Source organism: Callorhinchus milii, unplaced genomic scaffold, assembly GCF_018977255.1.
Source record: "Callorhinchus milii isolate IMCB2004 unplaced genomic scaffold, IMCB_Cmil_1.0 Scaffold30, whole genome shotgun sequence".
NCBI lineage: Eukaryota > Metazoa > Chordata > Chondrichthyes > Chimaeriformes > Callorhinchidae > Callorhinchus > Callorhinchus milii.
The window spans coordinates 2,013,608-2,085,427 of NW_024704771.1; the positions used below are offsets into that span (position 1 = coordinate 2,013,608).

Genomic DNA, 71,820 nt, shown 5'->3' on the forward strand with positions numbered 1-71,820 from the left:
CCAGCGATAATTATTTCACCAACGGCTCCAACCTTTACCCAACTTCAAGAGAATTTCATCACCAACCTTTTGGTGAACAATCCCATTGACTCGAATTATTTATTACTACAGTCGGTGTCAGCTGCTGTCTCCCCGCTTGTGCCTTGTAGGATTCTAATATTGATCCTGTCTTCTTTTCCCAGGCAATATTTAGACACTATTTGCCTTGCTCAGAGGAAGCCTGAGGCATCCACACAGTTCAGTCGGCGGCATAAGAACATTAGAATTTGCAGCCAAAAGAGGACCAAGGTCCATCTGGTTCCTTCCACCATCCTTCCAGTCAATCCACTTTACTGTGTATCCTGTGAAGTGCTTTGAGACGTGTCGAACATGTGATTATTATTATTATTAGTATTATCCTGGCAATCACTTGAAATGTTGTGACCCAAACTCTATAGTGTATCCTAAGATAATATTTCCTAGCAGAAATCTATCTAATTTGTTCTTGAAACCAATGACATGTTCCCTAGGGATCCTGTTCCTTAAGTTTACTACTCGCTCACTGAAGTAGTTAACGCAGATTCGTTCTGAATTTACTGCCTTCAATCGCAGGCCATATCCTCACCTACAAGGCCATTCACGGCCTCGCTCCTTACTATCTCTTCGACCTACTATCCCCCTACCTACCTGCCCATACCCTCCGTTCCTCTGGCTCTGGTCTGCTCCACATCCCCCGCCCCAACCGCCCTACCATCGGTGGCCGGGCCTTCAGCCTCTCAGCCCCCAGGCTCTGGAACTCTATCCCCCAGTGCCTTCGCCGCTTCCTCCCTTTGCTCCTTCAAGGCCGGTCTCAAGACCTTTCTCTTCGACCGTGCCTTCAGCTCCCCTCTCGACTCTCTACCCCCTCCTCGCCCCCTCCCTTCCCTCCCCTTACCCTGACCATTTCCCCCACTGCTCGAGTCCCGACCAAACTGTCCAGCGCCTTGGGACGTCCTCCCGACGTGAAATGCGCTCTATAAATGCAATCTTGTTGTTGTTGCTGTTCCATTCCCGGCAGGACAAAGTGCTTCCTCACTCCACACGCCTCGGTTTACCCGGCAGTCAGTAGGAACCCAATTGTTAGTCGATTGGCGGATCGCGTTTCCGGAGGTAACAATGATCCCTTCAGAAAATAATAATAATAAATCAGTCGCTTCAATCCACGACTGTTGTGTTGGGCGCTGCTGTGCACAATTGGGCAGCCGTGTTTCGCCCGCAAAATATATAACAGTCGCTTCGCTGTACAGTGTATTCTGGGAAGCGCTTTGAGATGCCTGAAGAGGCTCTGTATCGAATGCGAGGATGGTTTTGTCCGGCACTCACTTCGGGTTCTCCACTTGGCGATCCTTCACGCCACACAGAGTGGGGGGGGCGCGGTGGGGTGGGGTGGGGGGAACACAGCCATTAAAAAATCGCCATTTTGCAGAAGTATTTGAAGGGACGGGGAGCTGAGCTGTTTTAGAGGAGAAGCAGAACGACTCCGGGAGTAACAAACAGACATCCACCATCAAACCTACCAAATAAACCACAGATTAAACCATAAATCAAGAGGAATGCCGGGGGTCTGCGGACCAGGGGACAGTCGGCCAACATCCCGCCAACATTTTAAGTGGAGAAACTTATCGCTAAAGTCACTAAAATATTAAGCGAGAAATGAGAGCCGAGAGAACAGCGACAGCCCACCCCCCCCGATTGGTGTGGGTGTGGAGTGGGCGGGGCACTGGTGGGAGAGCAACAACAACAACAAGAACAGATGACATTTGTTATTGCCTTTCACACCAGGACGTCCCAAGGCGCTGAATAACAACAACAGCAGCAACACAGCACCCCTCGTGCAGGATAGCGCTTGACAGTGACAGAGCCCAAGACTGAGCTGGGGGGAGGGGGAGGGGGGGAGGGGTGGTGACCGTAGGCACAGTCCAAGAGGAAGGTCTTTAGGCGTAACCTGAAGATGGGGAAGGAAGGGGCATGGTGGAGGGATACGGGTAGGGCGCTCTCTTAGCACAGTCTTCTGCCCACCTTGCCAGTTTATGCCCACAGTTATTTTAAGCTCTGGGACAACAACAACAACAACAAATGTGTCTGTTTACCGAGGAGTAAGCAGGATGGTTGTTAGGCGATTGGCGGATCGCTTTCCAGAAGTAATAATCCCATTAAAAAAAACAATTTGGTCACTCAATCCACGACTGTTTGTGAGACACTGCTGTGTGTAATTGGTTGTTGCAGTGTGCTGTTCGAAACTGATTCCAGCTCTGGCTGATTTGGTGGCAATCGTGCACTTGGTCACAAAACCACAGGATTTTACTGTAAAGTGGAGTGACTCATTTGGTAGACAAACTCAGCAGCTAATTTATGCACAGCCGTGTCCTACAAACCGCCCTGAATTTGCATTGTGGAGCCCTGTAGCTCAGTGGTTGGAGCACTCGCCTCACAGGCGAGAGAAACCTGGGTTCGGTTCCCGGCGGGTCAGGTTAGGCAAGTTTCCTAACTAATTGCCACAAATGTACAGATCAATTCACTTTACAGTATATTATGTGAAGCGCTTTGAGGCGTCATATCAAATACAAGGATATTATTATTATTATAATGTGTCCACTCTCCTGTCACTGGACTCATGTCCACTCAAACAACAGATCCTGGGAAAACATCGTTGATTGACAGGCCTTGTGACACGCCCATTCATTGATAAACACAGGAAGGCTCTGACACCGCCCTCTCCCGCCCACAGCCTCACGATAGCCAATCAAATCAGACTGATCACGCCCGTAATTATTGACGTTCCGCTCTACCATTGACAAACGGGCGAACTACCACGATCAGCCAATAAGAATACAGATCCCGCCTCCACGTGGCGCTGATCGACGTCCATTGCAGCCAATCGCCAGGCGCGGTTGTGTGACGTGCCCACAGCCGCTTCAACCACCTTTCCCCACCCTCGCCGCACGCGATGATTGACGCAATCAAAGACCAATCAAGGTGGCGTTCTCAGGCTCAGGCCCGCCCTCGCCCCGCCCCGCTGGGTAATTGATGGAGCCGCTGACCAATCCAGGCGGCGCTGCTCGCAGTGGCACTCCCGCCCCCTGCCCGCGGGGCCCGGATGTTCCCGGTTGGCCGGGGTGACGGACGGGCGGGCGGGCGGGAGGGGGCGGGGCCGGGCTTGTTATTGTTCAGTCATGGCGGCCGCTGCCGATGGCGAGGAGCGGGAGCAGGAGCGGCGGCAGGGACAGGACCGCGGGGCGTTCGAGTGTAACATCTGCCTGGACACCGCCAAGGACGCCGTCATCAGCCTCTGCGGCCACTTGTTCTGGTCAGTGGCGTCGGAGACAAGTGGACTCCCCACCCACCCCTCAACCCCCCCACCTCCTCCCCCCACCCCTCAACCCCCCCCCCACCTCCTCCCCCCACCCCTCAACCCCCCCCCCACCTCCTCCCCCCACCCCTCAACCCCCCCACCTCCTCCCCCACCCCTCAACCCCCCCCCACCTCCTCCCCCCACCCCTCAAACCCACCCCTCAACCCCCCCCCCACCTCCCCCCCCTTCCCCCCCCCCCTCCCCCCACCCCTCAAACCCACCCCTCAACCCCCCCCCCACCTCCCCCCCTTCCCCCCCCCCACCCCCCCACCCCCTCCCCCCCTGTCCTGCTCCCCGCGCCCTCTTCCCCGCCCTCCTGTTACCCCCCACCTCATCCCCTCCCCCAGTCAGTGGGCACTGACCCCCCCCCCCCCCCCCCCGACTAGACAGTGAGCACTTTCACGCCCCCGCAGACAGTGGGCACTCACTCCCTCCCCAGTCACTGGGCACAGTCGAGTCCCCCCCACACCCCCAGTGGGCTCTTATTCCCCCCCCCCCCGATACTAGGCACTCCCACTCCCAGACAGTGGACACTTCCCCCCTCCCCCCCGACAGTGGCACTTACCCGCCCCCCCGACAGTGGGCACTTACCCGCCCCCACAGTCAGTGGCACTCCCCCCCCCCCCCCCCCCCGACAGTGGGCACTTACCCGCTCCCCCCGACAGTGGGCACTTACCCCCCCCCCCCGACAGTGGGCACTTACCTGCCCCCACAGTCAGTGGGCACTTACCCGCCCCCCCCGACAGTGGGCACTTACCGCCCCCCGACAGTGGGCACTTACCCCCCCCCCCCGACAGTGGGCACTTACCTGCCCCACAGTCAGTGGGCACTTACCCGCCCCCCACAGTGGGCACTTACCCGCCCCCCCGACAGTGGGCACTTACCTGCCCCCACAGTCAGTGGGCACTTACCTGCCCCCACAGTCAGTGGGCACTTACCTGCCCCCACAGTCAGTGGGCACTTACCTGCCCACGCCCCATAAAGTGGCCACTTACCCGACCCCCCCCCCACCAGACAGTGGGCATTCCCCCCCAGGCCCCGCATTGCCCGCCCCACCATTCAGCCTCTCTGCCCCTACCTCTGGAACTCAATGCCACAGTCCCGCTGCCTCGCTGCCTTCTTCAAGACCCATCTCAAGGCCCTCCTCTTCAAACGGCCACCCCCTACCCCTACCCTCCCCACCCCCCAACCTCCTGATCCCAACCACCAGGTTGGGTGCAGATTCCTGACTGTCCAGCGCTTTGGGACGTCCTGACATGAAAGGCGCCATGTAAATGTAATGTGTTGTTGGTGCCCCATTACTCAGGCTGGGTTCTCAATGTCAGCTTAATAATAATAATAATAATCCTCGCATTTGATATAGCACTTTTCTAGATGTCTCAAAGCGCTTCACAGAAAATACTGTAAACTGAATTGAATGTATATTTGTGGGCGAAACGTGGCAATCAATTGCATACAGCAGCGTCCCACAAACAGTCGTGCATTGAGTGACCAAATTATTATTGTTTTGTTTGAAAGATTATTATTCCCGGTAAAGCGATCTGCCAATCGACCAATAACCGGGTTCCTACTATCTGCTGGGTCAACAGGTGTGTGGAGTAAGGAAACTTGCCCAACATTTCTCCCTGCCGGGAATCAAACCCAGGTCTCTCGCTTGCTAAGCCAGTGCTCTAACCACTGAGCCACAGGACCCCAAATTAAGTTCCTCTTAAATTTCTTAAAGAAACATTGATTAATCTCCGAGTGCTTTGCCTTTATTGTCTTTGTTGAAATGACTCGAGACGTCCTCCCTGCAGGAAAGCTGTTAATTATCAACGTAAAATCGTGTTTATTGACTTTTGAACTTGGGTTGGTAAATACTAAAGCCATTTGTACACAATGAGAGCTTGCCAGAAAAACAAGGGTGGGATGACTGTTTTAATAGGGAGGATTGTCAACTGGGGGAGGGGCACAGAGTTGCACCTGAGCCACTGTGTGTTTAGACAGGAGTTTGGCAGTGACTCTGTATGGGTGTGTGTGTCTCTCTGCATACACAAACATGAGGGGTCCAGTCAGCCCATCAATCCGTTCCACCAGTTCATTTGAATTCTATTTTCATACCTTTGTCCAAAACTAGGCATCGAGCACTCCGGGACGTTACCCTGTGTGAATGGCGCTGTATAAATGCAAATTATTGTTATAATAATAATAATAATCCTTGCATTTGATATAGCGCTTTTCACGTCGGAAGGACGTCCCAAAGCGCTTCAAGAACACACTGTAAAGTGAATTGACTGTATATTTGTGGGCGAACGCGGCAGCCAATTGCGCACAGTAATGTCCCACAAACAGTCGTAGATTGAAAATGACTAATTTTATTATTGTTTTTGGTTTTGGAGGGATTATTATTAGGCTCTGTGTGGAGTAAGGAAACTTGCCCAAGGTTTCGCCCTCTGCCTGGAATTGAACTCAGGTCTCTGACTTGCAAAGCGAGTGCTCTAACCACTGAGCTACAGGACTCCACAATCTTGTTTTTTTAAACTATCCTTTCTACCTCACATCCGTGCCGTGACCCGCTCTGCCTTTCCCCAAGTCCACAACATTGCCCGGCTCTGCCACTGCCTCAGACCGCCGAGACCCTCATACACGCATTCATAACATCTAGGCTCGACTACAACTACAACAAGATTCCATTTATTGAGTGCCTTTCACGTCGGGAGGACGTCCCAAGGCGCTGGAAGTTCTTGCATGTTGGCCTCCCCAACTCCTCCCTCCATAAGCTGCAGATCATCCAGAACTCTGTAGCCCGTGTCCTTTCCCTCACCAGCGTCCTTGATCCTATCACCTGCAACCTCGCCCGACTCCACTGGCTTCCCATCACACAGAGGATACACTTTAAGATCCTGGTCCTCACTTTTAAAGCTCTCCATGGCTTTGCTCTCCCCTACCTCTCCAACCTCCTAACCCCTTACTGACCTGGCCCCACCCTCCGCTCAGCGGGCTTCAGCCTGCTTCACATCGCCCGCCTCGCTTGCCCCACCTCTGGAACTACATCCCGCAGTCCCTCCGCCTCGCCCCCTCCCTTGCTTCCTTCAAAACCCGTCTGAAGACCCTTCTCTTCGACCGTGCCTACCGTCACCCTCCTTCCCCCTACCCTTGTCCTCCACCCTCCCCGATCCCAACTCCCAACTCGGGTCTGAAATATTGATTGTCCAGCGCCTTGGGACATATTCCCGACGTGAAAGGTGCTACGCAAATGTAATTTTGTTGTTGCTATAAGTCAGTCACAAGAACAGCGAAAGGAGAACTTAGAAGGAATATTTTCACCGAGAGAGTAATGAGCTGTAGAACCTTGCTGAGTTGGGTGGTGGATGTGGAGTCTATTGTAGTTTTCAAGAGGGAAATAGAGAGGCCTATGAAAGCAAGGCCATACTCACCTACACTGAACTCTGTCCCTCCCATCTCACCAGTTCTAGCCAAGCTCCACTGGCTCCCCATCACCAAAGCGGTCAATTTCAAGATCCTCACACTCAATTTGAAACCCTTTCATGCCCTGGCACTTCCCTACCTCTCCTGCCTGCTTACCCCACAACCCGCTGCCTCCGCTCGACTGGCTCTGACATTTTGTATGTCCCTCGTGCCCTCCGTTCCACCATTAGTGGTCGCGCTTTCAGTCACTACGCCTTGAAACTCTGGGACACTCTTCCTCTGCCCCTTCGCACCTGAAGACCTTCCTATTCAACCGTGTCTATGGTCACCTCCCCCTTCCCAGTGCAGTCATCCTCACTTTCAAGGCCATCCATGGCCTTGCCCCCTCCTACCTCTCTGACCTGCTGACTCCCTACCAACCTGTCCGCTCCCTCCATTAAGCGGGCTCCGGCCTGCTCCATGTCTCCCGCCCGACCCGCCCTACCAGCGGTGTCCAGGCTTTCAGCCTCTCTGCCCCCACACTCTGGAACTCCTTCCACGGTCCCTTCGCCTCGCTTCCTCCCTCGCCTCCTTCAAGGCCGGTCTCAAGACCCTTCTCTTCGATCGTGCCTTTGGTCGCCCTCCCACCTCTTTGCCTTCCCTCACCCCTACTCCACCCCTCCCCCATGCTCGGGCCCCGACACCTGACTGTTCAGTGCTTTGGGTGTCTTCCCAACGTGAAAGGCGCTCTATAAATGTAATTTTGTTGTTGTTGTTGCTCTGCCACGGTCAAGCGCTCTGGGACACTACCCTTTGTGAGGGGCGCTATATAAATGCAAGTTGTTGGATGGGGGATTAGGTGGGGTGGTGGGATTGAAGCAGTCTCCTTGCTCTGTGAGCCGGTCCGGACTTGGTGGGCCGAATGGCCTCCTTCAACACTGTTACTATCTCTGGATCTTTTGCCTTTAATTCCTAAATTATATAATAATATTAAATAATTTCATCTTATTAATAACAATTCCAGCACCTTGGGACGTCTTTACGACATAAAGGTGCTCTACAAATCTAATTTGTTGTTGTAGTTAATGTAATGCCTTTGATGTCAGGAGGATATCTCAAAGCGCTTTACGGGATTTACTGTAAAGTGTAGCAACTGTCTATGTTGTAGCTGATAATATTAATATTAGCCTTGCATTTGACCTGTAGAGAAAGCTTATCATGTCAAATATCTCAAAGCACTTGTGCACAGCAGAGTTTCTCAAACAACCATGAGGTGAATGAATGATTTATTTGGGGGGATTGATGGCCAGGACACTGGGAGAGAGAGACTGCCCTTCTCTTTTCGAATGATACCATGGGATCTTTGACATCTACGTGGACGGGCATAGACGGAACCTCACTTTAATGTCTCATCTAAAGAATATACCGTGAAGTGAATTGACTGTATATTTTGTGGGCGAACACGTCGGCAAATTGTGCACAGAAGTGCCCCAAAACCGTTGTGGATTGAGTGACCAAACTTGTAAAAAAAAATTTAGAGGGATTGTTACTCCCAGAAAACAATTGACTAATAACCGGGTTTCCACTTACTGCCAGGTAAACAGAGGCGTGTTGAGTCAGTGAACTTGCCCGAGAATCGAACCCGGGTCCTCTCGCTTGCGTGGCGAGCACGCTGACCACTACACTAAGGGACTCCGCATAGACATTGTATTAAAATTGCTGTGAATCAATTTTAGATGTTTTGACAATGGTCACTACACTTCAAAGTGACTCACCATGTTTGAGGTATTTTGTCTGGAGCGCTGGGTCAAATGGAAAGGGTTGCTTATTGCTGGCAATAATAATAATAGTCCTTGCATTTGATATCGCGCTTTGTCACACCTTCTAGACGTCTCAAAGCGCTTCACAGAATATACTGTAAAGTGAATTGACTGCATATTTTGTGGGCGAAATGTGGCAGCCAATTACGCACAGATACCTGGAAGCCAGATTTTGTTTGAGAGCAGTCAGCCACTGAGAGCGTTAGCTAATGCCAGCTCAGTGTGGGTCGTTGTTCTGCTCTTGGAAAGGGTCCAGGCTGCATGGAGAGAAGCACGGAGACAAGCAGTGGTATTGTACGCTCAGCGTTTTTGCCTGTGCTTCTTGTCCTGTGACAGTCACTGATGCACAGCAGCGTCCTGCAAACTGAGGCCTGGATTTCAGCTGGTAATGTTTGGTTAGTGAGAGCTTTGGCCAGTGGGAGGGGAGGGAGGGCTGGTCTCCAGTCACAGGCCTAGTCTGCTCCGGGGCCCTGGACTCCTCTCGCAAGCCTCCCGGGATCTCTAGGTGACTTGTATCCCTGGGCAGTGACCAACCAGATATGTGCTCCACTAACCACAAAGTCCAGTGGAAACACACCGGCTCTGGACTCTGTCCCCCCATCACACCAGTTCTAGCCAGGCTCCGCCGGCTCCCCATCACATACACTAAACTCTGTTCCCCCATTTACATCAGTCCTCGCCAGGCTCCACTAGACTGTGTTCAAAGTCTGGACGTGGGGCTTGAACCCACAAACTTCTATCTCAGAGGCGGGAATGCGACCAAGTGACACCTACACTGAGCCTTGGGTTGGTTGGCCTGCTGTAGCAGTAGATTTCTGTGGTAGAGAAGAGGTTTTGATGGCCCTGGGTGCTGGTTGAAGTTTGGAAGGTTAATTCAGAACTCCGCTGCCCGACTACTAACCCGCACAAAACTCTGTACCGCCATCACACCAGTCCTTGCCAGGCTCCACTGGCTCCCAATTACCGAACGGATCGACTTTCAAGATCCTCTCACTCGTTTTCAAATCCGTTCATGCCCTCACACTTCCCTATCTCTCCGAGTTGCTTACCCCCCTCCCACTCCACCACCCGCTGCCTCCGCTCGGCCCAGCTCCGGCCTCCTGTTTATCCCTTGCCCTTCCGCTCCACCTTGCCCGAAGCTATGGAACTCTCTCCCTCAATCCTTCCGCCTTGCCAACTCCCTCCCACTTTCAAATCCTTTTTTGATGGCGGTTACAGTCACCTCTCCCCCCCGGCTCGGGGTCAAACTTCACCACTGCCAAACACTCCGGGACGCTATCCCGCGTGAAGGGCGCTATATAAATGCAAGTTGTTGTGTTGTTGGGTTGGAGAACAACAACAACAACAAGATTCCATTTATTGAGCGCCTTTCACGTCGGGAGGACGTCCCAAGGCGCTGGAAGTACTGATATGATGACCTGTAGTTCAGAATTACACAGCACAATAACATTGTGTGACTAACAGCAGAGCAGATGGTAATGAGATTTCTTTTCACCCCACGGTGAACGTTTTACAGGCTGCTGGTATAATTAGTAACAGGCAGCCTGGCTCAGTCAGGCTGGCTCTCGCCTCTGGCTCAGAGGGACGTGGGTTCAGGTTCCAGGTCCGGACTTTGAGCTCACAGCCGAAGCTGACGCTCCAGTGCAGAGCTGAGGGAGGGGAGCACGGCATTGTTGAAGTGAAGAAGGTTCAAGTTAAAGGTCCCTCGTGCTATTTGGAGTGTAAACTGGGAGCTCCTGCCAGGGCAGCGGCTGATATTAATAATAATCCTTGTATTTAATATAACGTCTCAAAGCGCATCACAGAATATATTGTAAAGTGGATTGACTGTGTATTTTGTGGATGAAAGGCGGCAGCCAATTGCACACAGCAATATCCCACAAACCGCCATGGGTTGAAGTGGCCAATTTTTTTTTAATTGTCCCTCATTTAAATTCGCCGATCACAGCGGAGTTCAATCACTTCATTGTTGTTTACTGTGTGAAACACTCAACAAATTACATTTGAAGAGTGCCTTTCAGGTCAAGGGGACGTCCCAAGGCGCTGACTCAGAAATAATCTGAGTTTTTTTAAAAAATTGCGTTATTAGAATGCATATCGCCTGAGACCATGTGTTTGCTGTACCTAATAATAATAATAATAATAATAATAATCCTTGCATTTGATATAGCGCTTTTCACGTCAGGAGGACGTCCCAAAGCGCTTCACAGAACACACTGTAAAGTGAATTGACTGTATATTTGTGGGCGAACGCGGCAGCCAATTGCGCACAGCAATGTCCCACAAACAGTCGTAGATTGAAAATGACCAAATTATTATTGTTTTTGGATTTGGAGGGATTATTATTATCGATGTTTGTGAGCAATACTGCCTGAGATATATTGGGGTGATATAGAGATAGGGACAGACTGAGATATATTGGGTAGGTGGGTGCTTGAGGCCTGGTGGCTGAGTAAAGGGAACATCTGACACGTGTCTGAACTTTGTCTCTTGTATCAGTAGTTTGGGATTATCTCAATTCACGTGTTCTCTCTGCTCCTCCTGTATCTTGTTTGCTGTGTACTGTAAAGCTGCGCAAGTCTCCAGTGGATGTCTCCTCTGGTTATCAGCGTACAGAGCGTTTACGAGGTATTGAACATTCTGCCAATACACTGACAGCTTGGTTCAGTTGGCAACACTCTCATATCTTGGGCGAGAGGTTTGAGTCCTATATTGTGACTGAACATCACAATCCCAAGATTGTTTGGGATGAAGAAAGCCCTTCTTTGGAGGTGCCAGCACCCTGGGCTGTCTTTCTGACGTGAAGGACGCTATACAAGTGTGATTTGTTGTTGTGCTACAGCTGAGAAGTTAAAGCAAGCTCCTGTTCTGCTGGTTCAGGTGAGAGTAAAGATCCCATGGGTGTGTTTGGAAGAAAAGCAGGGAATTCACCAAGGTGGGAGGAACATTCCTCCTTCATCAAATTTCCCCCAAAGCAGTTCAGTTGGCCGTTCATTCACTGCCACGTGTGGGACATCGCAGGTGCCATCCAGGTGTCATGTTGGCCTCCAGGAAAGTTACTCCACTTTATATTTGCAGGAAGCGCTGTGAGACTGTTCAAAAAGAAAGGTTGTAGAAGTTACTCACACCAACATCTCACACAAGGCTTTGTGAGAGGCAACGAGTACTCAAGTGTGACATGGAGATTACCCAGACCTTCTATGGGCTGCGTCCATCTGCGCTGTAATACTAGGACGCTCTCTGTGTGTGTATGGGTATCTGCACTACCGTACCAGGAACCTGTGTCTATCGCCAGTATAAACAAAGAAGCTGTTTCTATCTGCAGTGTAGAGCCAACTTGCTGTGTCTGTCTGTTCTTTAACAGCAGGACGCTATGTATCTGCACTACATCACATGGAATTCTGTAGCTCGATGGTTAGAGCACTCGCCTTGCAAGAGAGAGGACCTTGGTTTGATTTCTGGGCAGGATGAAACGCTGGGCAAGTTTCCTTACTCCATACCTCTGTTTACCAAGCAGTAAGCACAAACTCGGTTGTTCGTCGATTGTGGATCGCTTTTCCAAGCATAAAAATTCCTTCAAAAAATAACGATGAATTGTTCACTTCAATCCACGACTGTTTATGGGACGCTGCTGTGCGCAATTGGCTGCCATATTTCACCTGCAAAATATGTAGTCAATTCATTTTACAGTATATTCTGTGAAGCGCTTTGAGACGTCTCGAATACATGATAAGGTGCTCTTATCAAATGCAAGGATTATTACTATTGTCATTAACAGGAAGCTGTGTATCTACACTGCAAAACTAGGAAGCTGAGTATTTATACCATCAGGAACCTGTCTTTCTATACACTGTAGTACAGTAAGGAAGCTGTGTCATACATGTATGCAGATGACACCAAACTACCTCTCAGTCTCCACCTTTGACTCAAGACAACTGCTGTGCTGACAAAATGTCTGTCAGACATCAAGTCCTGGATGAGAGCGAACTTTCTTCAGTTGAATGTCAACAAGACCGAGGCCCTCCTGATTGGCTCCCGTCAGCGCCTCCTCCCCTCAGGCGCTGACAGTATCACCATCCATGGTTGCACACTCCACCTCGCTAAGCCAATCCTGAACCTTGGGGTCTTGTTCGACCCTCAACTATTCTTTCCATCCCACATTCACGCCATGACCCGACCCGCTCTGCCATCCACCACCTCCGCCACATCACCGGCTCCGACACTGTCTCACACCGCAGCTCGCTGAATCTCTCATACATGCCTTCATTACTTTGAGGCTCGACTATGCAAACTCAAACTGTCGGCCTCCCCAACTCCTCCCTCCACATCCAGATCATCCAGAATTCTGCAGCCCATGTCCTCTCCCGCACCAGGCTCCATGACCCTATCACCCCCATCCTTGCCCAACTCCACTGGTTTCCCATCACACAGAGGATACAGTTCAAGATCCTGGTCCTCACCTTCAAAGCCCTCCATGATCTTGCTCCTCCTACCTCTCCGACCTCCTAACCCCCTACCATCCTGTTCGCTCCTTCGACTTTCGGGTCCGAAACTCGGGACGTCCTCCTGACGTGAAAGGCGCAATACAAATGTAATTTTGTTGTTGTAGTACAGGCTGGCACAGTGTAATGACCAGTTAGAGCCAACAAGAAAGGTTTATCTGGGTGTGAGTATCTAGTACTGTGCTTTACAGTGGAACAGGGACCAAACCTGAGCATGTGTTTAGGTCAAAGTGACCCTGTATTGTGTCAGGCTTTGGTGTGACGAGTCATAGGGAGCGGATATGATGAATAATAATCCTCACACGGAATATACTGTAAAATAAACTGACTATATTTTATGGGCGAAACAAGGCAGCCAATTACGCACAACGGCGTCCCACAAACAGTCGTGGTTTGAGAGACCAAATTATTATTTTTTGAAAGAATTATTACCAGTACATATATTGTGCAAATATATATCAAAATACTTCAAATTAAAAGCATTCTCCTCACAGTTACCCTTGTTTTAATTCATGCTGGCTGTAAATTTTGATCGAATGTTTTGCAGGTCGGTGTTTTATGATATTTGCTTCCATCACCCAGTGTCCAGCTTAGTCTGAGTGTTTCTGCCTCCTCCCGCTGCCTCTCAAAACCTCCCCTCCCCCTTTCCCAGCCATTTTGATGCTGCGAGTGAATCAACCATCCGCTAATGGAGATTTGTTTCCAGTCGAGATATTTCTGTATCTTAGTAGAGTCCTGTAGCTCAATGGTTAGAGCACTCACCTCGCAAGCGAGAGACCTGAGTTCGATTTCCGGACAGGACAAAAAGTTTCCTAACTCCACACATTTCTGTTTACGTAGCAGTCACCAGGAACCCGGTTGTTAGTCGATTGGTGGATCGCCTTTCCGGGCATGATACTTCCTTTAAACGATAATAATACTAATAAATTGGTCACTCAATCCACAAATGTTTGTGGGACACTGCTGGCTGCCGCTTTTTGCCCACAAAATATACAGTTTACAGTATATTCTGTGAAGCGCTTTGAGACATCTCGAAGACGTGATAAGGTGCTATATCAATTGCAAGGATTATTATTATTACACTTCCCCTCCCCGCCCCCAGCCATTCTGATGCTGCGAGTCATTCAACCGTGGGCTGATGGGGATTTATGGGGATGGAGATTTCACGCTCTGAATAACTGCGGCCTACAGGGTTTGCTTGTGTCTGTCTGATCCTGACACACAGGGTAGCTGACACTGCGACGCCACTCACAGCTGGGACTGTAGCATCTTTGTGCTCTGGAACGCTACCCTGCTTGAGGGGAGCTAAATAAATGCAAGTTGTTGTTGTTGTGTCTGGTTGTTGTGGTTATCCAGAGTCTGATTTCCCGTTACCTCCACAAACAACAACAACTAACAACAATAACAACAACAGATTTACACAGATAGCGTCCCAGAGCGCTTGACAGTGGTGGAATCTGACCCTGAGCCAGGGGAGAGGGGAGAGGGGGTGGAGGAGGAGGTGACTGTAAGCACCGTCTTTAGGCGGGATTTGAAAGTGGAGAGGGAGGGAGTGCGGGAGAGAATTCCAGAGCTTCAGAGCGTAGTGGCTGAAAGCACGACCACTGGTGGTGGAGCTGAGGGAGTTCACGTCTCGAAGACGTGATAAGGCGCTGTATCAAATGCAAGGATTATTATTATTATTAATTAAGAAATTCCTCAAGAAATACTGAAAAATTGACCCTGTTATTTCAGGGAAAGAAAACAGACTGACTTAGGGGCCTGGGTCTGTGGCAGGTTATAGCATTAGTGTGAATAATTCTGAGGCTTTGAGTCAGTAAGTCAATATCCTGATACCAGAGATGAGGGACTTCAGTTTTGTGGAGACACGAGAGAGGTTGGGATTGTTCTCCTTAGAGCAGAGAAGGTTAAGGGGAGATTTAATAGAGGTGTTCACAATGATGAGGGGTTTTGATGGAGTAGACAGGGAGAAACTGTTTCCACTGGCCGGTGGGTTGGTAATCAGGGAATATAGATTTGAGATAATTGGCAAAAGAACCAGAGGGGAGACGAGGAAAAACATTTTTATGTGTAAAATTGTTTCGGTCTGCAATGCACAGCTTGAAAGGGTGGTGGAAGCAGATTCAGTAATAACTTTCAAAAGGGGGTTGGATATTTACTTGAAAAAAACACTTGCAGGGCCAAGGGGGGAGAGTGGTGAGTGGGATTAATTTGAACAGCTCTTTGAAAGAGCTGACAGAGGCACGATGGGCCGAACAACCTCCTTCTGTGCTGTATAATTCTATGATTCCCAGAATCCTGTTTTAACAGAGTTCAGAGACTAAAAGACAAAACATCTTGGACTCCAGAGCATTCCCTGGGAGGAGAGAGAGAGAGAGAGAGAGAGAGAATTAGGGAGCCTGTGCTGGATTGTGGTGGTTATTTGTTCAGGAATGTTGTTCCCGCTATCATGTCACTTGTCTAACCTATTTTTCTCCCTCTCTCCCGGTACCTCCTATTATCTGCAGTTGGCCATGTCTTCATCAGGTAAGAGCACCATCATTTTCCTCACCCTCCCACCTTTACCCTCCAAGCTCCTTACTGCTGTGGCCATGTGGCAGATAATAATAATAGTCCTTGCATTTGATATAGTGCCTTATCACGTCTTCGAGATGTCTCAAAGAGTTTCACAGAATATACTGTGAATTTAATTTAATTGTGTATTTTGTGGGCGAAAAGTGGCAACCAATTGCCCAGCAGCATCCCACAAACAGTCATGGATTGAAGTGACCCAATTTTTTTTTTTAAGGAATTATTAACCCCCAGAAAAGCGATTCGCCATTCGACCAACAACTGGGTTCCTACTTACTGCTGCGTCAACCGAGGCGTGTGGAGTAAGGAAACTTGCCCAACATTTCGCCCTGCCGGGAATCGAAGCCAGGTCCTCTCGCTTGCAAGGCGAGTGCTTTAACCACTGAGCTACAGGACTCCACAGGTATAGGACTCTACAGCTACAGGTATAGGCCACGGGGCAGGGAAGCCAGATGTATTATCCTCTCCGTTCATTACAGATGAATATGTGGCATTTCTAACTGGATTCCTTAATAACCCCAACCCAGTCTCCTCCATAACCATCCTCTCTGGAAGTGGAGTTGGCCTGCCATACTCCTCATCCAGCCCTTGCTGAGGAACTCCGGGAAAAATTAACATTTGTTTCAGATTCCCCGTCTCCGACCCCCTACCCTCCCCCCTTTATAAATCTAAGTGTCCTGTAACATAATAGTTAATGTGCTCGCCTTGCAAGCAAACGAGAGGACCCAGGTTCGATTGGATTCCCGGGCCAGGTGAAACCTCAGGCAAGTTTCCTTACTCGGCGCACACGCCTCTGTTCACCTAGCAGCACTTGTTAGTCGATTGGTGGATTGCTTTCCAGTGGCAATATTCCCTTCAAAGAAATAATAATAACTTGGTCGTTCATTCCAAGATTGTTTGTGGGACACTGCTGTGCGCAATTGGCTGCCGTGCTTCACCCACTTCCACTTTACAGTGTATTCTGTGAAGTGCTTTTAAGATGTCTCGAAGATGAGATAAGGCACTATATCAACTGCAAGAATTATTATTATCGGCTCACAGTCCAGGCTGACACTCTACTACAGTGTTGGGTGGGAGCTCTACACTCCTGAGGTCTGAGGTACGTTTGGATTGGACATTAAACTGCCGGCTGCCTGTTCAGGTGGATATTAAAGATCTCGTGGTAATATTAGAAAAGAGAAGGGAATTTCTCTCCCTGTTTCCTGGCCAACAATCCCCCAGATAAATCAGGCGATCAGCTCACGGCTGTTTGTGGGACATTGCTCTGTGCAAGTTGGTTGCCACATTTTGCCACGTATTGGATAGTGCACTCGCCTCGCAAGAGAGGACACCCAGGTTTGATTCCCAGCAGGATGAAACGTTAGGCAATTTTCCTTGCTCCAACTGCCTCTGTTTACCTAGTAGCAAGTAGGAGCCTGGTTGTTCGATGATTGGCGGATTGCTTTTGGGGCTATTAATCCATTCATAATAAAATAAAATTTTGGTCACTCAATCCACAATTGTTTGTGGGATACTGCTGTTCACATTTCTCCCACAAAATAGTCAATTCACTTTATAATACATTCTATGAAGAGCTTTGAGAAGGCTCAATGACTTGATAAGGCGCTGTATTAAATGCAAGGACTATTAATATTAACATTGCCCTTGTCCGCCAATACCTCTGGGCTACCTCATTCATGTCTTCATCGAGTCAAAGCTTCGTTATTCCAACACTCAAAAAAAGCGCTGTATAAATCTAAACTGGAATGTAACAACTAGACATTTCCCAGTTATCCAGATTTGCCCCTAAATAGAAGCAGCTTGTCTCATTGCCTGCAAATTCACAGTTACTACAATTTACAACAGGTCACTGTGAAGCAATTGAAGGCGTTTGGATTCGATAAGGTGCTATAATCAAGCACAAGGACTATTATTGTTGGTGGGATGTTGTGTTTATCTGCATAACCTGTGGAGTCATGTAACTCAGTGGTTAGAGCACTCGCCTCGCAAGCGAGAGGACCTGGGTTTAATTCCTGGCCTGGCGAAATGTTGGGCAAGTTTCCATTTACCCAGCAATAAGTAGGAACCCAGTTGTTAGTCGATTGGCGGATCACTATTCCGCGGGTAATAATTACTTCAAAAAAAAAATAATTTGGTCATTCAATGCAGGACTGTTTGTGGGACGCCTCTGTGCGCAATTGGCTGCCTGATTTGCCCACAAAATATACAGTCAGTTCACTTTACCGTATATTCTGTGAAGCACTTTTGAGACGTCTTGAAGATGTGATAAGCCGTTATGTCAAATAAATTATTATTATTATAACCCACCTTCATTTCATTATGAATTTCGTCACTGAGAAACCCTTTGAGACTTTGTTTGAAGGTGAAGGGTGTAAGTGTAAGCTGTTGCCCAGTGTCTCTGTGCTGGAGTGCATGTGCTGCTCTGAAACACGCTGTCTCTGCCTCCCTCCCTGTCCAGTGGTTAGAGACCAGACCCGACCGACAAGAATGTCCTGTCTGCAAAGCTGGGATCAGTCGTGAGAAAGTCATCCCTCTGTATGGCAGGGGCAGCACAAGCCAGGAGGACCCCAGGTACGTGTGAGGTCAGGGCCTGTCAGCGACTGGCCATCGCTCCCAGAGTGAGGCTTTCATAGGGGATTTGGGGAGTGAGACATTTGCTTTGCTTGGGTGTGCGGGGCTTTCATTCCCCACACTAAGGGGCGGGGCAATGGTTCTACCCGGCTTGTGGGTGGGGCTATTATTGTTCAATTGGGGGCGAGGGCTGTTCTGACAGGTTTGGGGGTGGGGCCTTGTTTTGCCTGGATTGTGGGCGGAGCTGTTCAATTGGGGTTGTGGGTGGAGCTATTCTGATAGGGTTGGGGGCGGGGCTGTACAATTGGGGTTGTGGGGGCTATTGTTCGGATAGGGTTGGGGGCGGGGCTGTTCTGTAAGATGGGGCGGGGCCTTGTTCTGCCAGGGTTGGGGCGGGGCTCTGGCTCCACCGTGGGAGGGGCTGTTGAGGTCAGCAGTGCCTTTCCTTCTCCCTGATACCCAGGCGGATCAGGGTGGGTTGAGCAGAACAGAATGGCGGTGATTTTATATTTGCTTTAAGCCCACTCCCCATTTCAGATGTTCTGCCCTTTACAGGTTTGTATCAAAGGTTAAAAGATTTACTTCTCATTGACAGATTGAAGACTCCACCCAGACCCCAGGGCCAGCGTTCAGAGCCTGAGAGCAGAGGGGTAACTTCATTGCTCACTTTATTACAGTTTTGAGTCTGAAAATATTTAGCTGATTAGACTCCAGCAGTTACCCCAACGCACACTCTGGGCTCCCCCCCCCCAAGCCTTGGCTCTCGCCAACCTGCGCCTAATACTCTCCGGAATTAGGTAAGCAGGATGCGTCCCTCCAGGGAGAGAGTGCGCATGCCATTCCAACAATCTCTCTGGGATTTTCATGTGTAGGTGGGATGTGGGATGGAATTCTCAGCTTGGTTTGGAGACTCTTTAAGCACCGTGATGGGTTTCCGCATGTGTCAGATACAAGGCTGAGCAGCCCACCCCCCCAACCCCGAAATAAATATCCCTTTAGCTCGGTCAGGGCATGGGAGGAGATTGTCGGATTGAGTCCCAGTGACTCCAAATATCAGCCTGGCTCAGTTCCTCAGTTGAAGTTTGTGGATTGAAGCTGGGATTTTGAGCTCACAAACCAGCCTGACGCTCCCAGCACAGTAACCGTGATAATACTTACATCTGATATTGAGTCTTTCACGTTGCTAAATGTTCATAAGATATATCGTGAAGGATATCCTGGAGATAATTGTTTCAAAGCCCTCCATGGCCTTGCTCCCCTCTACCTCTGCGACCATCTAACCTCCTACTAACCCGCTCGCTCCCTCCGCTCAGCGGGCTCCAGCCTGCTTCACATCCCCCGCCTCACTCGCCACTCCATTGATGGACTGGCATTATGCCACTTTGCCTCCACCTTCTGGAACTTCATCCCGCAGTCCCTCCGCCTCGCCACCTCCCTCGCCACCTTCAAGACACCTCAAGACACCCCAGCACACCTCAAGACCCTCCTCTTCGACCGTACCTTCGCTCACCCTCCTCCCCCCCCCCCCCCCAGCCTCCACCCTCCCCGATCCAGACCCCCAGCTTGGATCTGAAACACTGACTGGCGCCTTGGGACGTCCTCCCGATGGTGAAAGGTGCTGGACACAGGTAATGTTGTTGTTAGCGAGGACATTGGGAGACATTCCCGTCCACAGTTTAACGTCTCGTCTTAAGGCCGGCACCTCCAACAGTGAAGCATCCCCCCAGCGCACCTCAGCTTAGACTGTTGAGTTCCAAGCCCTGGTTTAGTCCAGTAAACCGAGAAAATCTTGTGGACCTGCATGCAGAGCGGGCTTCACTAACCCGCCCTGAGAAGGCATTTTGTCTTGAGAATATCTATGCGCGTAGGTGAGTCTCTCCTCTGTCTGTCTGTGTTTGTTTTGGTATGTGTGTTCCTTTCTGTCTTTCTCTGTCTGTCTGTGAGTGATTCCCTCTCTCTCTTTTTCTGGTGTGCAAGTCTCCTCTGTCTGCATTCGATTCCCGGGAAGGTGAATCGTTGGGCACGTTTGCTTACTCGCCTTTGTTTACCCCGCAGAAAATAGGACGATTGTTAGTTGATTGGCGGATCGCTTTTCCGGGGATCCTTCAAAATAAATAATAAAAATAATTTGGTCTGTCAATCCATGACTGTTTGTGGGACGCTGCTGTGCGCAATTGGCTGCGGCGTTTCACCCACAAGATATACAGCGAATTCAATTTGCAGTATATTCTGTGAAGCGTTAGCCTGCTCATGTATTTGAATATATTGAATATACTGTAAAGTGACTTCACTGTATATTTTGTGGGCGAAACGCGGCAGCCAATTGCCAGGATTATTATTCTGTTTGATTCTGTGAGTGTGTGTCCCTCTCCCTCTCTGTGTGTGTCTGTGAGTGTATCTCTCCCTGAGTGGGGAGGGAGGGCTGCCTCTCTTTGGGCCTCTGTGTGCAGTGCTGAGAGGCAGAGGATGGTGACCTCCTGGAGCTCCGCAGTCAGGACCCCTGCAGTGTTCATCGAATCTCCAGGCCTTTGAATGTAGTGCAGGATTCACATGGACCACTCTGTCTAGTTCTGCTCTCCTCACTGCCCCCCAACACCATTTCCCCCCCCCCACCCCACCCGCCCCCCCAATACCCCACGGATGAGAGTGAGGAGCTGGATGATCCCACTTAGAAAACGTCACTGTCTTGTCTTGGTGAATGGTACCCATTGTCTCAACCGATCACGTGCTTTCAAAAAATATAGGTTGGCAGTAAAATGTGCCTCTCAGTAGCACCAATTGACGCTCCCCCAACCCCCGCAATTTCCCTTAGAATTTGTCAAATTTCCCTGAAATGTTTGGCAAATATTTCCGCATTTTTCTATTGGCCCCACTGATTAAGAGACATAGCGAGAAATGTTTTGACACATGTGAGAGAGTGTGTGGGGGGGGGCGCGGGCAGGGTTGGGGGCAAGAAGATAGTGGGGCTTTGTGGAAATTTTGAGTGAAGACTTTCAGTGCTTATTTTTGTAAGTTTGTGTTTTTTGCGAATAACTGCAGTTTGTATTTTACGCCAAGAGATGGCAAGAGTGCGTCAAAACTTGCCCCCTCCCACACACACCCACACGCGTGCGCACACACGTACACACACGTGCGCGCACACGCGTACACACACATGCGCACACAAATACACTCATACGCTTGTATTTATCAAAGGAGAAAGCACGTGAAAACTGCCGCTTTGTTTGCCTACGTAAAGGTCACCATTATTGCACACCGTTCAACGGCAAGGTTAGAGAATCTTTCAGCTGAGATGTGAAGCCAATGTCCCGTCCGTGCCAGTTCAATTGGATGTTGGAATTTAGCTACAAAATGCACAGACACCATACTCCAGGGCTGTTAGTTTACACAATGAACTGCAAACTAACCACAAACTGCATTCAACACACCGGCTTTCACGTCGGGAGGACGTCCCAATGCGCTGGACGTTTAGGGATTTGGACCCGAGCTGGGGATTGGGATCAGGAAGGGTGGAGGGCAGGGGTTGAAGGCGCGGTCACGGAGGGGGATCTGGAAGGAGGCGAGCGAGGGAGCGAGGCGAAGGGACTGTGGGATGGTGTTCCAAAGGGTGGGGGCAGAGAAGCTGAAGGCCTGACAGCCGATAGTGACGTGGAGCAGACCAGAGCCCGCTGAGCTTCTCTCATACATAATAGTCATACAATCTGCAGTTTACAGTCAATAAATCTGCCTCACATGTTACACAGTGAACGTGGATGGCAGGGATGTGCTGGTAGATGGAGGTGATGGATGGGAGTTTTATAATGCGATAGTAATAATAATAGTATTTTCATTTATCACGACTTTGAGACATCTCAAAGCGCTTCACAAAATATACTGTAAAGTGTAGTGCTGCATATTTTGTGGGCGAAAAGCAGCAGCCAATTGCGCACAGCATCGTCCCACAAACAAGTCGTGGATTGAGTGACCAACTTACNTTTTTTATGAAGGCATTATTACCCCCGGAACAGCGATCCGCGACTTAACAACCAGGTTCCTACTGACTGCTGAGTAAACAGGTGTGTGTGGAGGAAGGAAACTTGCCCAGCGTTTCGCCCCAAGGAAAGTAAGGGGTTTGATGATATGGGGGAAAAGGGATGTTTATCCAGAACGAGTGAGATCGGAGGAATGTTTTTCTTCCTGTTGTAGGGTTTTCAGGGATTTGGCGACACCGGCTTCCACATGTCCTTCGGGATCGGAGCTTTTCCCTTTGGATTCTTCACCACAGTATTTAACTCCAATGACAACCGCCAGCGAATGGGTGAGTGCTGTCAGCCAGTCTGTGGGGAGGTGGGTTGGTGTGTCGGGCCAGGGGGGGAGGTGGGTCGGGGAGCGGGAGAGGTGTGTCAGGGAGCTGGGGAGGTATGTCGGGAAGCGGGGGAGGCGTGTCGGGGAGCGGGGACGACGTGTCAGGTAGCGGGGGAAGCGTGTCGGGGAGCGGGGAGGAGTGTCGGGGGACGAGTGTCAGGGAGGGGGGAGGCATGTCGGGGAGCGGGGAGGCGTGTCGGGGAGCGGGGAGGCGTGTCGGGGAGCGGGGGAGGCGTGTCGGGGAGCGGGGAGGCGTGTCGGGGAGCGGGGGAGGCGTGTCGGGGAGCGGGGGAGGCGTGTCGGGGAGCGGGGAGGCGTGTCGGGGAGCGGGGGAGGCGTGTCGGGGAGCGGGGGAGGCGTGTCGGGGAGCGGGGGAGGCGTGTCGGGGAGCGGGGGAGGCGTGTCGGGGAGCGGGGGAGGCGTGTCGGGGAGCGGGGGAGGCGTGTCGGGGAGCGGGGGAGGCGTGTCGGGGCGGCGTGTTGGGGGAGGGGGGAGGCGCGTGGGGGGAGAGGGGATGTGCGTGGAGGCGAGGGGTTGGGGGGAGGTTTGCTGTGATGGCGAGTGACCAACAGTTGAGCCGCTGCTCTTCCTCATAGACAACGATCGGGGAAACCACGGCAACATGGACTGGAATTCCTTCTTCGGGGGGAACCGTGGGGCCGCTGCCGGCAACAACAACTGGGATTCGCTCTTCCTCTTCATCGCCATCTTCTTCTTCTTCTGGCTCCTGAGCGTGTGAGCTGCGGGCGGGCGGGGGGGGGGGGGGGGTGGGGGGGGAGGGAGGGGAGGGGGGGCGTGGGTGGCGGCAGTCAGCGGCCGGCCGCGGGACGGGAACGGACACGGGGGTGGGGGAGGGGGAACGCTGCGGATCAGGGATCTTTTTGAAACGGCAACACTTTTTACAAGAAAAAAATTAACCAGAAGCGGGAAGAAGAGGCTGGTGGCCATGTTGGTCCCCTGGCGATCGGTCAGCACCGCAAACCGAATGGGCAGCAAACACGGCAGGACTCGGCCACGGCTCCGGTTCCCTGTTGCGCTGCGGTTTGAGCAAAGAGGTGATTCTCTCTCATAAACTCTTAATAAAGGTTTCTGTGCAATTAGGTTCGCTTACAAAGAGGTCCTCGGCTCCATTCCCCCTTCCAGCTCCTATGCTCCCCTTTCTCTCCCCCCCCCCCCCCCCCCTCCCCCTCTTCCCCTCTCCTTTCTCCCTCTCTCACCCCCCTCTTTCTCTCTCCCCCTCAAGACTTTCTCTCGGGGAGAAGGCTGTGAAGCCTGGAGTGATCTGTCGCTGGGTCAGTGGAATCTGCGCGCCCCCCGACATTCAGTCTGTTGCCTCATCTTCTTTGGTCTTTCTATATCTCTCTCCCTCTCTCTTCACACTCTTCTCTCTCCTTCCTCTCTTTCCCCTTCTCTCTTTCCTCCCTCCTTCGCGTCTCTCTGACTCTCTCTCACTACCTTTTCACTTTTCTCCCTCCCTATTCTCTTTCCTTCCCCCCCCCCCTGTCTCTCTTTCTCTGTTTCTCATTCCTCTTCTGTCTTTCCTCTCATTCCCGTTGCTCCCTCTCCTCCTCCTCTTTTCCTCTCCTTACTCCTCTCTCTTCCCCTTTCTCTCGATTCTCATCGCTTTGCTCCCTCTCCCTCCCCCCTCTCTTGCTTGGCTCCACTTCTGTACCCCTCCCAACAACCAACCCGGACTATATTCTCCCCCCACTCCCCCACTGCCTGAGGACCACATGCAGATGCTATGTGATGATTCTGAAACAATAGTTTTTAAGTCTCTGCTTTTTACTCCCCATTAGAATTAGGGCTCATGATGTACAGAACTTCTGATTTTCAAACTGGACTTGCTTGGCTCCACACCCACCCACACACACACGAACCCCACTCTCCTCCTCCCCTCACCCCCCCCCCCCCACCTTCCTCCTCCCCACACCCCTCCCTTTGTAGTCTTGCAATTCCTTTTTTTTGTGACTCGCACAACACGACTTGTGTGTCCTCATGTCTCTCTGTGGACTGTGCAATTTCTGAGAGTGATAAAGTAACTTTCCTGTACATTTCTACTGCTCAGTATTAATAAACGTCAGAATTGGACATGGATCTGGGAGCAGAATGTTTCTGCGGGTCGGAGGGAGGCAATAAGCGCTTTCCACAGGCGAATAAAAATAACGGACCGGGTTTACCAGCAAATGTGTCCGTGACCCCCTAATCCCCACCCTCGCCCGGCTCCACTGGCTCCCCATCCCCCAGAGGATAGAGTTCAAACTTCTCGTCCTTGTCTTCAAAGCCCTCCACGGTCTCGCTCCCCCTACCTACCTCTGTGACCTGCTGACCCCACATCAACCTTTCCGCCCCCTCTGCTCAGCAGGCTCCAACCTGCACCCCGCCCCCCCACCCCACCATCGTGGTCGAACGTTCGGCCTCTCTATCCCCTCCCTTTGGAACTCCACCCAACAGGCCCACCGCCTCGGCTCCTTCCTTGTTTTCTTCAAGGCCCGTCACAACACCCTCCTCTTCGACCGCACCTTTGGTCACTCTCCTATCCCACCCCCCCACCTTCTGTCACTCTTCTACCTTCCACCCTTCCTGATTCCAACCTCCCAGCTCGGGTCCAAACCCCTGACTGTCCAGCTCCTTGGGATGTCCTCATAAGGTGAACAAGGCTGTGTAAATGTAACTTATGGTTGCGATGTGATCGAGGTGCTCAAGCTAATGAAAGGGTTTGAGAGAATTAGTTCTGAGCAACTCGACAGCTGAAGGATCGAGGTGCAAATACTGCACTTGACGGCGCCCAAGAGGTTTGGCTACAACTTAACATTGTAATTGCTCTGTACTTTCCACTGAGAGAGGCCCACAAATTGCCAATGAAGTCCCACATCCACTGGCTGCCAGGCACAGGCGGGGAGGCATGAGGTTGAGGGGGCGAGAACACAGAGGAAGCCAAACCACATGTTCTTGTGTACAGAAAAAAGGCCTGATCTCCAATCACAGTGGTTTCACACAGAAACTGGGCTCATCCCAGAGAGAATTTAATAATAATAAGCCTTGCATTTCATATTGCACCTTATCACGTCTTCGAGGAGCCTCAAAGCGCTTCACAGCATATGCAGTAAAGTGTAGCGACTGTGTACTTTGTGGGCGAAACATAGCAGCCAATTGTGCGCAGCAGCGTCCCACAAACAGTTGTGGATTGAGTGACCAAAACATTATTTTTATTTATAATTTTCTCACTTTTAACCTTTAAAAGGTTCTTTGGAAGTCAGGTTAACGTGATAGACGTCCTCCTGACGTGAAAGGCGCTTTATAAATGGAATCTTGTTGTTGTTGTTGTTGATAGGGTAGGATATATTCACAACCGGCTTGTGAGGCATTCCATTTAATTTTCCAATTCCTGGAGTGGACAGAAGTGGTTTAATTAAAGTGGTTTAATCTCTTCCCAAATCGTGCCCTTGGAAAAGCGTTGAGGACCAGTCTGTGTCTGTCTGACCTCCAGTACGGTGCTGTGGGGTGAAGTGCCATCGTTCGAATGAGATGTTAACACCAAAGTGTTTCTGTGGACATTAATGATCCTATGGCGCTATTCAAGAAGATAAGTAAGTTTCTCTCTCCCCTTACCTTGGCTGACAATCCTCCCCCCCCACCCCCACCACCAAAGAAAAATTGGCCACTCACTTCACGATTGTTTGTGGGATGTTGCTGGTCGCCCGACTTTACACTACAGCCTGTGAAGCGCTTTGAGACAACAACAACAAATTCCACCTGTGTAGCGCCCTTCATGTTGGAAAGAACATCCCAGGGCGCGGGACAGTCAGGGCTTTCGGTCCTGAGCGAGGACTTAGGCTCAGGAGGGTTGGCGGGTGTGCAGGGGGATGGGAGTTTGGGCGAAGGCACAGTCGAAGACGAAGGCCTTCAGATGGGATTTGAAGGAGGTAAGAGGCGGGGGGATAGATCTGTCGCTATCGTGTGTTAGGCTGACACATAATGTGTTTCTAGTTTAGTGATACTTTGCTGCCGCATGTTGGTCACAGGATAACAGTGACAGAACACAATACGAGCCCCGACAGTCACCAGTGTTTGAAAGCTATTTCCTACCTGAAGCTTCTGGCGTTAAACGAAGTGTCAAATATTTATCCACTGAGCCTGAGCCTGGAGTCCAGCCAGAGCAGGAAGCCACACTGACACTGCTTGTAAATTTCAGTCAAATCTCAACCAACACCTCCTGACAGGATGTCAACAGGCTCCCCCCCCCCTCCACAGAAACCTGACTGACTGTCACAGAACACCCCCCTCTCCCCCCCCCCCCACCACTCACCCCAAAATGGAATTGCTCCCAGTATTTCACCGCAAACCTGCCACACCAAGGGATCTGCAACAACAGATGATCTGTACATGGCGCCTTTCACATCAGGAGGTTGTCCCAAGGAGCTGGACTGTCAGGGATCTGTACCCGAGCTCATGGTTGGGATCAGGAGGTGTGGAGGGCAGTGGGTGGGAGTGGGAGGATAACCAAAGGCACGGTCGAAGAGGAGGTTCTTGAGACGGGTCTTGAAAGAGGTAAGATAGGGGGTGAGGTGGAGGGATTGCGGGATAGAGTTCCAGAGTTTGGGGGCAGAGATGCTGAATGCCCGACTGCCAATTGTTAGATTATAGAAGTTGTAGTCTAATAAGAATGAAATATTAAATGTAGTATAGGAAATAGTGACAGTCATGAGATAGGACACATCTAGTTTTCTTTGTTTCTAAAGGAGTACTCCAGACAGCCTTGGAAAAGGGCAGGGGGTCACCACTTATCAGTCAATAACAACAAGCCCACAGAGGTAACGGTCCAAGGTACCGGTCGACACAGGATCTCGGCCTAGCAATAAGTCTCTAGATTCTGACAGGGCCTCCCAAGCGACAGCAGGCAATCCTCAAGAATACCATTGATGAGCAAGTTGTTCAATATGGAGGAGCTTGGTACCATCCCGGTAGTATTGATGAGGGGCAGCCAGTCAATTGGGGGGAGTGTACTGACGATCCCACATACCAAGGTGATGAGCATCCGATACAGTCGAGACTGATTAAATCATTTTATTAAGACAGGACAAAGAAAAGTCCTTGAGAAGACTCAGACAGGATGGTACCAAGCCAAATGACTGATTAACCTGAGTAAGTGACTGTATCAGAAGTGGGTAGAGGGGCCCGAGGAAGGACACTTGGAGAAAGGGTATAACTATCGCACCTCTAGGTGAGAATGGTTAGAAGTGCAGGAAGGCTCCAGAGAGAGAGAGACGAGTGTGGAGAGGTCCCTTTAAGGATTACAAGGAAGATGTTCCATGATGTTGTGTGACTGTCTTCAAAGACTGGTAGTATAATTTGTTGGAAATTTGTAGTAACTTATTAATGCATGTTGTGTTCACTCTGTTCATAATAAACCTTGCTACACCATATTTGGATCGTCGAGTCATATTTCGAACTATGGGATCGGAAATCCCAACACAATGGTGGGGCGGGAAGTGTGGGGGTCCTGAAGCAGACTGGGGAATGCCGAGCGGAGGGAACGGACAGCCTTATGGGGTTAGGAGGTCGGAGAGGTAGGAGGGGAGCAGGACCACAGAGGGCTTTGATGGTAACAACGATGGTTTTGTACTGGATTCTCTGAGGGATGGGGAGCCAGTGAAGCCGGGCAAGAACGAGGGTGATAGGTTCTCGGACCTCGGTGCGGGAGAGGACACGAGCTGTGTTCAAAAGGTGCTGTAATATTCTGATGGAGGGAAGTCTTGAGTTTAAATCCTCCAGAAGCAAAACAGTCACAATCAGCTTATGCTGGAAAGTGAACTTTCAACCACATCCTTTGAATATAAACATCCAGTAACCATGACAGTGATTACTCACTTCGTGGAAATCCTTACTGCTGAGCTGGTAGAGAGAGAGAGAGAGACAGCAAGAGCGAACACGAGAGAGCGAGCGCGGGGGAGGGAGCGAGGGAAGTGATTCGGGCTGCCCTACATTGCCCACAGTTAATGCCCAGCATGGATAGAGATAGATTAAGAATCCCTTCGCTGCTATCCTCACTTCTCATCCTTTCTTCACTACCTGGTGAGTTTGTGGCAAAGAATCTAGAATGCGTTGTCACTTGAACTGGGGAGAGGGAGTGTACGGGCAAGTGTTTTAAAGGTCGTTGATCTCTCCTGAATACCCTTGTGAAGTTCTAGCAAGACTTGTGGAGTCCTGCAGGTCAGTGGTTAGAGCACTCGATGTTTCCTTGCTCCACACACATGCTTCAGGAAGCATTTTCGGGAGAAAGCGTGACTCGGCCTGTGTCGGCTTCAGGGGCTAACCCGGGATATATCCAGCCTTTGGTTTCCACAAAGTCAGTAATCGCTGTCACGGTTTCTGGATGTTGACCTAACAGTAAGGAGGAACATGGTTGTTAGTCGATTGGTTGAAAGCGTATCTCTTTTCCTGGCGTAAATTTTAAAAAAATTAATACATTAAAAAAATTTGGGCACTTAATCCACTGTTTCATTAATTATTCGATTGATTATTCAATTAATATTATTAATTAAGACTATTCGACCGTGCTTTCGATCAACTTGCTTCCCCCCTGCCCTCCACCCTCCCCGATCCTGACCCCCAGCTCAGATCTGAAACTCTGACTGTCCAGCGCCTTGGGACGTCCTCCCAACGTGAAAGGCACTTCACACATGTAATATTGTTGTTGTTGTTGTGGGACACTGCTGTGCGCAATTGGCTGCCGCATTTCATCCACAAAATGCAGTCACTTCGATTTACAGCATATTCTGTGAAGTGCGGCCCGAGGGCACGATAAGGCGCTGTATCAAATGTAAAGATTGTGATATTATTATTATAAATGTTTCTTTGTGATTTTCGACAGCCCATGTCAGCGCTCTTAAAGTGACGGCGTGCCAGAGCACAGTGACCAGATTCGTGAACCAGGACTCCGTGCTCCCCGTGCTTTACGAGGCACCGAACAGCTCGGGATTCCTGCGGATACAGTGGAAATTTTTATCACGATATAGGACGGAGATAGTGATGACCCACAGTTTGCCAGATACGGCTCAGACCAAAGGCTGGATAAAACCCTTGTTTGTCCCTGACACCTACACAGGCAGAGTCACACTTTCTCCCGAAAATGCTTCCTTGTTTATCCGTGACCTGAGGCTGAACGACACCGGGATGTATCGGGTCACAGTGACGGATTCAAAGAAAGAATCTCAAGCGTACGTCAACCTCACAGTCATCTCCCAACAAGGTAAATTGGGGAGTGCATGTTGTAATAATGACAATAATAATCCTTGCATTTGATAACAGCGTCTTATCATGTCTTCGAGACGTCTCAAAGCACTTCACAGAATAGACTGTAAACACTGTGTATTTTGTGGATGAAACGCAACAGCCAATTGCACACAGCAGCGTCCCACAGTCGTGGATTGAGTGACCAATTTTTTTTATTATTATTTTCTTTTGAAGGAATTATTACCCCCAGAAAAGCAATCTGCCAATCAACTAACAACTTGGTTCCTCCTGTTAGTTAACAGAGGCGTGTGTGTGGAGTAAGGAAACTTGCCCAATGTTTCTCCCTGCCGGGAATCAAATTGGGGGGAGGCCAGGCAGGGGGTGTGGAGCAGGCCGGAGCCCGCTTAGTGGGGGGAGCGGACAAGACAATACGGTGTTAGCAGGTTACAGAGGGAGGGAGGAGCAAGGCCGGGGAGGACTTTGAAGGTGAGGACCACGTTTTAAACTTGATCCTGTGGGGGATGGGGAACCAGTGGAGCCGGGGTGAAGATAGGATTAATGGGGTCGAGAAGCCTGGTGCGGGAGAGGACACAAGCTGCAGAGTTCTGGATGATCTGCAGCTTGTGGAGGGAAGAGTTGAGAAGGACAACAAGCAGGGAGTTGGTGTAGTCGAGCCTGGATGTTATAAGCGGTGTAACAGTGGTGTAACCTTCCTGTGTTTTCCTCCAGTGACCAGCGCTCCTACAACAGATAGTGGGGAGTCAAGACTGGTGATAAATGAGACAGCCAGCTTCGTCACGGCTGGTATTGCCCTCCTCTGCCTCTCAATACTCAGTTTGTTTCTCTTCTGCCTCAGAAGACGACGAAAAGGTGAGTTTGGTTATTAATTAAAAAATTATAATCAAATAATAATAACGATAATCCTTGCATTTGATATAGCACCTTATCACGTCTTCGAGACGTCTCAAAGCGCTTCACCGAATATCCTGCAAAGTGAATTGACTGTATATTTGTGGGCGAAATGTGGCAGCCAATTGTGCACAGCAGCGTCCCACAAACAGTCACAGATTGAGTGACCAAATTGTTATTTTTTTTCTTGAGCGATTATTATCAAACGTGCGGAGTAAGGAAACTTGCAGGCTTTTGCTCTGCCGGAAAACAAATCCAGGTCTCTTGCTTGCAAGGGGAGTGCTCTAACCACTGAGCTACGGGACTCCAAACAGGACATACATGAACCTCTTTGTTGGGGGTATTGAAACAAGAAAAGGTCAATTGTAGGGAAACTCAGAGGCCCCTTTCGATACAAAGGGGTTTGGAGATTCCACTCAACAATCTTTAGCTCACAAAGGGGAAACACTCAGGACTGTGACCATAGAGCCACGGTTCTGGTGACCCAGATTTGTGTTCAGTGCCTGAATTTGTCACATAAATCGGGAACAACAATTCAAGCCAGATGTTTCCAATTGAAGCACTGTAAATTCTCCTCAAATGTCCCAGACAAGCCCTGAACCAAGCAAGTCAACAGTCACAGGCAAATAGAGAAGTTCTCATTTATCAAACTAATCTTCTCTAAATTCTTATCAGATCCCATTACAGCAATTAGATTATATAAATATACAACTGGCCTCACTTATTCATGAATCTTCAACTGTGTGACTTCATTCACTAAACAAAGTCCAAGCGTCTGACTATAGATATCCCACATTCCGTTTGATGGCTTCTGTTTGTGAATCCTCTCACAGCCACCAGCTCTGCTGAGCTGTGTCAGTCACACATCCCCACTTATGAGCGCAGAAAATGACTCCGCAAACGATCAATGCCTAAAGACAGTAACCTAAAGATGCCTAAAGATAGTAACAGTAACAATAATCCTTGTACTTGATATAGCACCTGATCATCACTCCTGATGTCCTGGCCAATAGTCCCCCAAATTAAATCTCTATGGTTGCTTGTGGGATATTGCTGTAATAATAATAATAATAATGATAATCATAATCCTTGCATTTGAAATGGCGCCTTATCACATCTTCGAGATGTCTCAAAGCGCTTCACAGATAATACTGTAAAGTGAATAAACTGTGTATTTTGTTGGCAAAACGCGGCAGCCAAATTGTGCACAGCAGCGTCCCACAAACAGTTGTGGATTGAGTAACCACATTTTTTTGCAAGGGATTGTTACCCACGGTAAAGCAATCCGCCAATCGACTAATAATTGGGTTCCTACTTAATAACTATAATAATAATAATCCTTGCATTTGGTGTTGCAAATTTCACGTCAGGAGGACGTCTCAAAACACTTACAGAATTTACCAGAATGCGCAGTGACTGTGTATTTTGTAGGCATGGAGTGAATGACCAATCTGCTGATTGTTGGCCAGGACACTGGGAGAAACTCCCTATTCTTTTCGAATAGTGCCGTGGGTTCTTTAACGTCCAACTGAATGTTTGTGAAGCGCTCCTACATGATGGCCAGGCCAAATAAACACTCAATCCATCACTGTTTGCGGGACACTGCTGTGCGGAATTGGCTGCCCTGCTTTTCCCACAAAATATGCAGTCAATCCACTGCTCGAGAAGAGATGGGAGTTTCTGGTGTTGGGTGACTGGAGGCAGTGCCTTGAGACATCATGGCAGTGGGGTTAAAATCTATATCAAACGCAAAGAAAAAGAACAAAAAAAAAGCAATCAAAATGTTCTGTCTCTTGTCCCAAACGTACAGCCTCTCATCTCGCCCCGTCAGTCTGCTCTACAGTAGATGGGAATTCGACGGCAAAGACAGACACTTGCACGTGCTCACTAACCCGGGTAAGTGAACAGTCAGAAGCTTCAGACAAACAGCCATTATTGTAAGCCCCATCATCCGTGGCCGGTGTCAACTGTGACACATGATGGGGCTTACAATAATGGAGGGAATTGACAAGTATGTTCCCGTGTTCCTATGTAACAATATTTCTGTGTTTCCGTGTTTCTATGTACCTATGTTTCCGTGTTCCCATGTTCCTATGTACATGTTTCTGTGTTCCCGTGTTCCTATATACATATGTTTCTGTGTTCCCGTGTTCCTATGTATATATGTTTCTGTGTTCCTGTGTTCCTATGTACATGTTTTGGTGTTCCCGTGTTCCTATATACATATGTTTCTGTGTTCCCGTGTTCCGGTTGTCAGTCAGGGTAATAATTCTTTCAAAAGTAAATAATAATAATAAACAAAAAATTGGTCGCTCAATCCACAACTGTTTGTGGGATGCTGCTGTGCGCAATTGGCTGCCGTATTTTTCCCACAAAATACACAGTTAATTCACTTTACAGTATATCCTGTGAAGCGCTTTGAGACATCTCGAAGACGTGATAAAAAGCTGTATCAAATGCAAGGATTATTATTATTATGTCTTCACCCCTTGGATGGCTAGGATGGGTATTGCAGGACATTCGAATGAGGAATGTGATTTGCCCTCGCAAAAAGGAAGTGGAGATACAGGAATACAGAGCTCACTTGAGCACATGGTCACCAGGCTCAAGTGAGCTCTGTAGAATAAAAACCCTTATTATTATATTAAGTTTACTTTTTGAAGGGATTATTAACCCCGGAAAAGAGATCCACCAACCAACTAACAACCAGGTTCCTACTTACTGCCGGGTAAACAGAGGCTCGTGTGTGTGGAGTAAGGAAACTCACCCAAGGTTTTGCCCTGCCCGGAATTAGGCGAGTGCTCTAACCACTGAGCTCTACTTGTTCGAGTTTCAGCTCCATATTGTCCTTTGACAATTTAGGGGCCGAGAGGGTTTGGGGGAGAGGGGGATTGGGGCTTGACTGCGGGGAAAATCTTTCATACTCCACAGAATATGGTGCTCTCAAAGTGAAAAGTGTTTTGGTCTAATTCGGTTAATGGAGGTTGATGAAGAACTAACCTCGCTCACCAATAACAAAAGTATTGTGAATGACATTTTGATGTGGTGAGGTGCTATCAGATCGCAAGTTTCTTCTTTCTCTCAACCTGGCTTGCAAGGGAAGTGAGTGAGGAAAAAACAACTCAAAATGTTTCTGCTGAGCTTTTGAGAGCCGAATGTTTCCATTGACACAGGAAAGAATACTCCAGCAGCAAAGGTCTTGATCATCTCATATATTCAGCTGCTGTCAGCAGAACACAGCGAGTGAGCGAGCGAGTTCTCCTTTCCATTGTTAACCAACCAACTAATCAACCACATTGGCTTTAGTGTCAAACCACTTTCATGTTTGGTTTCTTTTCAATTGTCAGCTTTTACATTGAAACGCAAAACACTTGGGTTTATATAGCTCCTTATCACGTCGAAACATCTCCATGTATCACATGTAACATTAACCGTTTATCTTCCGAGGGGTGGGGGGGGGGAGGGGAGGGCGCGGGGGTTAAACGAGGTGACTGTGGAGCTGAACTGCCCCAAGGTGACAGGCCGTCGCAATGGAATGTGGGAATTGAACCAGTCTCCAGTCTGGTTCCTGAGCCAGACAGGTCCGTGGTATTCCAGGTCACTGCTGATGGCAGCACAGCCTTGGCTCATCAGCAAAACCTGGAAGAGCAAACCAGTCACTGGGGGCAGGGAATCATCTCACTCAGCTCCTGTTAAACCTGCAGCCAAAGCTCTAACGGGTACGGTGGCCCTAGCTGGATAAGCAGCGGGAAAGTTTGCCAGAGAGCAACATGAATGGCAAGTTTTAGCTGGTTAGACTCCAGCAGTTACCCCAACACACACTTTGGGGTCCCCAAGCCTTGGCTCTTGCCAACCAGCCTGATACTTCACAGAATTAGATAAGCAGGATGGCAGGATACGTCCCTCCAGGGAGAGAGTGGGCAATCCATTTCAACAATCTATCTCTGGGATTTTCATGTGACGGTGGGATGCAAGAAAATCTCAGCTTGGTTGGGATGCTCTCAAGCATGGTGATGGGTTTCTGCATGTATCAGACACCCTGCTGACAAAACAAAAACCTGTTAAGTGTAGTGACTGCTTTTGGAGGTAAACGCCCCACCGTTTGCACTCAGTGCGAGACCAGGGAGCAATTTATCTGAGGGTCTATCAACCAGGAATCGGGAGAAACTCTCTCCTCCTTTCGAATAGTGCCACAAGAGCTTTAACATTCACATGAACAGGCTTCAGTTTGACATCTCATTCTGACAATACAACGTCAGCCTGGACTGTGAGCTCAAAGTCACCAATGCCGGGCTTGAGGTCCTGTCTGCGCCTGTTCAGCTGGACGTTTTGTGGAGTCCTGTAGCTCAGTGGTTAGAGCACTCACCGCGCAAGCGAGAGGACCCGGGTTCGAAATCTTAGGCAGGTTTCCTTACTCCACACGCCTGTGTTTTTCTAGCAGCGAGAGGAACCCAGTTGTTAATCGATTGGGTGGATTGCTTTTCTGGAGGTATTCATCCCTTCTAAAAAAAATTTAATTTAAAAAAAATTATCTGTTCACTCAATCCACGACTGTTTGTGGTACGCTGCTGTGTGCAATTGGCTGCAACAAAAAATACGGTCAATTCAGTTTACAGTATATTCGGTGAAGCATTTGGAGGCGTTTTGAAGATCGGATAAGGCACTATATCAAATGCAAAGATGATGATTATTATTATTAGTAATACGATAGCCTTTCCTCCAGTGGATGAAAACCAGGCCTGTGGCTGTGCAGTGAGTCTGGGTTTCACTCTGGGTGACCCACTTCATGTGATGGGCACCGATGATTAAACAGCAAGATCGGAATTTTATCACAACAGGAAAACCTGCCATGTGGGTTTCAACTGAGTGGAAACTCGTAACAGTTACTGGGAAATTACGAAGTGCTCAGAGCGAATAACAAGCGAGTTAATGTAAGAGAACAGACCAGGCTTGAGGCAGGAGGAAACACACTTTATATAGTATTAGTGATAAGTTACACAGCTCAGTTGCTAGGCTCCAACTAAACCAGGAGTGACAAGCTCGTCCCGTTTCAGTTAACGCCGGTGACTTAGTGGGCCCTGCGGTAAAATGAATAAAGGAAAAAGATATAAACAAGTAACAGTTTCGATATGACTTTGCCTCACTATAATAATAAAACTTGAGAGTCCTGTGGCTCAGTGGTTAGAGCATTCTCTCTAACATTAAACAAAGTAAGAAAAAAAATAATTTGGACACTTTAACCCACAACTGTGGGTTTATTCTTATTAACAATAAAACTTGTCTTTGATATAGCGCCTTATCACGATGTTGAGATTTTTTTTTGGTGGGGAGGGATTATTGCCCGGAAAGCGATCCGCCAATCGACTAACAGCCAGATCTCTATTTACTGCCGGGGAAGCAGAGGCGTGAGAAGTAAGCAAACGAGGTTGAGGTTTTGTCCTGCCTGGGAATCGAACCAGGGTTCTCTCGCTTGCGAAGCGAGTGCTCTAACCACTGAGTTACAGGACTCCACAAACTCAATGGTAATTGTTTGTCGTTGTGTGTGTGCATGAGCAAATGCAATCTGTATGCCAACTTATTGGCTATTTTGACTATTTTTACTGACTGTGTGAGCTATCATGGGCTGAACATGTACATGTACAGGTCATGGGCTGAATGGGAAAGTCACTCATGCAGTGCAGAACCACAGGTTTCAATACATGGCTTATGTTATCAAGAGGAGGGTTGATTTAAAGAATATCTCAGATCAGCACAGGATAATCAACGCCAGTTCAGAAACTACATTTAAAAAATGGAAATATATTTTTTAAATTTAAAATATCACCAGGAGAGCTGTAAGTTTGCCCTCCCACCTCACACACACACACCCCTCCCCCACTCCCACACCCGATCTACGCCTGCCCCCCCTTGTTACCCTCGGAGAGGGGATTCAGTCGTATGGTCGGTGATTGAGAGTGAAACTTGTCTCTTCACTTCTCACGCGATTACAAACTTGGCTCCAATGCGCCCCTCACTGGCCAACCTTAACCCACAGCGTCCAATTGTGTGTGTGTGTGTGTACAGTCTATGTGTGAGTGTATAGTCTGTGTGTGTCTACAGTCTGTGTGTGCACAGTCAGTGTGTGTACAGTATATTGACTATATAGAGAAACACTGATTATTCATAGATTCATAGAATGTTACGACACAGAAGGAGGCCATTCGGCCCATCACGTCTGTGCGGCTCTTTGACAGAGCGTCACTTTCACTAACCCCACTCACCAGCTTTCTCCTCATAACTCTGCAAACCCGTCTTCTCCAGATACCTGTCCAGTTCTCTGTTAAAAGCTGTTATCGAATCGGACTTCACTGCCCTTTCGGGCAGATCATTCCAAATTCGAACAACTCGCTGAGTGAAAACATTCCTTCTAACCTCTCCTCTGCTTCTTTTGGTAGATATCTTAAGACTGTAACCACAAGTCACAGACACACCTACCAGCGGAAACAGCTTTTCCCTATCTCGCCTGTTGAAACCTTTCATGATCTTGAAGACCTCTATCAGGTCCCCGCGTAACCTTCTCTGCTCTAATGGGAAAAGTCCTAACTTCTCCACTGTCCTCATAGCTAAGGTTCCCCATTCCTGGTATCATTCTCGTGATCTCCTCTGCACCCTTTCCAGTGCCTTAATGTCCTTCCTGAGGTAAGGTGCCCAGAACTGGACGCAGTACTCCAGCTGAGGCCTAACCAGTGTTTTGTACAGATTAACCATAACCCCTACTCTTATACTCTATGCCCCTACTAATAAAGTTCAGTACACCAAATGCCTTTTTACTGCCTTATCTACCTGCCCCACTACCTTTAATGATTTGCTTACTTGAACACCCAGATCTCTCTGTACGTTCACCCCCCTTAAGATTGAGCTACCAAGTCTATATTGCCTTCTATCATTTTTCCTACCTAAGTGTATCACCTCACACTTTCTACATTAAATACACACTCACACTACAGTGTGTGAAGTATACAGTATACTGTTTACAGCCTATGTGTGAGTATGTGTACAGTCAGTGTGAATATACAGTCATTGTGTCACTAAATAAACGCAAGTTAATGATAATATTCCTTGCATTTGATGTCATGCCTTATCATGTATTCGAGGTGTCTCAAAGCACTTCACAGAATATACTGTAAAGTGAATTGACTGTATACTTTGTGGGTGAAACACGGCAGCCAATTGTGCGCAGCAGCGTACCACAAAGTCATGGATTGAGTGACCAATTTATTATTATTATTTTATTTTTTATTTTTGAAGGCATTATTGCGCCCTGGAAAAAGTGATCCACCAACCGACTAACTGCTCCTAGTTACTACTCGGTAAACAGAGGCTTGTGTGTGGATTAATGAAACTTTGCCAATGTTTCGCCTTGTGTGTGTACAGTCAGTGTATGACTGTTCCTGACTGTTCCTCACTGTTGTCTCCCCACAGCTGCCCCACTCCCAGCCCAGCCCGGAGGAAGTGACGTATGCAGAGATCAAGTGGATGCCAATGAGGAGACCGAACCCAGAGACCAGGACACTGCGTGCTCACGCTGACTGTGCACACACTGAGTACACCAGTATCCGAGCTCACACGCACTGACACACACACACACACTAAGTACACCAGTATCCGAGCTCACACACACTGACACACACACTGAGTACACCAGTATCTGAGCTCACACACACTGACACACACATACACACTGAGTACACCACTATCTGAGCTCACACACACTGACACACACACACAATGAGTACTGCCTGATTAGAACTGGAGTTCTGACCCCAGACAAATGCATCACCATGTGAAAGAACTGGGACCAATCATGGAACAAACCTGTGCAATGGACATATACCGCTGTGGGCAACTGCTAACCGACTGCCACCCAGAATTAGAGAGTGATGATATAAAGAGGATTCTGATAAACGCACTAACCCTTTCACTAAAAACAAAAATTCCCCGTTATGCTTTTGGGGCTACAGTCAGAGATGCTGAATTTATGCAAATAATACAGGAGGCATTGGGAATGGGTACCATCCAGGACCCAGCGCGGGAATACGACTTGGTTAGACAGGAAAAAGACGAGACCCCTTGGCTTTTCATGAGCGTCTAATAATAATAATAATCCGCACAGGTTAGCGTTATCGAAACAGTTAGACCTTCTGCCCCACCGGCGCCTCAACCGACCCATCTTACATTCCCTCAAGCCAATTTTGAGGAGGATGAATCAGAGTACTGACAACACACAGCCCCCGCACTGCTTCCACCATCTCTGAGTACTCGATTATTGCATTTAAACGAATCTTGGATAATCGTCCTTTTGTGTCTGTTACACAGTCCCACAGACTATGCTCATACACTCCGGGACGAACGCCACCTTATTTCATTCAGAAGACCCAAACGCATTCCTGGGGACCACTAATCAAATACATGAAGTAAAGGGTTTCGAAGGGTTACAACAGGCAAGAGTGATATTACAACCGACATCACTGTGGGTCGTGTAAATCTTAAAGTTATAGAGCCCATCGCCATCCCGATTCGGAATAAAAAAGGTACATTGGAGTCCGATGTACTATCTGATAACGGTATAATTGTGGATTACACCAATTCCTGCTTATGGATCTCAGTAACAAACAGCAATAATAGAAAAGGTAACTGTATCATTTCTGATGCGTTTGCAATCTCAGCTATAAAAACTGACACGGAGTACAAGCCATTAAAGCATTCTGACAAATTTATAATAATAATATAATAATAATCCTTGCATTTGATATAGCGCTTTTCACGTCGTGAGGACATCCCAAAGCGCTTCACAGAACACACTGTAAAGTGAATTGACTGTATATTTGTGGGCGAACGCGGCAGCCAATTGCGCACAGCAATGGCCCACAAACAGTCGTAGATTGAAAATGACCAATTTATTATTGTTTTTGGTTGTTTAAATGAGCGAGCTATTGCTAAACATAAATTTAATTGTGGGAGATTGAAAGAGGTGGAGTGCATCAATGGACCTGTGCACCTCCCCGTACAGTAATACCCGGTACCGCGGGAAAGCCACCCCTGTGTTAAAAGGACAATTGAGTCACTTCTTAAACAAAAAGTCATTACGAAAAGGACCTTCATAACTAATCTACCCATATGGTCTGTGCGCAAACCCGACAGGAGCTGGAGACTCACTGTTGATTATAGGCGACTCAATTCCGTAACTCATATTTGTGCACTCGTGGTGAGCGACGCACCGACCATCCTATCTCAAATTCCCAGATCTGCTACTCCACCTTGGACATATCCAACGGCCTTTGGAGTCTTCCCGTGGAAGGTGATGACCAATATAAATTTGCATTCACTTTCGATGGGCAACAGTATACGTGGACGCGCTTTCTCCAACGGTTCCATAATTCCCCTACAATATTCAATAAATGAATGTATGGTACACTCAGAGATTTGGAAGCGTCACCCTGTTCGGCTGTCTTGCAGTACATTGATGATGTGTTAATTGTAGCAGAGACAGCAGAACAACATTATACCCTACTAGCAGACGTGTTTAACAGACTGAAAGGAGCAGGGTTAAAAGTTAACCCCAGGAAAGCTCAGCTGCTGTTGTCCACAGTAAACTTTTTGGGTATAACTTCCCTAACCCTAACCCTAACCCTATAACAACACAAGGGTTGAAAACCGACACCCGCAAGGTGGAAACGGTACGACGGTTACCACTGCCCCCAAGACGGCATTACGATCATCTTGGGACTCACGGGATATCAGCAATCCTTCATTCCTCGGTTCGCTGAGATAGCGAGACCACTGTACGACCTATTGCCCAGTGAAGACAAGGACATTCAGAATACTAACCGGAGTCGAACAACAATGTGATCCTTGTGAACGCCACCTTTTAGCAAATTGTTGGGCGGTAGAACAGTTCACGTATATTAACGGGATGCAGAAGGTGATTTTACATTCTGCACACACACCACTGAGATTTCTGCGCAAACCCGGCGACACGTTGATCTCTTCACAGCAGCTGAATCGGTGGACCCTGTCGTTGGTGGGACGAGACATTGATATTACACCACGACAGGTAACTTTAATCCCGCAGATGCTGCAATACAACGGAACTGAACACACTTGCCCATTGCCGCTTCTCCAGTTCCCGGATCACCCGGTATCCCAGAGTCTGGTGCGATCTAGCAATGTTAGTGATGTTTACGTGGATGGCTTATCCTACTATGTGAGTGGACTTCATCATACCGGCTTCGCGGTGATCTTACTGGACAGGACTATCACCTTTTCGTGCAAAACCCATTCGGCCCAATATGCAGAGTTGGCAGCTGTGGTTACAGCTGTGCACGAAATCTCCACACAGGCCTGCAATATTTGGTCGGATTCAGCGTATGCGGTGAACACAGTACGGTTTCTACCACTGTATGCCTCCAGGGAGTTCTATTCAGTAGACAACTGATCCTTGAGGCATTGACTTCTGTTGTCTCAACTGTGGCTGGCTCTCCAAGACCGACATCCACCCCTGCATGTGGGAAAAGTCAAGGCACACTCACCCAGTGACTCCCATCACAGAGGGAACAAAGCCGTCGATCTTGCCGCCAGACAAGCTGCACTGCAAGGGGAGGTATGGCAGCCACCTTGGAAAAGCAGTGAATGCTGTGAACTCACCCACCACACCTCTCAACCTGACCAGCATACAAAGCTATCTTTCATCCATACCAAGTCACCATCGAATGGCACCTACGATCACAGCCGTTGCCACAACTCAGTGGGCCCACAGATCCACCCTTGTAAAGAACCTAGAAACAGATCGCCCACTTTTGATGTACAAAGGAACTGCACCAGGACAAGATGTTGCGTGTGCTCCCCCTGAAATGTCTGAAGACTTTTTCCATCTTTTTCATACCAGATGGTGGCCATCTATCGGGAAAGATATCACGGATCATTACAACCGGTGTTTTGTGTGTCTCCAGCACAACCCAGGCATAAAAGAAATATTGTACAGACCATCCCGCTCAGTGGGCGCAAATGCTACCAATGTGTCTCATGGCAATTAGGTCGACCTCGCATTCCACCACACGAGTCTCTCCCTATCAAGTTATGACAGGGAGGATAATGTGACTACCCGGACACTTACTGACCCCCAAACCATTAGGTGCCACATTGGAAGGCAATCCAAATTCGCAGGGGGCCATGAATGAGTGCTGGGTCCTGAAAGTGGTAGAGCGCGCGGTGACAGGGTCGATGGGTAAACACTGACAGTTCAAGGAGAAGTGATAGTATTAAGAATGTCATTGGTCTGATTTATTTTATGTAACTTACTTTGTCTATTCCAGTATTTCAGTGATGCTCAAAGCCAGCGGGCAAAGACAGAGAGAACATCCACTCAAATAATATTTCACATTTCTGTGGCCTAATCATGATATTATTGATAATGCTGTAATTACAGATGCTAATATGAAGATTCTGATGGTGAGAGTGGGGCAGTGTTGTCAGCTTCACCCACTCGAGGTGGGGACTGGACATTTCGCAAACCCAGAATTCATGTTTGTCTTAAGTTAACCAAAAAGGATATCGCGAAGACTCATGGACTTGTTTTGCTCAAATAGAATTGATTGACATTGGTAAGATAAAGGCTGCCAAGAACAAAAGTATACCGACCTTGAAAGATACGTTTTTAACCCTACAATGAATGGTAAAAACAAGCTGTTGAAGGTCTCACTGCCGACTTGGCAGATGTGACTAAAAAGATCTAAGTTTGGGAACGAAGAAGACAAGTCTAACCGATCTTAAGAAGAGATATTCTACAATCAACATTGATCGAACCACGTTAACAAGTCGATCCCTAATCACAGCCACTGCATGAATCTGATTAATTAATTGCATTGAACTTTATTACTCATGTCTTATGCGTTTGTGATTGCCGAAGCCATAATTTTATATACAATTGTGTCTTTATGTTGTTTTATTCGCTTTATTGGTCTTGGTGTATTTGTGAGACCTCATTATTATCATTATTTCGGGGACTGTTAGATTGAGGAGAATATGTAGAAATTATAACACCTTATAGCAATTATAAGACAGGGTTTAAAATGTTAAAAGAATACTGTGGCTGTCGGTTTCAGGCACAGTGAGAAGCTGGCACAACCTTTAATTCTGATGTATGAGGTAAGGGCCATCTGGAGATAAGGGGAAGACCATGAGCATAATTATTAGTATATTTAGTATAATTATTAGTATTATTAGTATAATTGGGGTGCCACCAGACAGAGGTGAGGGGTGGTAGCAGAGCCAGAAAGAGAGAACGTGAGTACAGTAAAAGATTGAGCCTGAGGAGCAGATACGAAAGACTGAAATCAGTCTACGGACTACATAGAACTGGTAGTATGACTATTTACCTCTTTTGCTATATACTCATAAACTGTTTGTGAATAATAAACCATCATACCTTCATTAAGGATTGCTGAGTCATTATTTCGGATCCTCGGGATCGGTATATCCTAACAAGTTCCAGAGTGTGGAAGCAGAGATGCTTAATGCTCGACCAACAATGGTGGGGCGGAAACTGTGGGGGGACCTGAAGCAGCCGGTGTCTGCCGAGTGGAGGGAGCGGACAGGCTTATATGGGGGTCAGGAGGTCGGAAGAGGTGGGGGGGAGCAAGAACATGGAGGGCCTTGAAGGTGAGAACAAGGGTTTTATACTCGATTCCCTGAGGGATGGGGAGTCACTCTGGGTAAGAGCGGGGGGGGATAGGCTCGCGGAGGCTGGTGCGGGAGATGACACAAGTTGCAGAGTTCTGAATAACCAGTAGGGAGAATGGCAAAGATGATCCCATCAGCCTGAAACGCTGGAGACCATGACAGCTGCCTGAGGATTCCTACCTGTGTGTGGGGTTTCTCAGGTAGATTGTGAGAGTGTGATGTGTTTCATGTAATAAATATGTATTTAATGAAGCTGCGTGTCGTGTGTGTGGCTTAGCTGTCCTCAACGGCTCAAAGCGAAGGCGTGTGTTCTGATACAATTCCAACCGGTTGTTAGTCGATTGCTGGATCGCTATTCTGGGGGTAATAATTTCTTTTAAAAAAATAAATTGGTCACCTCATAAATGGTTGTTCGTGGGGACACTGTTGTACGCAATTGGCTGATGGGTTTCACCCACAACATATACAGTCAATATACTGAGAAAAGTGACGTCTATTCAAGTGTAATGTGACAGTATTGTTGGTCTGGCTGACCTGTCACTGAAAACTACTTTAAAACCAATCAAACGGCGTCAACAAAACTGCAATGGCATAATAATAATAATAAAATAATAATAATAAATAATAATCATTATTATTTGGTAATCACATCATCAAGGTGTCCCAAAACACTTAACAGTGTAATGTAATGACTGTGTGCTTTGTAGGCGATTGGGTCAGCCAATTTCCACACAGCAATATCCCACAAACAGCCGTGGAGCAAGTGACCAATTTTATTTGGGGGAGTTGCTGGCCAGGACACCGGGTGAGAGAACTCCCTTTCGAACCCAGCCTGTAGATCCCTGTCTTAACCGAAATGTTAACAGAGATTCAATGCCAGGACTAGATCACAAGTTCACAAGATTGGTTTAGCTGAAGAAGGACCTTTGTCCCATCTTATCAAATCCTCCCAGAACATCCATCTCCCCCACAGCTGCTTTTTCAATAGGTCCAGTGTCCTGGCTTTAACCAGGCTTCCTGGCAACATGGTCTAGTTGTTAATTCCCCTCTTGCCAGATATGTCGGCACTGCAATATTTAACCTTAGAAATTATTCCCCCGGAATAGCGATCCGGCAATCGACTAACAACCGGTTAGAATTGCATGAAATCACACGGCCTCGGTTTAAGCCGTTGAGGACAGCTAAGCCACACACACGACACGCAGCTTCATTAAATACATATTTATTGCACGAAACACATCACACTCTCCCAATCTACCTGAGAAATCCCACACACAGGTAGGAATCCTCAGGCAGCTGTCGTGGGGTCTCCAGTGTTTCAGGCTGATGGGATCATCTCTGCCGTTCTCTTACTGGTTATTCAGAACTCTGCAGCTCATGTCGTCTCCCACACCAGGCTCCGCGAGCCTATCACTCCCCACTCTTGCCTGGCCTCACTGGCTCCCCATCCCTCAGGGAATCAAGTATAAAACCCTCGTTCTCAAGGCCCTCTATGTTGTTGCTCCCCCCCATCTCTCCTACCTCCTAACTCCATATCAGCCTGTCTGCTCCCTCCGCTCGATGGACACCAGCCCCGCACTTTCCGCCCCACCAATGGCGGTCGGGCATTCAACATCTCTGCACCCACACTCTGGAACTGTATCCCACAATCCCTCCACCTCACCCCCTCTCTTGCCTCCTTCAGGTCGCATCTTCAGCCACTGCCACTCCCACCCCCGCCCTCCACCCCTACTAACCCCAACTCCCAGCTCGGGTCTAAAACTCCCTGATTGTCCAGCCCCCTGGGACGTCTTTCCGATCTGAAGGACGCTGTACAAGTGTAGTTAGTTGTTGTTTGCAGTCTGGGCTGATGTTCTGGTGCAGTGCTGGCGAGCGCTGTTCTTCGGGTGAGACGTTAAACTGAGTCCAATCTGTGGCTGTTCAGGTAGACGTTAAAGAGCCGCGGAGCTACTCAAAAAGTCAAGGGATTTTCTCTGTCCTGGTGTCCCGCTGACAATCCCTCAGGTGAATCATTCCCTCGCTGCAGGCAAATTTGTGAGACATTGCTGTGCACAAATTGGCTGCCATGTCACATACAAACACAGATTGTATTTGCTCACGTGCACATCAGCGCCACTCTGACTCGGCGGACACGGGTGTAACTGCAGTGAAAAACGCAAAACTGAAATACATTTTAGGTCATAACTCATGAACGATAGGAGTTGCCCAAAAACAAATATGCCCGTCTCTCAGCCAGTTACAAGTCCTTTCCGATGAGGTATAAATCATGCCTCTACGTTAATCGGTTATTGAGATCCTTCTTGAAGAGCAGAAAGACAGACATTGTTTTATTAGTATAGAAGATAAGAAAGGGAGTTTCCAGCAATTGTCAGAAGCAGAACAGTCAGTGAAGCCTGAAGCTCTCCCTCAGAATTGTGTAGCCTAATCAAGCATATATTGTATTGATAGAATCATGGAATTATACCGCACAGAAGGAGCCATTCGGCCCATCGTGTCTTTGAAAGAGCTGTCCAAATCAGTCCCCCTCCCCCGCTCTCTCCCCATAGCCCTGCAAATTTGTTCTCCCCAAATATCTCTCTACTTCTCTTTTGAAAGTTGTTCTCAAATTGGCTTCCCCCACCCTTTCAGGCAATGCATTCCAGATACGAACAAATAAAACTTTAATTCCAATACTCTACATTTCAATCACTTCTGTTTTTCAGCATCAAACGTGTAAACTCTTCGGAGGGAAGGGGACGAGATTGACACTTCTGAGTGGAGAAATGGGGGTGTGGGGGAGGTGACCACTGGCACGGTCGAAAAGCAAGGTTTTCAGGTGCGACTTGGAAAAGGTGAGAGAGAGGACAAGACAGAGGTATTGAGGGAGAGTGTTCCAGAATTTTGGGCCATAGAGGCTGAATGTGTGACCTTTAATGTTGGAGCAGAGGGAGTGTTGGAGAGATTGAGATTGTTGTAGCCAGTGTCGCACTCCCTGGGTTTGTATCTTTGTTATCTGGGTTTGCCGCTCTCTCTCCTCACCCACACTGGAATGAAATTTGCTCTGTTTACACATCAATGTCGTCACAGTTCAATCCTAGAAGTTATTCACAATTCCAGCTCAAAGGTGAAGATACATCGATAAGAGAGTGAAGTGAACTCTGTCACAGGGCGGGTCACACACACCACAGACACCCTGCGTCTGTGAGTAGAGACAGAACCAGAGAAAACTGAAGGTGAACACCAGGATCAGAGCTGGATTGAGGAGCTGTGTCACACACACACACTCTATCACACACAAAATGTACACCTACACATACTGTATGTCACTCACTGACACGCACACTTTTGTACACACTCTCTCTCTCACTCTGTGACACACACACACACTCTTGTACACACATTCCTCTCTGTGCACACACACTCTTGTTCACTCTGTCTTTCTGTACACACACTCTTGTACTCTCCCTCTCTCTGTGCATACACACACACCCTGTTGTACATACTCTCTCTGTGCACACACGCGCTTTCTCTCTGTGCACACACACCCTGTTGTACACTCTCTCTCTCTCTGTGTGCACACACACTGTTGTACACACACTCTCTCTCTGTGCACACACACACCCTGTTGTACACACATACTCTTTCTCTGTGCACATACACACACCCTGTTGTACACTTCCCCTCTCTCTGTGCACACACACACACCCTGTTGTACACACTATCTCGCTCTCTCTGTACACACACCCTGTTGAACACATACACTCTCTCTCCGTGCACACACACACCGTTGTACACACTCTCTCTCTGCACACACACCTTGTTGAACACACACACACCCTGTTGAACACACTCTCTCTGTGCAAACACACCCTGTTGTACACACACACACTCTCTGTGTGCACACACATACTGTTGTACACACACCCTGTTGAACACACACTCTCTCTGTTCACACACCCTGTTGTACACACTCTCTCTCTGTGCAGACACCCTGTTGTACACACACACACACCCTGTTGTACACACTCCCTCTATCTCTGTGCACACACACCGTTGTACACACACTCTCTCTCTCTCTGCACACACACACCATGTTGTACAAACTCTCTCTCTCTGCACACACATAACATAACATATTCCTATATATTCCATTCGGCCTTCGAGCCTCTGCCCCGCCATTCAATCATGGCTGATCTTCTAATCTAACTCCAGCTAATAACCTGACGCTGCCTTATCCCCATATCTCTTAATCCCTTTTGCAATAAGAAATCTATCTATCTCAGTCTTGAATATGTTCAAGGACTGAGCGTCAACAGCCCTTTGTGGTAGTGAGTTCCATACATTCACCACCTTTTGAGTGAAGTTCTTCCTCAACTCAGTGCGAAAGAGCTGCCTCTGATTTTAAGTTTTAGTTTCTACAACCGGGGGACACAATCTCCCACTATCTACTCTATCTGCCCTTTGATGATCTTAAAAGTTCTATAAGATCCCCTCGAATTCTTCTGTATTCTAGAGAATATAGGCCCAAATTGGTCAGTCTATCCTTGTAACTCATCCCTTGTACTAACCCAGTAAATCTACGCTGCACCCTCTACAAGGCAAGTACATCCTTCCTTAAATAAAGAGACCAAAACTGCACACAGTATTCCAGGTGTGGTCTCACCGGGGCCCTATACAGTTGCAGCAACACTTCCCTACTCTTATACTCTAATCCTTTCATAATCAATGCTAACATACCGTGCGCCTTCCTAATTGCTGCTGCACCCGCAGACTAACTTTCTGTGGTTGGTGTACAAGGACACCCGAGTCCATCTGGACGCTAACCCATTCCAATCTCTCCCCTTCTAAAAAGTAACCCACTCTACTGTTTTTGCTACCGAGGTGGATGACTTTGCACTTCCCTACATTATACTTCATCGGCCACCTACCTGCCCAGTCACCTCACCTCTCTATGTCTCGCTGCATTTTTTAATGTCACCCTCTGTGTTGACACTTCCTCCTAGTTTTGTGTCATCTGCGAATTTAGATATATTAGCTTCGATGTCCTCATCAGATCGTTGATGTAGATGGTAAATAGCTGAGGCCCAAGGACTGATCCTTGTGTCACTCCACTAGTCACATCACGTCAATCCGAAAAGGACCCGTTTATCCCTACTCTTTGTTTCCTACCCGTTAACCATTCCCCAATCCACGTTAATATGCTCACGTTAATATGCTCCCCCCAATTCCATGGGCCCTTATCTTTTGGACTAACCTTTTATGCGGCATCTTATTGAATGCCTTCTGGAAGTCCAAATAGACCACATCCACTGATTCACCCTTATCTAGTTTACTGGAAATATCCTCAAAAAACTCTATGAGATTTGTCAAACATGACTTCCCTTTTGTAAAGCCATGTTGACTTGGCCTAATTATATTGTGCCCTAAATACCGCACTACCACATCCTTAATCAACGATTCTAAAATTTTTCCTATCACTGATGTGAGACTAACTGGCCTATAGTTCCCCATCTTTTCCTTTCCACCTTTTTTAAATAGTGGTGTGACATTTGCGATCTTCCAATCCATGGGGACTGTTCCAGAATCCAAGGAATTTTGGAAGATCAGACACAAGGCCTCCACTATCTCATAAGCTCCTCTTTTAAAACCCTGGGATGCAAGCCATCCGGACCAGGGGATTTGTCACTTTTTAGTGCTAACAGTTTCCCAGCACCAATTCTCTACTAATGAAAATTTCCCTAAGTTGCTCCCTGTCCTTATCCCTTTGGTGCATCTCTATTGTTGGCAGACTTGTTGTGTCTTCTCGGGTGAAGACAGATGCAAAGTACCCATTTAGGGACTCTGCCATATCCTTATCCCCCATTACAACTTCTCCCGTCTCTGACTGAAGTGGACCTACATTTACCCTCACTAGCCTATTCCTCTTAATATATTTGTAAAAACTTTTACAATCAGACTTAATGTTCCTCGCTCGCTTACCCTCATATTCTTTTTTCTCGCTCTTAATGAGTTTTTTAGTTTTATTTTGCTGGTTTCTAAAACTCTCCCAATCTTCAGATTTGCCGCTTTTATTGGCAGTTTTATAAGCCTTTTCTTTTAATTTGATGCTTTCCCTAACTGCTCTAGTTAGCCACGGATGAATTGCTTTCCCTGTGGTACTCTTATTCCGCAAGGGAATATACGACCGCTGAGAATTTTACACTACGTCCTTAAATATTTGCCACTGTTGGTCTACATTTTTACCTCTTAATCTTATTCTCCAGTCTATTTTACTTAAATCTTTCCTCATATCTACAAAATTAGCCCTATTTGAGTTCAGAATACTTGCCTCGGATTTAACTATATCCCTCTCTAACTTAATGCAGAATTCAATCATATTGTGATCACTCTGCCCAAGAGGAGTCTTAATACCTACACTGCCAACTCGCCCTGTTTGTTACACAAAACAAGGTCTAGGATGGCCTGTCCCCTAGTTGGTTCCTCGGCGCGCTGCTCTAGAAAGTTATCTCTCACACACCCTGTGGTCTACACTCTCTCTCTGTGCACACACACCGTTGTACACACTCTCCATGTGCACACACACCGTTGTACACACTCTCTCTCTGTTCACACACACCCTGTTGCACACACACACATACACTCACATCCACCAATACCCCCACACACACCCTCACATACCCCCAAAACATGCACTCTTACATGGCCCCCACACACCCTCACATCCCCCCATACACACCCTTACATTCCCCTCACACACAATCACATCCCTCAGCCCCCCTTCACAAACACACATCCTCCTACATACATTCTTAACCCCCCCATATGCACCTTCAACCCCCCCACACACACACCCTCACATTGCCCCCAACACACACACCCACACATTCCCCCCCACCACATACTTATTATCCCCTCCACAAATACACCTTCACATCTCCCCTACACACACCCTTAAACAACCCCACACACACCCACACACAAACAACCTCACACATTGCCCCACACACATCCTCATATCCACCCCACAAATAAACTCTCACAACCTGCACACACTCCCCCACACACATCCTCCCTACCCACCCCCCACCCCCACAAACACATCCCTCCGCACACACACATTCTCACCCCCCTACACACACCCTCACCCCCACCATCGCACACATATACACTCACCCGGTTCCAAGTACACAAACCCTCACAATCCCCCACAGGCACACAAGCTCACATCTCCCCCCACACATCGTCATATCCACCCCACACATACACCATCACATCCGCCTCCCCCTCACACACCCTCACATTCCCCCCTCACACATAATCCCTCACATCCCACCCACACACGTCCTCAAAACCTCCTTCACACACTCCCCCACATATAGCCCCTCACATCCCACACATTCCCTCACATCCCCTCGACACACACATGCTCACATACCAACACACACCATCATATCATCCACACACATACACAGTCACAATCCCCTACACACATACCCTCACATCCCACCCACACACACCCTAACATTAACGCCCACACACATACACCCTCACATCCCACCCACACACATATACCCTCATACACACCCACACAAACCTTCACATCCCCCCCACACACAAAGCCTCATGCTCCCCCCACCCACAAACACACAAATGCTCACATTCCCCACACACACCCTCACCTCCCCCTCTACATACACACACCCTCACCTCTCCCTCTACATACACACACCCTCACCTTCCCCTCAGACACATCCTGACAAACCCCTCACACCATCACCCCAACACACGCTCACCTCCCCGCCACACGCACCCTGACAAGACCCCACACATCATGACAAACACCAGACACACACCCTCATATTGTATTCGAATCTCTGCACTCCTCTACACCTCCCGACCTCTCTGACCTCTTATCTCCTCAAAACAGTACCCGTTGCCTTTGTTCCTCTGGGTCTGGCCTCCTCCGCGTCCCCCGAGTCTTCCGCTCCACTCTCAGCGGCCGTGCCCCGAGGCTCTGGAACTGCCTTCCTCACTCCCTTCGTCTCGCACCCTCCCTTCCCATTTTCAGGTCTCTGCTGAAGACCTTTCTTTTCGACTGCACCTTTGGTCACCTTCCTCCCCCTCCCCCTGGCTCGGCCCCGGGATCCGTTACTGTAAAGCGCTCCGAGAAGCCGTCCAGCGTGGAGGGCGCTATATGAATCCAAGTTGCTGTTGTTGTTGTTGTTGTAAGTACCCTCATAACCTCCGACACATACCCTCATCACAGAACCTCGCATCCCCACATATAACCAGCCTTACAACCCCTGCACACATACCCTCACATCTCCCTCACACACACTCACACATGCCCCCCACACACATCCTCATATCACCCCAACCCCAACGCCCCACCAATACACCATCACATTCATCCACATTCATCCCCCCAACATTTACATCCTGACATTTCCCCCCCGCACACACACCCTCACCACCCACTGTGCCCCCTCCCCCCACAAACACATACACACAGCCTTTCTGCTGGATTCTGTTCCCAGGAGATGTCGATGTTTTACACAGAGGCTTATCTCCCGGTGACGACACTGAAGATCATCTTATTTATAATTGTAAATGTGTCTGACATTAATGGTCTGATTCTCTCTCTAGTTACAGTCACTCTGGATCCTGACACAGCCCATCCCCGGCTCATCCTGTCTGAGGACCGGATCAGTGTGAGATATGGAAATGAATGGCAGCCACTTCCTGATTCCCCAAAGAGGTTTAGTGGATCTCGCTGTGTCCTGGGATCTGAGGGCTTCACATCAGGGAGACATTACTGGGAGGTTCATGTGGGCAACAAGACAATGTGGATTGTGGGATTGGCCACAGAGTCTGTCAACAGGAAACAACCAATCACATGGACACCAGAGGATGGGGTCTGGAGTGTGAGGCTGTGGGGTGGGGTCTATGAGGCTCTGACGTCACCCCCCACCCGCCTGCCCCTGACAGTGAGACCCGGGAAGGTCGGAGTGTTTCTGGACTATGAGGAGGGACAGGTGTCATTTTACAACGCTGACAACATGGCTCATCTCCACAATTTCACTGAAACTTTCACTGGGAAACTTTTTCCTGTATTCCATCCCATGTTTGATTCTGAGCCTCTAACAATCTGCCCAGTGACAGGTTAATGAGGAGAAATGTTGATTGTTATAATTAAGGAGGAAAATCCTCAGCCATTAACTTGATTCGATGGCGTTGAAAATATACTTGGGAGGTGGAGCGGCCCCCTTAAAATGGGCAACATTTTCGCCCTACATGTCTGACTCTGCCACTGCCTCACCACTCAGGCTGAAACCCTAATATACACATTTGTCACCTCAAGACCCTCCTTTTTGGTCATGCTAACAGCCACCCTCCCCCCTGCACTCTCAGTCCCTGCTCCCCAACTGTTCACTGCTTTGGGATGTCCTCGCAATGTGAAAGGTGCTTTACAAATGTAATTTTATTGTTGTTGTAAACTGGTGGTGCCGCCGAAATCTGCTGGTGACAAGAGGAACCATCATCTTCTTTCACAAATGCACTCACCCAGCCGCTATATTAAACGTAAGGATTATGATTAATAAGTTAGATATCATATAACTCTAGGGTTCTCGATTTAATATGTAGATTATATCCAATTTACTTGATAAATCTGGTAACCAAAGCCATTTTCGTCTCTTCCTGCCATCGCCTCCAGGAAGTGTTAATCACCTGGGAGCCACCAATGATTGATTCCCTCCCCGTCCACCACTTGCAGTCACCATTGCTGCTGCCCCTGCTGCCCACCCACCCAAGCCACTTATAAATGGCTGGAATCTCCACGAGCGATGAAGGGGGGTAGAGAGATGGAGAGGGCTGGATAGAGAGATGGAGAGGGCTGGATAGAGAGATGGAGAGGGGGGCAGAGAGATGGAGAGGGGGGCAGAGAGATGGAGAGGGGGGCAGAAAGATGGAAGGGGGGGTGCTAGAGAGATGGAGAGTGGGGTGTAGAGAGATGGAGAGGAGTGGGATGGGGAGCTGGAATTCATTGTAAAATTCTCACTATTCCTTGTGGCTAAACTCAGAAAAAAAACATGAACCCAAACTGCAATCTTCTGACCTCTAGAAGTTAATACAGAAGCTATGTCTTCTAATGTTTACCTGAAAGTGAACTTTTCTGGTTTCATTTCATTAAAAGTGAGAAAACATAAATTACAACAACAACAACAACAAGATTCCATTTATAAAGCGCCTTTCACGTCAGGAGGACGTCCCAAGGCGCTGCACAGTTGGGTCATGACCCGAGCAGGGGGGAAATGGTCAGGGTGAGGGGAGGGAAGGGAGGGAGCGAGGAGGGGGAAGAGAGTCGAGAGGGGAGCTGAAGGCACGGTCAAAGAGAAAGGTTTTGAGACCGGCCTTGAAGGAGGAAAGGGAGGAAGCGGCGAAGGCACTGGGGGATGGAGTTCCAGAGCCTCGGGGCTGAGAGGCTGAAGGCCCGACCACCGATGGTAGGGCGGTTGGGGCGGGGGACGTGGAGCAGACCGGAGCCAGAGGAACGGAGAGTACGGGCAGGTAGGTAGGTTTACACAGATTGCAATCATAAATTACATGCTGCATGTAAAAATAAACTGTACAACGGGAAAACCAAGTCCACTTGGTCCTTCAAGAGTGCTCTTACAACATACCCTCAACACCACCCACTTTTGTTTCCTGAGCAAAACTAGACCAGAAATCAGAGACGAGGAAAGAACATAAAGTGGAGTCCTGTAGCTCAGTGGTTAGAGCACTCGCTTTGCAAGTGAGAGACCTGAGTTCAATTCCAGGCAGAGGGCGAAACCTTGGGCAAGTTTCCTTACTCCACACAGAGCCTAATAATAATCCCTCCAAAACCAAAAACAATAATAAAATTGGTCATTTTCAATCTACGACTGTTTGTGGGACATTGCTGTGCGCAATTGACTGCCGCGTTCGCCCACAAATATACAGTTAATTCACTTTACAGTGTGTTCTGTGTGGGCTTCACATCAGGGAGGCATTACTGGGAGGTGCAGGTGAGCGATAAAAGGTGGATTGTGGGATCGGCCAGAGTGTCTGTCAACAGGAAAACAACCAATCACATGGGCATCACGGAGTGGGTTCTGGGGGGTGTGGCTGTGGGATGGGGCCTGTTATGCTCTGATGTCACCTCCCACCCGCCTGCCCCGGACAGTGGGTCCTGGGAAGGTCGGAGTGTTCCTGGACTATGAGGAGGGACAGGTGCCATTTTACAGCACTGACAACATGTCTCATCTCCACACTTTCACCAAGCTTTCACTGAGAAACTTTATCCTCTGTTCAATCCTGGGTTTAATTCTGAGCCTCTGACAATCTGCCCAGAGACAGGTTAATGGGGAGGAACAATTGTCTGTTATAATAAGGAGGAAAAACCCTCAGCCATTAACTTGTTTCGTTGGCGGTGAAAATATTCGGGGGGGGGGAATGGCCGCTTTAAAACGGGCATCATCAAAGATGGTCGCCCCGCCCTCTCCCCAGCCACACCCTCACATCCCCCCCATATACATCCTTACATTCCCCCACCTCCCACACTCTCACATACCCCCAGGCACACACTCAAATCCTCCACACACACCCTCAGATCCCTCCACACACACCCTCACATTACGCATTGTCACATTGTCACCAGAGGGTGGGGTCTGGGGTGTGGGGATGTGGGGTTGTGAGGTGGGGTCTATGAGGCTCTGACGGCATCTCACTTAAATCTCCCAAATCACTTTGGTATCTATAAACAAGATGACATGTTATTCTCCAGTGAGCAGCACTGTATATAAACAATGTGTATTTTCAGTGAGAGCTTTTATCATCTGTAACATTTCTCATTCACTGTAACAATCACTCAAGAAGCGATATCTTTAACCCTCACTAAACCGAGGTCCCGTCTGTGTCTGTTCAACTGGATACTGATATCCAAAATATTGTGGTTCACTTACAATATATACTAGATCAATTTACAATAAAACATGCTGTGTCATTATTTTATGTCCAATGATTAAACACAATCTACACACATTTCTTATCCCCTAAGACACACACCTTAACCTGCACCCCGATACACATACCCTCAACACCCAATATACACACCCCTAACCCTTATCCCCTGATACACACAATAACAACAACAAATTACATTTACACAGTGCCTTTCACGTCAGGACGTCTCAAGGAGGTGTAATGTTAGGGATGCCCACCTGAGCTGGTGGTTGGGATCAGGAGGGGTGGAGGGCAGGTAGGGTAGGCGTAAGAGGGTAATTGAAGGAAAGATCGAAGAGGTGGGTCTAGAGATGGGTCTTGAAGGTAGCAAGGGAGGGGGTGTGGTGAGCAGCCTGAGGGATGGAGTTCAAGAGGGTGTAGGCAGAGAGGCTGAAGCCTGCTCACCAATTGTGCCCTCCTCGCAGGTCTCCCCAGCTCCCCATACAGAAATACAATTGATTCAAAATTCTGCCATCTGGATACTCATCCACACGAAACTCTGTACGCCCATCAAACCAGTCCTTGCCAGGCTCCACTTGGTCCCATTATAAAACAATAATATTCAAAAAATAAATAAAATAATAATCTGTTAAATCAATCCATGACTGTGGGACGATGCTGTATGCAATTGTTGGCTGTGTTTCGCCCTCAAAATATACAGTCAATACACTTTACAGTATATTCTGAGAGGCGCTTTGAGATGTCTCAACAACATGACAAGGCACTAGGATTTTTATGGTGTCCTGCAGCTCAGTGGTTAGAGCATTCACCTTGCAAGCGAGAGGACCTTGGTTTGATTCCCGGGCAGGGCAGATTTACTTACTCCACAAGATTATTTACCTAGCATTAAGTAACAACCTGGTTGTTAGTCGATTGGCAGATCACTTTCTGGCGTTATAAAATGATAATAATTTGGTCACTGAATCCATTTGACTGTTTGTAGGACACTGCTGTGCACAATTGGCTGCCGAGTTTCTTCCACGAACCACACATTCAACTCACTTTACAGATCACGCCATCCTCCTCCACCGCCTTTCCTCCGTCATCCACCTCAGTGGAACTGCACTCGCCTGGTTCGAGTCCTACCTCACAAACCCCCAGCAGTACATCTGCACAAACGGCTTCTCCTCCCACTCTCACCCAGTTACCTGCGGGGAACCCCAAGGATCCATCCTTGGACCCTCCTCTTTCTGATCTACGTGCTCCCTCTTGGGGATGTCATCCGCAGACATGAGGTACACTTCCACATGCATCGGACGACACCCAACTTTATATTTCAAACTCACTTTGCGACCCCCAGTCCCCTGTTGTTCTGTCAGCCTGCCTGTCAGATCTCAGGGGCTGGATGAGTGCAAATTTCCATCAGCTGAACGTTGACAAGACGGAAGCCAAACACTTTGGCTCTCATAAACATCTAAAATCTCACGGTTCTCATCTCTCCACCTACCTGACCTCCCCCTAAAACTCTCCGAACCTATACGCAACCTAGGCGTCAGGTTCGACCCCCATTTTTTCCTTCCTCCCCCACATCCGGTCTCACCAACACCACTTTCTTCCACCTCCGACGCATCGTCTGTCTCTACCAATACCTCTCCCCAAAAGCCGCTGAAGCCCTGGTTCATGCCTTTGTCACCTCTCGGCTGGACTATTCAAATGCCCTCCTCGCTGTGCTTCACCCCACTACCATCCATAAAATCCAAATTATTCAATCTCTGTCACCCGCATTCTCACCCGCACCAAACTCCGCTCCCCAATTACCCCAGTCCTTGCCCGACTGCACTGGCTGCCTGTCCCAGAGAGAATCGACTTCAAGATGCTCACCCTTGTCTTCAAATCCCTCTATTCCTCTGCACCCACCCTACCTCTCTTGCCTTCTCTCTCCTCAAAACAGTGCCCGTTGCCTTCGTTCCTCCGGGTCTGGCCTCCTCCTTGTCCCCCGAGTCCTCCGCTCCACCCTTGGCGGCCATGCCTTCAGCCACTATACCCCGGGGCTCTGAAACTCCTTTCCTCACTCCCTTCATCTCGCTCCCTCTCTTCCTATTTTCAGATCTCTGCTGAAGACCTTTCTTTTCGACCATGCCTTTGGTCACCTTCCTCCCCCTCCCATTGGCTCGGTCCTGGGATTCGTTACTGTAAAGTGCTCTGAGACGCCATCAGGCATGGAGGGCGCAATATAAATCCAAGTTGTTGTTGTTATATTCTGTGAAGTGTTTTGAGAGGACTCGAAGACAAGATAAGACGCAATATCAAATGCAAGGTGTGATGACCACCCTCATGAAGAGGAACTCCACCAACCTAACCAAACAGACCCAGGGTTTCAACGCCTACTCCGACAACCAGCCCGGCATATTGGAGTAAGTGCATGAGGGCAAGAGAGCAGTGACCAAGGACTAAAATCTCCTGGGCAAGTTCGAGATGAGTGGAATCCCCCCAGCTCCCCAACCCTCTGATATACACACACCCCAAACCCTCACCCCATGATACACACACACCTAACCCTCACCCCGATACACACCCCTAACCCTCACCCCCTAACACACACCACCCTGCCCCTCACCCCGACACACACCCCCCTGCCCCTCACCGCGACACACACACCCCTAACCCTTACCCCGACACACATACCCCTAACCCTCACCTGATACACACACCCTTAACCCTCACCCCGACACACACATCCCTAACCCTCACCCCCTGACACACACACCCCAAACCCTCACCCCCTGATACACACCCCTAACCCTCACCCCCTGACACACACACCCCTAACCCTCACCCCCTGATACACACCCCTAACCCTCACCCCCTGACACACACCACCCTGCCCCTCACCCCGACACACACACCCCTAACCCTTACCCCGACACACATACCCCTAACCCTCACCTGATACACACACCCTTAACCCTCACCCCGACACACACCCCTAACCCTCACCCCCTGACACACACACCCCAAACCCTCACCCCCTGATACACACCCCTAACCCTCACCCCCTGACACACAAACCCTAAACCTCACACCCCGACACACACACCCCTAACCTTCACCCCGAGACACATACCCCTAACCCTCACCCCGACATACACACCCGACCCTCACCCCGACACACACACCCCTGACCCTCACCCCCTGACACACACACCCCTAACCCTCACCCCCTGACACACACACCCCTAACCCTCACCCCGACACACATCCCCTGACCCTCACCCCCTGACACACACACCCCTGACCCTCACCCCCTGACACACACACCCCTAACCCTCACCCCCCGACACACACACCCCTAACCCTCACCCCGATACACACACCCCTGACCCTCACCCCCTGACACACACACCCCTGACCCTCACCCCGACACACACACCTCTGACCCTCACCCCCTGACACACACAACCCTAACCCTCACCCCGACACATACACCCCTAACCCTCACCCCGACACACACACCCCAGACCCTCACCCCCTGACACACAAACCCCTGACCCTCACCCCGACACCCACACCCCTGACCCTCACCCCCTGACACACACACCCCTGACCCTCACCCCGACACACACACCCCTGACCCTCACCCCCTGACCCTCCCCCCCTGACCCTCACCCCCTGACCCTCACCCCCCGGGGCTCATGGCCACACGGCCGCCGAGTTGGGAATCTCGGTGTTGGTGTAGAAAACCCCTTTGATGTGAAACTGTTGATAGTCACAGATAATAATAATGTATTTAATGTCATTAAATACAATAAGTGATTTGATCTTCAATGGAAGGATTTCCCACTGAATATGTAATGTATATAACAGTATATGTGCCATTGCTGTTGACTATAGTGACTTTATACCATATTCTCACCAGTTGGGGCGGAGGTGTCAGAGGGACCGTCGCTCGAGCGCTTTTCTGCTTTTTTCGGCACTCAGACTAAGATTTTCGAACAGTATATGGTTCGGTACCTACGATTCATCATAGTGCCGTGCCGAATCATAAACGTGCTCTTAAATTTGTAGCCTAATTGGAAGCCAAATTCGCACCTTTTTTATCCTGGAGGGCTTTAACCAGATACTAACCGTGTCCTGGCATCGGGAGCTCCACATGGTTGTTTCCTTCCATGCTTCACCTTGTCCTGCGGGCTCCACGGTCCCCACGTCCCAAACGCTCCGTGCTTTTCCTAAATACCTTATAGGCATAATGAGTATACTCAAGCACCCGGAGAGATATTAATTCTAAGTCTCTTTTGGTCAAACCCAACTCCCCAAGGGATAAGACAGATTTAGGGCACCATGCTCCCCTCCAATTGAGGGTTATTGAGGAGAACGTGGTGCCACTAGAATCAGGGAAGGTCTGGTTGACCCAACTCCTGATGGCGGGGGTATTATAATAGGTGACTTTATTACTATGGGCGGCATCCAGATTGGCATTGTCAGCCACTATTTGGCTGTCCAAGACCCATGTATAATGGTTCTTGTGGACTATTAAGTCCGGTTTACGTATGCCCGCTGGCGTGGGGATCGCGGGCTCCGATATTACTCGGAAGCCCCTTCTCCCCAGCTTTTGGGCTACGTACTTACAGACCTGGTCGTGTCTTCGCACACGAATGGAATGGGTGCGAAAGCACGACTGGGAGATGTGGGCTAGGGTTTCCCGGGAACTACACCCTCCGTCGCACCAGGGATCGGCTTCACTCCTGCCCCTTGCACGGCGACTTGCCGTGGGGAGCAGGTTGCCACGGATCTGCACGCAGTCGATGTACGATCGACCGGTCAGGACTCCCGAGCCCCCAGACACCCAATTTTGATATCCGGGGACTAAGTTGTTACTACTGAGCCCTTTCCCGTCGACAGACTGTTCGTGCAGTAACCGGGCCCAGATATTACGCGCCGACTTAGTGCAATGGAGAGTTTCGCCAGCGAAATTCCCCGCGCGTGTTCCGTCCAGAATTCGTTTCCGGAAGGAGGCGGTGTTTGTCGCCTCTCTAACTGCCGCCGAGCCGGATTGCAGTAGGTGGTTTAACCGATTGGTTGTTAGTACAGGAATGGAGGTTCTCAGGCATGGAATGCCCAGACCCCCGTCCTGTACCGCAGCATGAAAGTAACTCGTCGGCGTGTCCCTGGGCAGCCTTAACCACCTACGGACAGCCGCTCGAGTTTGCAGATCCATGGTCTTGAGGCGTTTACTTGTCCAACGTCCCAAAACTAAACGGTATTGCAATTTGGGAATAAGATGGTTGTTAAACATATAGATTCGCTGTTGTGGTTTTAGGGGAGCCCGGGACAGGTTCTGGATACCTTGTTCCAGAATCGATCCGACGGACTCACCCCTCCCCTGATGACGGAAATTTATTCCTAGATATTTAAAGTAATTTATTGCGGTTAATATATTGAGTGGCTGGTTTTTGACTGTAAATTTTTGTGTTGCATCGACGAGATAACGTTTGTGTTTCCCGTCGATGACAATAGATAACGAATTTGATTTACTGGGATTAATTGCTAGCCCAATTTTATCCAAATTGTTGGTTACATGATTTAGGAGGGTCTGCAACCCTAAAGGTGTGGTTGCGAATAACAGGATGTCGTCCGCAAACACAACAGTCGGTATTTTGGTTTGGCCGCCCAGGCGAGCTCCGATTCCAGATGGTATAGTGTCGAGAATCTCGTCCAGGACGAGATTGAAGAGAAACGGGGAGATTGGATCTCCCTGCCTCACCCCCCTCGTCATTGGGATCGGTTCGCCTGGGCAGCCTTTAATCGTAGTGAAGCAATTAGCATAGGTTGATCCTATGTAATCGCTAAGGATCTTGGGGATACCCCGCAACTCCATGGCACGAAAGATCGAGCCATGGTTTACGGAATCAAACGCTTTGTGGGCATCCAGCGAGGCGACACAGAGAGGCGACAAACTAGAGGTACTATATTGGAAAACGGAATCGAGGATGGTTGTGTTTTCTGCCGTTCCGTCACCCGAGCAGAACGCTCTTTGTGCGGAGTTAAATGGTACGCTCTGTGAGCATCTTTTTGCAATTATTCTATGAAATAGTCTAGTAACAGTGGACGAAACGGTTATGGGACGGAATTGTCCTGCTTCGGTTGGGGACTTAACCTTGGGGATTAAGGTGGTTTGATTAGCCCTGAAGGGCAAGGGGAGGTAAGAGTAATTTAGCCATAAGTTGAACATTTTGCTCAGGTAACGGGACGGCAGAGATTTGAGGGTTCCAACGGTGATTCCGTCAGGACCGGGAGAGGAAACTGATATACTACGGACGCAGGTGCGGACCTCCTCCTCTCTAATCGGGAGCACAAGCTCCCAAATAGTGCGTTGGGGGTCCACAGGCCTGTCGTCAGAACAGGAGGGTTTATTAAAAATCTTAGCCCAATAACTGTAGGTGTCAGTGGGAAGGGACGAGGAAGTTTCCTCGGACCATGTCCCGTCCAGGCACATCTGGGCACATTTTCTACGGTTTTTTCTATAAATGTTTTGGATTCGTGCGTAGGCTTTCCGCCTAGCAGCCCTTTTCGCTCCGCTAGGCTTTTTATTGGGTTGAATTGGTTTATTACTGGCGGGGGGCCTCCCGCCCCCAACCTTCGGAATGCCTGGTGCGGCCAACCTGATTAGCTGCTCCGCATGTTTATTTAATAAAGACGTAATTATAGAGTGGGAATAAAGCCCAATACACTTAATAATTTGGTTAACAGTTTCCTCTCCAGGGTCACCATTGCCCGGGGGTAGAGACCTTACATAATCAATGATTCCTTGACGGTGGTTCTCAGTGGCGTTCATGTCGACACTGGGACTCACCGTGTCAGGGATCGGGGGAGTTAAAGGGGTTTTTGGGGCAATGGGAACGAATCGGCGCTTCTGGAATGTTCCCGCCCACCCCCCGCGCATGCGCACCTTCCCGAGTCTGGTCCCCGGCGGGAAAGCGCGGGACCGAGTGACGGTTGGAGACGGGACACAGCGCGCACGCGCGGGAAGGAGGGGCCGCGCGAGACGGAGACGGCGGGAACAGTGCGCATGTGCCGACACCGCGTGACAGCGCTTTGGGCGTCAGGACCCGAGAAGAGCGCGAGAGTCGGTAAGTGAGGAGCGGAGGACCGACCCCGCGCTCCCCCCCCGGACCCCAACACACACACACACAGTGACCGCACACCGACACCACACACTCCACACACCGGTGGGAGCCGCTGAAGGCGGGAAACGGGGAAGAGAAGCCGCACAAAGGCTGTGGCACAACTCCACACACGCACTGTCCCATCGTTGGTCACTGCCGCTTATTAGGAGCCGCGGTCCTGGCGGTCATTTCAGGCTGAAGGCCTTCAGAGTAACCGAAGCTTTCCCGTTGCTCCTTCCTATCAAACACAAAGGTTGTTATTGTGTTACCGCCCGCACCCACTTCAGAGAGGGGGTGGTGTTTGCCAGCAGTCGGCATCGCACCTGTGCTTCCTTCCCACCGCACATCGATTCCCTGACCAGATCGCCGATATCCACCTCTGCCACATCGCCCTCCTCCATCTGTACCGCACATCTGACGCAGCTGAGTCCCTCCTCCACACCTTCATCACTTCCAAGCGGGTCTATTCTAATGGCCCTCTGATCTGCCCAACTCCACCGTACACACATACCATTTATTCAGACTCCCCTTCCCAGATACTCACCCCCACGAAACTCTGTACCACACCAGTCCTCGCCAGGATCCACTGGCTCCCAACCACCGAATGGATTGATTTCAAGATCCTCTCATTTGTTTTCAAATAATTTCATTCCCGTGCACTTCCCCACCTATCTGACCTGCTTACCCCACATTCCACCACCCACTGCCTTCGCTCGGCTGTCTCCAACCTATCTGTCCCATCGTGCGCTCCGTTCCCCCATCAATGGCCGTGCCTTCAACCACTAGACTCTGGAACTCTCTCCCTCCATCCCTCCACCAGGCTCCCTCCCTCCCTCCCTCCCCACCTTGAAATCCCCCACCTAAAAACGTTTCTTTTTGATCTTACTTTTGGTCACCTCCCCTCTCCCTTTCCCCCTGGCTCATTGTCAGACCCCGCCACTGTGCAGTGCTCTGGGATGCTGCACCGCATGAAGGTCACTACATCGAGTTGTTCTTGTGCATATGTATTTGTACGCTGTGTGGAATCTGGGAGGAAATATAGGTATCAGCTCATCATCCTGTAGATACAGGCTGACAGAGCGGGGACACAGTATAACTGCCTGTAAATAAAGTGCGTTGAAACAGGAATTGTGAACTTGTTATGTTTACAATAGATTACATTCTGTTTTTAAAAATTCAGTTTCTTTGACAACATCAAGTGCTGTTTTAATAGACCTAGGTTTTTGATTCAACCTTGATCATATAGAGATGGTCACGGTGTTGTTAATACCTGCACCTATGTCCTCCCCCATTCCAGGCTGCGCCAACCTATCAATCTATCTCAGCTCAGCTCCCTGGCTCCCCACCCCCAGCTGATTGAGTTCCAGATCATGGTTTCACCTCAGTCTCTCCCCTCCCAACCTCAGCAATCTCCTTCAACCATACAGATCTGTTACACATTAACCTGGAAATCAATCACGTGGGACGTTTTCTGTGGATTGAAGATTATTCCAGGGAAACGTGAGGGTGTAACCAGGGTCTCAGAGCAGGAATGTTAGTTACTGACAGCAAGTGATGAGCAACAATCAACATTAATGGTGAAAATCGCAGGACTTTTCCCACTCTAAATTGTTGGGAATATTTGAACTGCCCTTTCCCTGTTTGTGTGCCTGTAATGCGATTCCCACAGAAACCGAAAGCAGGATTAGACTCTGGACATCACTATCCCGAACACACTTTTCATTTTCGATGCAAAACCTAAATAGGTAAGTGTCAGAAATTGTTTCCTGAAATGAACTATTATTTTAGCATCAAAATAATGACTTAACTTTACTCTTATTTCAGTTATAAAGTTCACTGGTTTCAGTTTTATGTGTGGTGTGGAGTTTAATTCTATACCAATAAAAACAAAATGTCTGTCTGTGTATCCACCAAGAACACAATAAATGATTGACGTAGAGACATGATTTATACCTCATTGCAAAGTTCTTGCAAGGGGGAGTGTCATTGCATATTTTTTGGAGGGAACTCCTATCATTGATCTATATTGAAAAATGCTTTAATTAACCCGCAAAATAAGTATTCTGCAACAAAATAGCGACAAGAAATCATACAGCCTTCTAGAGAAATACATCTATGTATCCTAATGAAGGCAAAACGTCTGTCTGTAGTAACAATAATAATAATAATGTCTATCTGTCTGCCAATAACGCATTGATATGGAGACAAGATTTGTACCTCATCAGAAAGGTCTTGCATGGGGGAATGTCATGGGTATATTTTTGGGGGCATCTCCTATCGTTGATGAGCTATGACCTAAACAACCACACCAAGTGCGGAGTCCTGTAGCTCAGTGGTTAGAGCACTCATTTTGCAAGTGAGAGAGTTGGGTTCAATTCCCGGCAGAGTGAAACCTTGGGCAAGTTTCCTTACTCCACACGCCTGATAATAATCCCTCAAGAAAAAAATAATAATAAATTGGTCATTTTCAATCCACTACTGTTTGTGGGACACTGCTGTGCGCAATTGGCTGCTGCATTTCGCTCACAAATACATACAATCAATTCATTTTACAGTCTATTCTGTGAAGCGCTTTGAGACGTCTAGAAGACGTGAAATGTAAGGATTATTATTATCACAGATGTATGGCAGTTTTGCTTAAGGTGTACATACAGTGTTTATGGCATTTCAAATGTGATGGTAACGCTGAAATCTGCATTCCATATTGGATCCTTTGGTTACCAGCAAAGCTGCAACAGGTACAGATAGTGTGAAATAAATGTTCTCTATTGTCAGGTTTGTGTCAATAGTACAATGGGAGCTCTGCAGTCAGTTTATTTCCAATTTGTTGTTTAAATGCTGAGAATTAGAGGCAAGTGAGGAGGGAAGGGAATGGGAGCTCCTCTCTGACCTGCACCTTGTTGGGGTGAATAAGGAGCGGCTATGAGGAGAGGGAGGGCAGGAGCACATTACAGCAGTTACACATAACATGTTTCTTCCCCAAACCACCTCATGGAGACCCCCAGTGCAGGGCCAGGGGGGGCCTCACTATCACAGTTAAAGATCCCACATCACTATTCCAACAGAGAAGGCAGTTTGTTCTGCTGTGTGTGTAAATGCAAAGAACATGTTGGAAATCAAATAATTATTAATTATGTTTTATATTTTATTAATTATATTTGATCACAAATCTCTGTGTGTAATGATCTGATTTGCTGTGTTGTAACCAGTTGTGATCTCATTGTGAAGGTCCGAGAGGATGAGCTGGAAACACTGTATTCAGGTCCTATGGTTTGTGCTTCCCCTCTCACTAGCTGGTAAGGAAACACATTGAATCTCTTTGATTTCTGTTGGTGTTAAATTGCTGAAGGTAAATGGAGAACCTTTCCAATCTGGTTTCTGCCCATGGTACAGGGTCACAGTTACAAATGACATTCTGTCTTTATGCGACCAGGACTCTCTATGTCTCCTCATCTTTCTTGATCTCTCCGTTGCCTTTCACACTGCTGACCACTCTATTCTTCTCCACTTCCTCTCCTGTCAGCTCCACCTTCATGACCTTGCCTGGTTCTGTTCTTACCTTTCCCATCATCTTCACTTTCACCAGTACAGAACCTTGGTTACCTGCGTCACCCTCAACTGTCTTTTATCATCCCACATTATCCATTCTGTCTTCCCCGCCTCCGCATTATTGCCCGGATCCATCACTATCTCTCTCCTCAGGCTGCTGAAACCTTCATCCATGCTTTCATTAGTCAAAAAAAATTCAGACACTCAATTCATGACTAATTGTGGACAATGCTTTGCACACACTTGCCGTCTTTCGCCCACAAAATATACATTCACAGCGCTTTGCAGTATATCTTCTGAAGCTCTTTGATACATCTCTGCAACATGATAATCATAGAATCATCATAGAATTATACAGCCCAGAAGGTGGCTATTCGGCCCATCGTGTCTGTGTCGACTCTTTAAAAAGAGCTGTCCAAATCAACCCTACTCCCCTGCGCTCTCCCCATAGCCCTGCAAACTTGTCCTCTCCAAATAATTATCTATAAGGTGCCATTTTGAATGCAAGGATTATTGATATCTCAGTGAGTGTCTATTGGCAGAGTTTGTCTGAGTCAGTGTGACTGAAAATCCTAACTGTATCCGTTGTTTGTTATTGAACAGAGAGATTCACAGTCAGTGGCCCGGCCCTCCCTGTCCCAGCCATTGCTGGTTCGGATGTTGTCCTGGACTGTAAGTGTTCCACAGACCTGCCACGAGAGGGTGTGGAGGTGAGATGGTTCAGGACAAGGTATGAATCCCCTGTGTACTTATATAGTGAGGGACGTGATCACCTGGGGAAACAGGATGAAGCCTACAGACACAGAACAATACTGTTTGTAGAGGAGTTTATCAATGGCAATGTGTCTCTCAGACTGGAAGATGTGCGGGTGTCAGATAACGGAGAATACACGTGTTTGGTTAGCTACGCCAGATGGCATGAAGAGGCACTGATAGAGTTGAAAGTTATAGGTCAGTAATGTTTACAACTAATTTTATTTCATGTAAGCTGTGTGTACAAACATTATTTGTTAATGTTATGTTCAAAATACAATACTTTATATAAACAAGATATATTATATATTCTTTTGTGTAAATTCATTCAGACTGTTACAAACATACCTTCAGTAAAGTTACTGTAATGTCCCTGGTATAAATATTGTCTGATTCACATTTCCTTTTTCTTCCAGGCCTTGGCAGTCAGCCTTGGATTCATGTTGATGGGCAGCACAGTGATGGTGTGAGGCTGCTGTGTGTATCCAGTGGATGGTTCCCAGCACCAGAGGTTCTGTGGTTTGATGATCAGGGAAATAACTTAACAATACTTAGTCACTGGACGGTTAGAGAGGATTCTAAAGGTCTCTTCTTTGTTAAAAGCCAAATAGAAATAATCCATTCAACCAACAAGATCAGGTGTCTGATTCATAGTTCAGAAAATGAACAAGAAGGAAAACTCCAAATCTCAGGTCAGTAAATTCACTGAATTGTTAATGATAATCTGATAAATATCTTGCAGCTTGTAAAACACATGAAGTGAAAACTAGATCAGTCTGGTGATACAGTCCATCTGATTTCATCCTTTCAAAATACCAAACTTCAACAATCTTCAACATCAACAACAAATTATATTTGTGAAATGCCTTTTATGTCGGGAGAACATCCCAATGTCAGAGGCACTATACAAAGGTGCTGGATATGCAAGGTTTTGGACTTGAGCTGGGATTGGGGTCAGGAGGCATGGAGAGCAGGGTGGTGGGAGTAGGAATGGGACCAAAGGCGAGGTCAAAGAGGTGGGTCTTGAAGGAGACAAGTAACTGCTCAAGATGGAGGGACTGTGGAAGGAATTGGGGCAGAAATATGGAGTTAGCAAATTACAGAGATCAGGAGAAGCAGTACCATGGATATGTTTGAAGGCAATGAATCTTCTCATTATAAATTGATACCAATTCTGAAATGACCTCAGCACTCCAGCTCACCCACCTTTCCTGCTAACCTATTCAAGCTGCTGATTACCTTGTGAATGAATCAATACTTCGTAACTCACAGCCACCATTGCTTCAGAAAAGGCAAATGTTGCCTGATCCACCTCACAGTGAAGGGAAGACTCCAAATTAAGAGCTGAGAAGCTGCAGGACAGCAACAACAAATTACATTTTTAAAGCGCCTTTCACATTGGGAGGACATCAGGGAATTGGACCTGGGCTGGGGAATAGGACACAGTTACAGGACATCCACACAGAGGTAGCAGGACACATGTTCAGCATTCTGAAGATTGAGTTTAAGAACAGACATATACATTTTGGTCACCTTCTGATTATTTGCTTCTATTTATTGTTTCCATTAATTTTCCACTCACTTATGTTCATGAGTTGCCAGGTATGGCTCTGTTATTACTGTTATGTTGGGCAGCACCTTCCAGTTTGATTACCACCAAAATGTGATCATTTAATACATTCGCTGTCTTATTTGTTCCAATGTGCTTTACACTTCTCTTTGGAGTCTCCAATTTGTTTTACTTGACAATAAATGTAAGAGGTTCCTCCAGAAATCACATTTGTAAACTGAAATAAAATAGACATTAGGAATGATTTCCTTTCCTCTGGCATGGCAATTCTATTTCAGAAATATTGCCGTTTACCCTCGTCTCAATAAACTTTCATGAACTCCTCACAATCTCTCTAGCTGATACCCCATTTTCTACCTGCCTTCCTTTGCAAGGTGCTGGGATGCATTGTAGCTTCAAAGCCCCATTCCTTACTCTCCCATCATGTAAAGGTTTCTCCAAACTGGCTTCCTCCCTCCTAACAGCACCAAAACAGCCCTGGTCAAATTCACAGATGATGTTCTCTCTGTCTGTGACCAGGCTCCTCCCTGTGTCTCCTTGTCCTTCTCTATCTCTCACACTATTGACCACTTCTCCATGATTCACCTCACAGCCTCTGAACTTTGCTGGTTTCATTCCTGTCTGTCTCAGCATCTCCACTTTATCTTACCAATGGCTTCACATCCTGCCCAGTATATTCACAGATGGTGTTCCTCAGAGCTCTATCTTTGTTCCTCCTTTTCCTTGTCCACATGTTCACCCTTGGAGTCTGGGTCTCAGGGACTGGGCTAACGAGACGGCCACAAAGAATGGATTTTATTCTGACATTCCCTTACCAACCACAACACTTTGGTGCCACTTCAGCTCCAAGACCCCACTTCTCCCCCCAGTAAAAGTACATAATAATAATAATAATCCTTGTATTTAATATAGAGCGTTATCACATCTTGAGGTGTCTCAAAGTGCTTCACAGAATATACTGTAAAGTAAATTGACTGTATATTTTGTGGGAGATACGTGGCAGCCAATTGAACACTGCAGCGTCCCACAAACAGCTGTGGGTTGAGTGACCAAATTATTATTATTATATTGTATTTTTCGATGGCATTATTAGCCCCGGAAACCGATCTGCCAATCGACAAACAAGCAGATTCGTACTTACTGCTAGGTAAACAGAATCATGTGGAGTAAGGAAACTTGTCTAATGTTTCTCCCTGCACAGGAATTGAACCCTGGTCTTCTCGCATGCGAGGCGAGCACTCGATCCAATACACTACCAGGACTTTGAGTGAAGCCTGTGACAGCTACTGAGCTATTGTGTGTAATGCAGTCACTTGAGGGTAAATAAAGATATTTGTTGTTTGATATGAGAATAGATGTTTAAATGTCTATTTACATTTCTTGACAGACGAGTTCTTTCCCAAAGTGCCAGTGGGTTTGGTGGTTTCCTCACTGCTCTTAGGACTTGCCATAATGATGCTGAGTGTTCTTGTCGGCTACAGTGTAAAACAACACCGAGAGATCAAAGGTACGTTCCCATCAGTAACATCTCTCATCACAACACTGTTACTGTATGAATGTGTAAGTTCTATAAAACAATTGGTCTCTCCCTTCACTCAGCGACCCCGGTCTGTTTCATGCCACTGCCTGATCCTCCCCACCATCAGCAGGTCAGGCTTTCAGCCTCTCTGCCGCCACTCTCTGCAATTCAAGCCAAGAATCCTTCCGACTCGGCCCCTCCCTGCCTCCTTTCAAGGCCTGTATCATGACCTACATCATCCTGCGTTTTCAGTTCATTTTCCCCCTCTTCCACCCCACCCCGGCCCCCACCCCCAGCTCAGACCCCAGCATTGTCAGTGCTTTGGGATGTCCCCCGCTGTGGAAGGTGCTGTGTAAATGTAAATTTTATTGCCCTTCAAACCTCCTGTGATTGTGTTGAGCTGCACTTTGTGTAGTTTCTAACTGTCAATGTTGTAAACATGTAGACTGACCATTAAATAATACTAAATTCAGGATCGGTTTCTAACAGTTCTGTTTTGTATTCTCTAGATCTTGAGAAGAGAGTGGGTAAGTTATCAAAATAAAAACCTTATGTTGTAATTAACCTCATTCACAAGCTTGATGCAAAGCAGACATAGTTTGCCAACAAAATACTAAGTCACTATACTCTCCAGTAAATCCTGTGAAGTGCTTATGAGGAATCAAATACAAGGTTAATATAAGACAACAATGTGCACTTAAATAGTGCCCTCCACACAGTGTAGCGGCTCAGAGTGCTTAACAGTGGCAGAGACCGACTCCGAGATGGGGGTTGGTGGGGGGGGAGAAGGTGACCATAAGCATGGTCGAAAAGGAAGGTTTTCAGGTGGAGAGAGGGGGGCAAGGTGGAAGGATTGAGAGAGAATGTTCCAGAGTTTCGGGGCATAGTGGCTGATTACACGATTTCCAATGGTGGAACGGAGGCAGTAGACAGATAGATAGACAGGTATATGACGGATAGAGGTTTGAAGGGGTATAGAGATATGACAAGTGCAGCTGTTGTATGAACACCTTGCTCTGAGAGCCCATATAGACTCGATGGTGAATGGCCTACTTCTGGGTTGTAAATTTCAATGAATCTATTCCATGAATTATTACAGGCTGTTTAATTCGATCCACTGGTCTATTTCACATCTTTAACTTTCCCTTTTCTCAGACAGCATTGGCTTGTGAATACACACACATTTAGGGGGAGAGAGAATAAGTGAGGTTCAATGAGGGAGGATGGGGGGGGGTGCACGGGGAGGAATAGATAGAGGAAAGTAGAGAGAGAGGGAGGACATGAGAGAATGAGAGAGGGTTGGATTGATAGGAGAGCGGGAGTGAGAGAGGGCGGGCGGGCCCGGGGACCGGCGGGCCAGGGGGCGGGAGGCAGTGTGATTAGGTTAGAAGCTGCCAAAGGTCTGATCACTTCTTCCTTCTTGGTTCCAGGATTGAAAAGGATTTGCAAGTGTGCAGGTAAGAGTCTGAGTGACCAAACAACCAACATCCAACACACTGACTCCTTCTCCCTCCAAATACACTCACATCCCCCAACACACCATCACTGATATTCTCCACACACATTTCCCACCCGCCCACACATCCTCACACCCCCCCCACTCACACACCCCCATACACACAACTTGGACATTCCCCCATACACACACCCTCACATCCGCTTCCACACACACCCTCACATCTCGCACACATCCGTGGCCCTACTCCCATCCCCACACAGAACCATCACAGCCCATCCTCCGCAAATGTACACATAGCCCACACACACAAAACCTCACACCACCCCCATACGCCCAACAACACATACATCCTCACACCCCACACACACCCACACAATCCCCTTGCATCCCCAGACACACACTGACACACATCCTCATGCCCACCAACAAACACATCC

The 71,820-nt window shown here is 48.4% G+C and overlaps 3 protein-coding genes across 5 annotated transcripts in view; all 3 read left to right on the plus strand.

The window, feature by feature from the left end:
- The first annotated feature begins 3,149 nt into the window (after window positions 1-3,149).
- On the plus strand, window positions 3,150-23,310 carry rnf5 (ring finger protein 5). Its single transcript, XM_042344856.1, has 6 exons — window positions 3,150-3,325; window positions 15,587-15,605; window positions 18,109-18,221; window positions 18,817-18,871; window positions 22,407-22,518; window positions 23,162-23,310. The coding sequence occupies exons 1-6, from the start codon at window positions 3,192-3,194 to the stop codon at window positions 23,302-23,304; spliced, it is 576 nt and encodes a 191-aa protein (XP_042200790.1). The 5' UTR covers window positions 3,150-3,191; the 3' UTR covers window positions 23,305-23,310.
- A 2,443-nt stretch (window positions 23,311-25,753) lies between these two features.
- On the plus strand, window positions 25,754-38,363 carry LOC103190391. 3 transcript variants are annotated; one of them, XM_007911151.2, is made up of 5 exons: window positions 25,754-26,155; window positions 29,440-29,817; window positions 30,531-30,671; window positions 32,521-32,606; window positions 38,172-38,363. In XM_007911151.2, the coding sequence occupies exons 1-5, from the start codon at window positions 26,134-26,136 to the stop codon at window positions 38,322-38,324; spliced, it is 780 nt and encodes a 259-aa protein (XP_007909342.1). In that variant the 5' UTR covers window positions 25,754-26,133; the 3' UTR covers window positions 38,325-38,363. The 3 variants fall into 3 exon arrangements, with proteins under 3 accessions (XP_007909342.1, XP_007909341.1, XP_007909344.1); XM_007911150.2 differs by lacking the exon at window positions 25,754-26,155 and adding an exon at window positions 27,403-28,640; XM_007911153.2 differs by lacking the exons at window positions 25,754-26,155; window positions 38,172-38,363 and adding exons at window positions 27,403-28,640; window positions 37,145-37,172.
- Window positions 38,364-62,466: 24,103 nt separating this feature from the next.
- LOC103172821 (butyrophilin subfamily 1 member A1-like) overlaps window positions 62,467-71,820 on the plus strand; it is a 28,284-nt gene continuing 18,930 nt past the window's right edge. Inside the window, exons 1-8 of the mRNA XM_042344749.1 lie at window positions 62,467-62,497; window positions 63,961-64,278; window positions 65,762-65,829; window positions 66,686-67,033; window positions 67,252-67,527; window positions 69,793-69,912; window positions 70,434-70,451; window positions 71,355-71,381. Of these exons, the coding sequence (XP_042200683.1) occupies window positions 64,262-64,278; window positions 65,762-65,829; window positions 66,686-67,033; window positions 67,252-67,527; window positions 69,793-69,912; window positions 70,434-70,451; window positions 71,355-71,381 (874 nt within the window). The 5' untranslated portion in view covers window positions 62,467-62,497; window positions 63,961-64,261. The remainder of the gene's footprint in view (window positions 62,498-63,960; window positions 64,279-65,761; window positions 65,830-66,685; window positions 67,034-67,251; window positions 67,528-69,792; window positions 69,913-70,433; window positions 70,452-71,354; window positions 71,382-71,820) is intronic.

Excerpts from the sequence above, each read along its gene's own strand:
- rnf5 (XM_042344856.1), top strand. The coding sequence starts at position 3,192 with ATGGCGGCCGCTGCCGATGGCGAGGAGCGGGAGCAGGAGCGGCGGCAG. Across the intron at positions 18,222-18,816 it reads ACAAGCCAGGAGGACCCCAG|ATTGAAGACTCCACCCAGAC; the intron begins GTACGTGTGAGG and ends TCTCATTGACAG. Across the intron at positions 18,872-22,406 it reads CAGAGCCTGAGAGCAGAGGG|GGTTTTCAGGGATTTGGCGA; the intron begins GTAACTTCATTG and ends TTCCTGTTGTAG.
- LOC103190391 (XM_007911150.2), top strand. The coding sequence starts at position 28,565 with ATGCCCAGCATGGATAGAGATAGATTAAGAATCCCTTCGCTGCTATCC. Across the intron at positions 29,818-30,530 it reads CACAGTCATCTCCCAACAAG|TGACCAGCGCTCCTACAACA; the intron begins GTAAATTGGGGA and ends GTTTTCCTCCAG. Across the intron at positions 30,672-32,520 it reads CCTCAGAAGACGACGAAAAG|CCTCTCATCTCGCCCCGTCA; the intron begins GTGAGTTTGGTT and ends CCAAACGTACAG.